Source organism: Macaca nemestrina, chromosome 10 (assembly GCF_043159975.1).
Source record: "Macaca nemestrina isolate mMacNem1 chromosome 10, mMacNem.hap1, whole genome shotgun sequence".
NCBI classification, from domain to species: Eukaryota; Metazoa; Chordata; class Mammalia; order Primates; family Cercopithecidae; genus Macaca; species Macaca nemestrina.
Genome location: NC_092134.1, coordinates 135,374,393 through 135,444,790, shown reverse-complemented (window position 1 = coordinate 135,444,790; position 70,398 = coordinate 135,374,393). Strand labels below are relative to the sequence as shown.

General features: G+C 46.5%; 3 protein-coding genes across 3 annotated transcripts in view; 1 reads left to right on the top strand and 2 right to left on the bottom strand.

Annotated features, from left to right (window-relative positions):
- The window catches only part of LOC105484239 (growth differentiation factor 3), a 5,897-nt gene extending 5,269 nt beyond the window's left edge, over positions 1-628 (bottom strand). The window contains exon 1 of the mRNA XM_011745714.2: positions 314-628. Within this exon, the coding sequence (XP_011744016.2) occupies positions 314-581 (268 nt within the window). The 5' untranslated portion in view covers positions 582-628. The remainder of the gene's footprint in view (positions 1-313) is intronic.
- A 15,422-nt stretch (positions 629-16,050) lies between these two features.
- On the top strand, positions 16,051-22,097 carry LOC105484256 (developmental pluripotency associated 3). The gene is made up of 4 exons (XM_071070698.1): positions 16,051-16,331; positions 19,402-19,658; positions 20,758-20,799; positions 21,549-22,097. Exons 1-4 carry the CDS (start codon positions 16,247-16,249, stop codon positions 21,654-21,656), a joined length of 492 nt encoding a protein of 163 aa, XP_070926799.1. The 5' UTR covers positions 16,051-16,246; the 3' UTR covers positions 21,657-22,097.
- A 12,901-nt stretch (positions 22,098-34,998) lies between these two features.
- Positions 34,999-56,196, bottom strand: LOC105484257 (C-type lectin domain family 4 member C). The gene is made up of 7 exons (XM_071070697.1): positions 55,763-56,196; positions 53,944-54,102; positions 53,255-53,347; positions 47,079-47,189; positions 43,568-43,713; positions 36,451-36,566; positions 34,999-35,177 (listed from the first exon to the last, which is right to left on the bottom strand). Exons 2-7 carry the CDS (start codon positions 53,972-53,974, stop codon positions 35,036-35,038), a joined length of 639 nt encoding a protein of 212 aa, XP_070926798.1. The 5' UTR covers positions 53,975-54,102; positions 55,763-56,196; the 3' UTR covers positions 34,999-35,035.
- Between the last annotated feature and the right edge of the window lie 14,202 nt (positions 56,197-70,398).

Sequence of the window (70,398 nt, the reverse complement as noted above, 5' to 3'; positions counted from 1 at the left end):
CATCTCAACTGAAGCACAAAGCAGTTGATTCAAAAAACAAAAACCTGTTTCAAATTCTGACTTTTTTCTCACACACTAGCTGTATGATCTTGAATAGATTACAGGTTACCTACTGTCTGAGCCTCATTTCCTTACTGTTAGAAACTTGATAAGAATATCTAACTTCCTCTCAGGATCGTGGGCTGGAATTAAATGAGATAAAATATGAAAAATACCAGCACAAGGCCACATTAGTAATTGCCATTTCCTATTGTCCTTTCTTCACACCACCCAGTTCCAGATGTTTTTCTGGATAACACTCCTATTTCCTTACCTTGGTCTGGGAGAAAGCGAAGTACATTCCCACGGACGCCCAGCTCCTTTACGTAGCATAAGTCTCGGGAGACCCCAGTGGTCGCTGCTGCCTCGCGATCCTGGAAAATTTTCTTCAGGATATAAGGCACGGGTTGGAACTTCTGGGGTGAAGGCGCCTTATCTAAGCCCATAAATTGGAGAAAGACATATTCTTGAAATTGGACTGCCTGGCCAAAAGCCAGAGTTAACAGGAAGCTGAAAGCCAAATCTGGCAAGAATCGAAGCATGGCCTCTAGAGTGGCTATCAGGCTGGGGAGAGCTCCACTGCCAGACTGCCCAACAATTCAGGGGCTGCTAATTTATCTGATGTAAGATAATCAAGTGTGAATTGCTCTCTTCCCAGCTCCTCAAAGGCCATTGGATGTGAAGACGGAATTTTTTTTTTCTCTTCTCTTGCTCTACTATTCCAGGAAAAAGTTCACAGAATAAAGATTACCAATGCATGGACATAAACTCTACAACTATGTGAGGTTGTCGGCAGTAGACAGAGTGAAAAGGAGACATGCATTTATTCATTTAACAAACAGTTACTCAGCATCTATTATGTGCAAGGTGCTGAGGTAGGTGCTAGGAACAGAGCAGTGAATAATTCATAGACTTATAATTCATCATCTGCACAGACCAATGCAGAGGGTCGCATGAGGCACATGACGGCTTTGAATGCAGCCTCACACAAAGTCATAAACTTTTGTAAAACATTATGAATCTTTCTTGTGATTTTTTTTTTTTTAGTTCATCAGCTATCATTAGTGTTAGCTAACATCATTAGTGTTAGTATATTTTACGTGTGGCCCAAGACAATTCCTCTTCTTCCAGTGTGACCCAGGGAAGCCAAAAGATTGGACACCCCTGTATTAGACAAATACCCAAGTAGATTTCATGATTTTATTTTATTTTTATTTATGTATTTATTTATTTTCGAAACAGGGTCTTGTTCTGTCGCCCAAGCTGGAGTGCAGTGGCCTGATCTTGGCTCACTGCAAGTCTCGACTCCCTGGGCTCAAGAAATCATCCCACCTTAGGCTCTGGAGTAGTTGAGACTACAGGCGTACGGCACCACTCCCAGCTAATTGTTTTATTTTTTATAGAGATGGGGCCTTGCCATGTTGTCCAGACTGGTCTTGAACTCCTGGCCTCAAGCAGTCTTCCCACCTCGGTCTCCCAAAGTGCTGGGATTATAGGCATGAGCCACCACACCCAGCCACCAGCCTTATTTCTCACCACCCACCATCCTTAGTGTGGAGGCTCTAATTATATTGACCTATTTGTAGTTCTGTGAGCTGATTTCTTCTCAGAGCCTTTACACAGACCAAGTGCAAAGGTCACCTCTACTTCCACAATTTCGACTCACCAAAATAGATTGAGATACTTCTTTCTCCCACTCAGCCATACTTGGGCATCCATTACAGTTTTTTGTTTGTTTGTTTTTTTGAGATGGAGTTTCGCTTTTGTCGGTCAAGCTGGAGTGCAGTGGCGCTATCTCAGCTCACCACAACCTCCGCCTCCCAGGTTCAAGCGATTCTCCTGCCTCAGCCTCCCTAGTAACTGGGATTACAGGCATGTGCCACCATGCCCGCCTAATTTTGTATTTTTAGTAGAGATGGGGTTTCTCCATGTTGGTCAGGCTGGTCTCAAACTCCCGACCTCAGGTGATCCGCCCACCTCGGCCTCCCAAAGTTCTGGGATTATAGGTGTGAGCCACCGCGCCCTGCCCTCCATTACAGTTTTTGCAGTGCATTTTACAGTGTGCCTCCCTCCCTTTCAGACAACTCATGCCTTGAGGATCAGAACTGCGTCTCTTTGCCTAAGTATCTTCAGTGTGTCTTTTTTCCCCAAAGTATCTCCACTGGTGAGGAAAGTGTCCGGCAGGTAGTAGACATTCGATAAATATCTGTGCAAAAAATAAATTAAGGAATTAATTGGTTGCTATTTCTAGAGGTCTCACTCTTTTATATAGTGAGGTTTTCCTCATTCCTTTTTTTTTTAGAGTTAGAGACTAGGTTTAGGGAGTGTCTCACTATGTTGCCCAGGCTGGCCTTGAATTACTGGATCAAGGGAATCTTCTGCCTCGGCCTCCAAGTAACTAGAACTACAGGCATGTGCCACCACTCCCAGGTCCCACTTCTCTTATCTCCTATTTGTATCTTATCTAACACTTTTAAATTAATCTACAATCTTAACCTTTTTTCAACAATAAGAGTAGGTTGCATTTGGGTTTTCTTTATTTGATTTTCCTGACTTAAGGTCAGAAATCAGACTAACTGGTTCAAATTCTGGTTCCACCACTGATTAGTTATGTGACCATGAGCAAGCCACTCAAGTGTAAAGTGGGAATAAAACATTCTTTGTTAAGGTGCTGAGGGCAACTCATAAAATAATGTATATATGACACTCAGGACAATGTCTGCCGAATGGAAAGCACTCAATAAAAGTTAGCTATTATTATTATCGTCATTATTATTAATTAAAGAGGAGGTTGATCAGGTGCAGTGGCTTGTGCCTGTAGTCCCAGCCGCTTGGAAGCCTGAGGTGGGAGGATCCCTTGAGCTCAGGAGTGCGACGCCAACCTGGGTACGATAGCAAGACCCAGTTCCTAAAGGGAAAATAAAAAGGTTCATCGGAGCACAGCTAAGAGAAAAAGAAAAAGAAAAAAAAAAGTAGGGAGAGAGGTAGTTTGATCGTGGAGGAAAAAAGAAGTAATAGAGAATGTGCAGTTGCCTAGCAGAAAAAGCACCAAATCAGTCAGGGGATCTGAGTTAAGCACAGCATCTCCAATTATGATGTAATCGTAGGCCAGGCGCGGTGGCTCACACCTGTAACCCCAGCACTTTGGGAGGCTGAGGTGGGCAGATCACCTGAGGTCAGGAGTTTGACACCAGCCTGACCAATATACTGAAACTCCGTCTCGACTAAAAATACAAAATTAGCCTGGAGTGGTGGCACATGCTTGTAATCCCAGCTACTCAGGAGGCTGAGGCAGGATAATCGCTTGAACCCAGGAGGCAGAGGTTGCAGCGAGCTGAGATCGCACCATTGTACTCCAGCCTGGGCAACAAGAGTGAAACTCCAGCTCATAAATAAATAAATAAATAAATAAACAATGTAATCTTAGGCAATTCACTCAGTCTTTTATGATATATACTCAGACATGGAAATTTTTCAAAGTGAAGAATTGGAATGGTCTGATATGTCATACAGGGCTAACCTATTTGGGCCTCACTTTGCTTACCTAAGAAATCACAGGATTGAATTTTATTGTTTTTAAAGATTCTATAAGCAGGCCAGGTGTGGTGGCTCACGCGTGTAATCCCAGCACTTTGGGAGGCCGACGTGAACTCCTGAGGTCAGGAGTTCAAGACCAGCCTGACCAACATGGTGAAACCATATCTCTACTAAAAATACAAAACTTAGTGGCGCGTGGTGGCAGATGCTTGTAATCCCAGCTACCTGGGAGACTGAGGCAGGAGAATCGCTTGACCCTGGGAGGCAGAGTTTGCCCTGAGCCGAGATTATGCCACCACACTCCAGCCTGGGCAACAGAATGAGACTCTGTCTCAAACAAAAAATAAAAGAAAAAAAAGATTCTATAAGCAAAGCCACTGTAATTCTGGACTTTGAGCCCAAATCAGAAAATCAAAATCGGCTAAGTGCGGTGGCCGGGTGGATCCTTTGAGGTCAGGAATTTGAGACCAGGCTGGCCAACATGGTGAAAACCCATCTCTACTAAAATACAAAAATCAGCCGGGTGTGGTGGTACATGCCTGTAATCCCAGCTACTCAGGGGGCTGAGGCAGGAGAATTACTTGAACCCGGGAGGTGGAGGTTGCAGTGAGCTGAGATCGCGCCACTGTTCTCCAGCGTGGGTGACAGAGAGAGACTCCGTTTAAAAAAAAAAAAGAAAGAAAAAAGAAAACCAAATCAAGGCAACATAGCTAGGTAGTGTAGAACTGGTTCTGCAGTCATGGACTTAAGACTAAAATCCTAACTCAATCACTTACCGGCTGTGGGGTCCTGGAGAAATTGTTTCTCCAGTCTTTAGTTTTCTAATCCATAAAATGAGAAAAGGAGGTGGGAGAGAATCAGCAAAAATAATGAATGGATACTAGGCTTAACACCTGGATGATTAAACAATCTGTACAACGGGCCCCCGTGACACTCATTTACCTATGTAACAAACCTGCACATCCTGCACATGTACCCCTGAATTTAAAATAAAAGTTAAGGACTGAGTGCAGGTGCTCATGCCTGTAATCTCAGCACTTTGGGAGGCCAAGGCGAGCAGATCACTTGAGGTCAGGAGTTCGAGACCAGCCTGACCAACATGGTGAAACCCTGGGTCTACTAAAAATATGAAAACAATTAGTTGGGCATGGGGGCGCGCACCTGTAATCTCAGCTACTCGGGAGACTGAGGCAGTAGAATCGCTTGAACCCAGGAAGTGGAAGTTGCAATGAGCCGGGATTGTGCCTCTGCACTTCAGCCTGGGCGACAAACAGAAACTCTGTCCTCAAGAATAAATAAATAAATAAAAGTTAAAATGATACAATAAAATAAAATGAGAAAAATATCAGTGCAGCAGAATTATTGTTATCATAAACATAAAAACTTTTCAACTTCACTAGTGAAAAAAAGAAATGCAAATTAAAACAATGAAATGTCTTTGTCTATCCAATTAGCAAGATGAAAAAAGACAACAGCTTGTGTGGATGAGGAAACAAGGAAATTAACACTGTTATTCACAGGTCTGGGTACACATTAACATAACTTATCTGGAGGAAAAATTTGTAATATTGCTAAAAGTTTAAAAACTATTTCTGGCCAGGCGCGGTGGCTCACGCCTGTAATTCTACCACTTTGGGAGACCAAGGAGGGTGGATCACATGAGGCCAGGAGTTCGAGAGAAGCCTGGCCAATATGACAAAACCCCACCTCTATTTAAAATTTTAAAATAAAAATAAAAATAAAAAAATTCAAAAACCCAGCTGGGCATGGTGGTTCACGCCTGTAATCCCAGTGCTTGGGTGGAGCAGAGGCAGGAGGATCCCTTGAGCCCAGGAGCTATGATTGCTCCACTACGTAATTGCTCCACTCAGCCGGGCGCGGTGGCTCACGCCTGTAATCCCAGCTCTCAGGGAGGCAGAGGCGGGAGGATAGCTTGAGCCCAGGAGTTCGAGACCTGCCTGGGCAATATAGCGAGACCCCATTCTCCACAAAAAGGAAGGAAAAAAAAAAGACACACAAAAAAAGTGTAATTGCTCCACTCTAGCCTGAGTGACAGAGCAAGAGCTTGTCTTGGAAAAAAGCAAACAAACAAACGAACACTCAGGAGGAGAACTTCAAACATAATGAAGCTTCCTTTTCAACCCTTACACTCTACACCCTCCCATTGATAAATGAGCTTCTTTTCCTAATAGAAATGTCTCCTTGTTGTTGTTTGAACTTTTTTTTCTCAATTGAATTGTGGACACATCCTCCATCTGTTCTAAACATGATATGATCATTAGTGGGGATATAAGAAAGTTGAGGCCAGGCACGGTGGCTCATGCCTGTAATCCTAGCACTTTGGGAGGCCGAGGCAGGCGGATCACTTGAGGTCAGGAGTTAAAGACCAGCTTGGTCAACATGATGAAACCTCATCTCTACTAAAAATACAAAAAGTAGCTGGGCATGGTGGCACACACCTGTAATCCCAGCTACTTGGGAGGCTGAGGCATGAGAATCCCTTGAACCCAGGAGGCAAAAGTGGCAGTGATTTGAGATCACGACACTGCATTCCAACGTGGGCAATAGAGTGAGACTGTCTCAAAAAAAAAAAAAAGAAAGTTGAGAAGAATCTTCAGAAATTAAGGAAAACTCCTTGAGATTTCCTGTACTAATTACACGCCATGCCCTAGTGACCATTTCTACCTTTCTTACTAGTTTTCAAAGAAAGGAAATGAGCACAGGCCATGAGACATTATCGAAATAGGTTGAATAGAATTTGCCAAGGGTACACACGAAGCCAACATACCAAAAATAACTTTTGAAAAGAATCTCATGTCCAGGCACGGTGGTCCACGCCTGTAATCCTACGACTTTGGGAAGCCAAAGTGGGCAGATCACAAGGTCAAGAGATCCAGACCATCCTGGCCAACATGGTGAAACCCCAACTCTATTAAAAATGCAAAAAAAGGCCGGGCGCAGTGGCTCACGCCTGTAATCCCAGCACTTTGGGAGGCCGAGGTGGGCAGATCACGAGGTCAGGAGATCGAGACCATCCTGGCTAACCCAGTGAAACCTCATCTCTACCAAAAACACAAAAAATTAGCCAGGCGTTCTGGCAGGCGCCTGTAGTCCTAGCTACTCGGCAGGAGAATGGAGTGAACCCGGGAGGCGGAGGTTGCAGTGAGTCGAGATCGCACCACTGCACTCCAGCCTGGGCGACAGATAGAGGCTCCGTCTCAAAAAAAAAACAAGTAAAAAAAAAATGCAAAAAAAAAAAAAAATCAGCCGGGCGTGGTGACAGGCACCTGTAATCTCAGCTACTCGGGAGGCTGAGGCAGGATAATTGCTTGAACCCTAGAGGCAGAGGCTGCAGTGAACAGATATCGTGCCACTGCACTCCAGCCTGGGCGACAGTGCGAGACTCCATCTCAAAAAAAAAAATTATCTACATTTTATAGTATTTTTTTTTTTTTTGAGATGGAGTCTTGCTCTGTTGCCCAGACTGGAGTGCAGTAGTGTGGTCTCAGCTCACCACAACCTCCACCTCCCAGGTGCTCAATTGATTCTTCTACCTCAGCCTCAGCCTCCCGAGTAGCTGGGATTACAAGTGCCTGCCACCACACCTGGCTAATTTTTTGTATTTTTACTAGAGATGGGGATTCACCATGTTGGCCAAGCTGGTCTTGAACTCCTGACCTCGTGACCTGCCCTCCTTGGCCTCCTCACTGGAATTGCAGGCGCGTGCCACCGAGCCCAGCTATATTATCTTCTTATTAAATTATGTCTAAATAGGCCGGGCGCGGTGGCTCACGCCTGTAATCCCAGCACTTTGGGAGGCCGAGGCGGGTGGATCACGAGGTCAGGAGATCGAGACTATCCTGGCTAACATGGTGAAACCCCATCTCTATTTAAAATAAAAAAAATTAGCCTGGGGTGCTGGCAGGCTCCTGTAGTCCCAGCTACTAGGGAGGCTGAGGCAGGAGAATGGCGTGAACCCGGGAGGCAGAGCTTGCAGTGAGCAGAGATCGCGCCACCTCACTCCAGCCTGGGCGACAGAGCGAGACTCCGTCTCAAAAAAAAAAAAAAGAAAAAAAATTATGTCTAATTATCAATTCAGGGTACATAAAGGGCCAGTCCTGGTGGCTCATGCCTATAATCCCAACACTATTTTATTTTATTTTATTATTTTATTTTTGAGATGGAGTCTTGCTCTGGCGCCCAGGCTGGAGTACAGTGGTGCAATCTAGTCTCACTGCAACCTCTGCCTCCTGGGTTCAAGCGATTCTCGTGCCTTAGCCTACACCACCAGGCCCGGCTAACATTTTTTTTTTTTTTTTTGAGACGGAGTCTCGCTCTGTCGCCCAGGCTGGAGTGCAGTGGCCGGATCTCAGCGCACAGCAAGCTCCGCCTCCCGGGTTCACGCCGTTCTCCCGCCTCAGCCTCCCGAGTAACTGGGACTACAGGCGCCCGCCACCTCGCCCGGCTAGTTTTTTGTATTTTTTAGTAGAAACGGGGTTTCACCGTGTTAGCCAGGATGGTCTCGATCTCCTGACCTCGTGATCCACCCGTCTCGGCCTCCCAAAGTGCTGGGATTACAGGCTTGAGCCACTGTGCCCGGCCGCACTTTTGTATTTTTAGTTGAGACAGAGTTTCACTATGTTGGCCAGGTTGGTCTTGAATCCCTGACCTCAAGTGATCCACCCACCTTGGCCTCCCAAAGTGCTGGGATTATAGGCATGACCCACCACGCCACCACGCCACCACGCCGTACTGTACACTTTGTTTGTTTTGTTTTTGTTTTTAGAGACAGAGTCTCACTCTGTCCCCTAGGCTGGAGTGCAGTGGTGTGATCTCGGCTCATTGCAACCTCCGCCTCCCACGTTCAAGCGATTCTCCTACCTGGGTCTCCTGAGTAGCTGGGATTACAGGCATGCGCCACCACACCCAGCTAATGTTTGCATTTTTAGTAGAGACGGGGTTTCATCATGTTGGTCAGGCTGGTCTTGAACTCCTGACCTCGTGATCCACCCGCCTTGGTCTCCCAAAGTGCTAGGATTACAGGAGTGAGCCACCGCACCCGGCCATACTGTACACTTTGAAAGGAGTCACTATGTGCAGCTCGCACCTAGGAAGTGGATAGTGGGGTGTGCCCACCCCCCTTGAGCATACATTGTTTGTAATTCTTCTGCAGTTCTAAAGGGAGTTGGAATTCTTGTCCAAAACTTTAAAAATAATTGACTGTTGGGGTTCATGCCTGTAATCCCAGCTATTCAGGAGTCTCTGAGGTGGGAGGATCGCATGAGCTCAAGAGTTCAAGGCTGCAGTGAGCTATGATGACACCACTGCACTCCAGCCTAGGTGACAGAGCGAGACTTTCTCAAACAAATAACAGCCCAGAGAGTTGTCACTTTCTGTCCAATTATTAATTTGTCCTATCATTTATTTGTATCAGAGTGACCTCACGAGTATTTCTTTTAAACTTTGGGTTATAATCTAATACTACTTATTGATTTTGTGGCTGAAGCTGTTCCAGGTCTTTTAGCTGGCTCCTGTGTGCCTAACAATAGGTGTGTTGTTTTTGGTTCTTTTTTCCTTTGAGACAGAGTCTTGCTCTGTCACCCAAGCTGGAGTGCAGTAGTATGAACGAAGCTCACTACTGCCTTGATTTCCTGGGCTAGAGCAATCCTTCTGCCTCAGCCTTCTGAGTAGCTGGGATTATGGGTGTGCGCCACCATGCCCAGCTGATTTTTGCATTATTAGTAGAGATAGGGTTTCACCATTTTGGCCAGGCTGGTCTTGAACTCCTGACCTCGTGATCCGCCGGCCTCAGCCTCTCAAAGTGCTGGGATTACAGGCATGAGCCACCGCTCCTGGCCTTGTTGTTTTATCTAATTCAACAAGAGACAAGAGCCCTGGTGTTAGTTCACTCATCGGAGCCGTATCAAAGTAATCCACCTGCACTGGCCTTCCAAGGTGCTGGGATTACAGGTGTGAGCCACCACGCCTGGTCTTACAATGCTCTTATCTTACATATTTTCTTCCCAGTCCTAGAATTAGCCATTTCTCCAAGGAGCTCTCGTTTTTTTTTTTTTGTTTTGTTTTGTTTTTTTATTGGAGAATGTTATTAGAAAGTAAGATGTCGCCGGGTGCAGCGGCTCACGCCTGTAATCCCAACATTTGGGAGGCCCAGACGGCGGATCACTGGAGGACAGGATTTCAAGGCCAGCCTGGCCAACATGGCGAAACCCCGTCTCTACTAAAAACACAAACATTAGCCGGCAGCACTTTGGGAGGCCGAGACGGGCGGATCACAAGATCAGGAGATCTAGACCATCCTGGCTAACACGGTGAAACCCCGTCTCTACTAAAAAATACAAAAAACTAGCCGGGCGAGGTGGCGGGCGCCTATAGTCCCAGCTACTCGGGAGGCTGAGGCAGGAGAATGGCGTGAACCCGGGAGGCGGAGCTTGCAGTGAGCTGAGATCCGGCCACTGCACTCCAGCCTGGGTGACAGAGCGAGACTCCGTCTCAAAAAAAAAAACAAAAAAACAAAAAAACAAAACCCACAAACATTAGCCGGGCATGGTGACACGTGCCTGTAATCCCAGCTACTTGGGAGGCTGAGGCACAAGAATCGCTTGATGAGGGAGGACTGAGGTTGCAGTGAGCCGAGATCGTGCCACTGGACTCCAGCCTGGGCGACAGAGCGAGACTCTGTCTCAAAAAAGAAAAAAAGAAAAGGAAACAATGAAACACGAAGTTATTCTCAGGCAACACCCCACCATCATTACTTCCTGTACATTCTGTGGGGCCCTATAAATAGACAAAGAAAACAAGTCTTTCCTGAAATCCCATCCTTAAGCAAACCTGGGAATGCTAACAGTATTTACTACCGTCTTCTGAGAGGCCGAAGTGACCTTTAGTCAGGGTTCCAGCTATCTTCACTCAAACAGCGAATTCTGGAAATCTACCACCTATCTTCCTCTCTTTCCATCAGAGCCACCATTTCTTCCAGCAAGCTCTTTAGAGGGCTGCCATCGTCTTAAATCATCATTAAGTATTTTCCACTAAGCTATTAAATAATTGGCCCTGGGAGTATTAATTTCTCACTGTAGAATTCCAAAAACTAAGGATTCCTGGAGAGGAAGGTAACTGAGGGCCGTGGGAGGTGAGGAGGAGGCGTGGACGCCAGGAGCTGTTTTGCTCGCCTGTGGCGTCCCGCCGAGGTGAACTCCGGACCCTCCCGCCCCACCCCAGCGGGGCTGCTCGACTCCATCGTGCCCCTTGGGCTTCCACTGCAGGAATGCAAGGCGGGTAACCTTCAAAGCCAGGTGGAAACGTACGGTTTGAACCGCACGTATGCTAGGGTGGAGAGTGAGGGCCAATGCAAAGGGAGCCTAGGGTTGAGGTGGGGCTTCCGGGGCAAAGAGGCCCGGGGGACGCCTGGGCCGCCAGGGTCAGAAACCATGGAAAAATCGCAAGCAAAATAGTTGCATGTCGGCAGAGCGCGGTGGCTCACGCCTGTAATCTCAGCACTTTGGGAGGCCGAGGTGGCCGGATCACCTGAGGTCGGGAGTTCCAGACCAGCCTGACCAACATGGAGAAATCCCCGTCTCTACTAAAAACACAAAATTAGCCCGGCGTGGTGGCGCATTCCTGTAATCCCAGCTACTAAGAAGGCTGAGGCAGGAGAATTGCTTGAACCCGGGAGACAGAGGTTGAAGTGAGCCGAGATGGAGCCATTGCACTCCAGCCTGGGCAACAAGAGCGAAACTCCGTCTGAAAAAACAAACAAAAAAAAAAAAAAAAAAGAAAGAAAAAAATGGCAGGCCGGGCGCGGTGGCTCACGCCTATAATCCCGGCACTTTGGGAGGCCTAGACGGGCGGATCACCTGAGGTCGGGAGTTTGAGACCAGCCAGACCAACATGGAGAAACCCCATCTCTACTAAAAATACAAAATTAGCTGGGCGTGGTGGTGCATGCCTGTAATCCCAGCTACTGGTGAGGCTGAGGCAGGAGAATTGCTTGAACCTGGGAGGCAGAGGCTGCGGTGAGCCGAGATCGTGCCATTGCACTCCAGCTGGGCAACAAGAGCAAAACTGCGTCTCAAAAATAAAGAAAGAAAAAAGAAAAATAGCTGCATGTCTGATAGGGTTTTCCAAAATAGCAGCCCTTCTCTTCCCCTTACCAGGCTTTCGCTCTCTGGAATACGATACACACACCTACACGCGCACACACACGTATACATGTGTGTTTATTTATATGAATTTGTTTCAAAATGGGAGGGCAAAAAAATATATATTTTTGAGACAGGGTGTCTGTGGCCCAGGCTGGAGTGCAATGGTGCAATCATAGCTCACTGCAGCCTTCAACTCCTGGACTCAAGCCATCCTCAAGCCATTCTCCTGCCTCAGTGACCCCTATTGGGTACCCATATAGGGGGCCACAGGTCTGTGCCATCAGCCCCAGCTAATTTTTACATTTTTTTTGTGGAGACCTTGCCTCGCTTTGTTGTTCAGGCTGGCCTCAAACTCCTGGGCTCAAGAGATCCTCCGGCTCCCGCCTCCCAAAGTGCTGGAATTATAGGATTGAGCCACCAGGCCCGGCCCTGTTTCCTCTATACACATAACAGACTTTCTTAACTGAATTTATGAACTTTTTAAAGTTCTAACTTTATCATGTATTATTAAACACTTAAATAATTTTCATTACTCATTCAGACTCTTGCAACGCAATATTCTTATGGATTTCCCTACATTCATTCTTGCTTCCCTTTCCCCTTCTCTTATGTGTTTTACATCTGATAACTGTTTTCTCCCCCATTTTTTTCTTTTTCTTACTCCCCTCTTTCCTTCCCTGCATTTTTTTTTTTTTTTTTTTTTTTTTTTTTTGATACAGAGTGTTGCTCTGTTGCCCAGGCTGAAGTGCAGTGGCCCATCTAGGCTCATTGCAACCTCCCCCTCCCTGGTTCAAGGGATTCTCCCACATCGACCTCCCAAGGAGCTGGGATTACAAGCATGTGCCACCACGCCCAGCTAATTTTATATTTTTAGTAGAGACAGGGTTTTTCCACGTTGGCCAGGCTGGTTTCAAACTCCTGGCCTCGAGTGATCTGCCCCTCCATTGGCCTTCCAAAGTGCTAGGATTATGGGCATAAGCCACCATGCCTGGCCCCTTTACCCCCTTTTCCCCCGGCTTTTTTTAAATTCAAGAAGTTGTACGTGCATATACTATAAAGTAGCAAGTAGTTCTAAGTTTCGTAAAACAGACACATGTCCCAACTGCCGTCCTATGCTGCATTCTTTGTTTTCTTTTTCCTGGAAGCACCCACTTTAAACTTTGGTTTGGATGGCTTTTGGGGGGTATTTGTGTATTTCTTTTCTTTCTGTTTTCGTTTTTGTTTTTGAGACAGAGTCTCTCACTGTGTCGCCCAGGCTGGAGTGCAGTGGCGTGATCTCAGCTCACTGCAACCTCTGCTTCCCAGGTTCAACCGATTCTTTCACCTCAGCCTCCCGAGTAGCTGGGCCTACAGGCATCTGCCACCACGCCTGGCTAATTTTTGTATTTTTAGCAGAGGTGGGGTTTCACCATGTTTGCCAGGCTGGTCTCAAACTCCTGGTCTCAAGTGATCTGTCCACCTTGGCCTCCCAAAGTGCTGGGATTACAGGCGTTTGAGCCACCGTGCCCAGCCCTTGTGTATTTCTATAGGGAAAGTTTTTTTGTTGTTTTGTTTTGTTTTTCAGATGGAGTTTTACTCTTGTCGCCCAGGCTGGAGTGCAACAGCATGATCTCAGCTTACTGCAACCTCTGCCTCCTGGGTTCAAGCAATTCTTCAGTCTCAACCTCCAGAGTAGCTAGGACTACAGGCGTGCACCACCATGCCTGGCTAATTTTTGTATTTTTAGTAGACATGGGGTTTCACCATGTTGGCCAGGCTGGTCTCGAACTCCCGACCTCAGGTGATCCACCACTTTGGCCTCCCAAAGTTCTGGGAGTCCAGGCATGAGCCACCGTTACTGGCCTATAGAGCAAGTTTGTAATGATATGTCTTGATTTTTTCCATTTAGGCATTCTTTCTTGACTTCTAACTTGCAGATGTGGCTTTTTTCCTCTTCCTTATCATGTATTAACATATTTCAAATTTGGTTCCTCATCCTTCTAATTTGGTTCTTTTCTTTTTTATTTTTACTTTTTTTGAGACTGAGTCTTGCTCTGTCACCCAGGTTGGAGTGAAGTGGTGCAATCTCGGCTCACTGGAACCTCTACCTCCTACATTCAAGTGATTCTCCTGCCCCAGCCTCTTGGGTAGCTGCGATTACAGGTGGTTGCCATCATGCCCGGCTAATTGTTATATTTGTTTTGTTTTGAGATGGAGCCTTTTTTTTTTTCTTTTTGAGACAGAGTCTCACACTCTCACCCAGGCTGGAGTGCAGTGGCGCGATCTCGGCTCACTGCAAGCTCTGCCTCCGGGGTTCACGCCATTCTCCTGCCTCAGCCTCCCAAGTAGCTGGGACTACAGGCGCCCGCCACCACTCCCAGCTAATTTTTTGTATTTTTAGTAGAGATGGGGTTTCACTGTGTTAGTCAGGATGGTCTCGATTTCCTGACCTTGTGATCCGCCCGCCTCAGTCTCCCAAAGTCCTGGGATTACAGGCGTGAGCCACTGTGCGTGGCCTAATTTTTGTATTTTTAGTGGAGACTGTTTCACCATGTTGGCCAGGTTAGTCCCGAACTCCTCGCTTCAAGCGATCCACCTGCCTCAGCCTCCCAAAGTGCTGGGATTACAGGCGTAAGCCACTGTGCCCAGCCTAGGTTTTTTATAAATGAGAGTCTATTTCAGCCCTTTTTGTTGTCTCACCACCTAATCCTAAACCCCCTGCAATGGGATTTTTTTGTATTTATCTCTCCAGTGGAATTCTTGGGGACTGATATCAGAGAGACTCCCAGGGCATGAGGGAGATTAGCCAAGAGCTGAACAACAGAAGTAGAAAGTTCACAGTGCCATAAAGCAGGGCTGCTTAACTTGAGCACCCATCAGAATCACCTGGGGGTAGCTTCTGGGTCTTCTGGTTAAGTGCAGAATTGCCTGGGAGGCTTGTTAAAGCATTGACCACTGGGCCCCAGTCTTTGATTCAGTAGGGCTGGGTCGGGGCTCAGAATTTGTGTATCTAAGTTAACTAGGTGCTTGTTGTAGTCCGCACCTTTTTTTTTTTTTTTGTAAAGGCAGGGTCCTGCCCTGTCTCCCAGGCTGGAGTGCAGTGGCATGATCATAGGTCACTGCAATCACCTCCTGGGTGATTAAGCCATCCTGGAGACCACACTTTTTTTTTTTTTTTTTTTTGAGACGGAGTCTCACGCTGTTGCCCAGGCTGGAGTGCAGTGGCGCGATCTCGGCTCACTGCAAGCTCCGCCTCCCGGGTTCCCGCCATTCTCCTGCCTCAGCCTCCTGAGTAGCTGGGACTACAGGCGCCCGCCACCGCGCCCGGCTAATTTTTTGTATTTTTTAGTAGAGACGGGGTTTCACTGTGGTCTCGATCTCCTGACCTTGTGATCCGCCCGCCTCGGCCTCCCAAAGTGCTGGGATTACAGGCTTGAGCCACCGCGCCCGGCCAAGACCACACTTTTGAGAATCACTTGCATAAAGTGTTGAGACACAGTCTATGTCTGTGGTTGCTCATTCTCTATGAAAATATTTCTTAAATCATAACTTCAATTTTTGCTTTTACCAAACCCAAACAAGATTGCCTTTGAGTATTTTCTCGTGGTTTCCACCTAGAGAGAGAATGGGGGAGGGTGCGTATTTGAGTAAGAGGTAAAAAGATGAGCGGGGCAGCTGGGGACTTGTTCTTCCACCTCCTGTAGACAATCAGTGGTTAAATGTTGGTGTGCTTTGCTAGGAATACAAGCATTTTTTGGTGGGGAAGGAGTAGCAATTTGTAAGTTTAGTTAATTTCAGCTGCTCAGAAATGTTAAGTACTATTAGGTTTATAGTTTATGAAACAAATAAAAAATACATGTCCCTAAAATATCAAGCTATGAAAGTGTTCATAACAGATACTTGTTCATTTTTCCTCTCTTCTTCGTAGCAGCAAAGGTTTAAGATGATTTAGGCAAGGAAAACTTAAAGGAAACTTTCTTAGCTTAATTGTGAGTTTATGGGCAGTGGTGGTGGTGGGGTGGGGGCGGTAAAAACTGCCATTCTCCTCTCTACACTAGAACACTTAAGCCCAGTTCACAAAACAGAAGCCATCTTCAGGAGTAGAGTTTGGGAAAACAAAAAATAGCAAGAAAAAAAACAACTTATATGTAAGGCAACCTTAGGGAGACAGAACAACGAAAGAGAGGCGTTTTATAAATTTTCTAGCAGCTATGACATAGGACATATTATTTTAATGCAAAGCAGTGAAGAACTACCCTACTAGTCTAAACTACGCCCATTAACCTTTAATCATTTGGACCCCTTAATCCTCTAATCATTGGATCATTAACATTCAAATATCCTGGAAGATTGGCTTATCTGTATTTTAAGAGGAAGCCGGACCTACATTTTACGTCGGTTCTTTGACCATTCGTTTGGAGCTCGGGTTTTCAGCCTCTTTCCGGGCTACCTTGTAGCAATTTGAGGGTCAGTCGTCAGTTTCTGCTTGGTTTCAAAGATCCAGGAGAAGCTTAGTGTTCAAGACGCAGATGGACCCATCACAGCAGTTTAGTCCAACCTCCATCCCAGAGTCTTCACAAATGCTGACCCAAGAAAATTCTCGGGACGATTCAGGTAAGTCAGATAATGCCCTTCTTGACTGTAAGACTATAGCGGGGTTGGGAAGTCAAAAGGCTGCCGTCTTTTTTTTTTTTTTTTTTTTTAAATGTTGACTTCAGTCTTTGGAAGAGGAATGTATTTAAGTAAACCTCAAACCAGAGGGAGTCCAGCTTCCTCCAGTGAGAAAACACAGAGGTCAAAGACTTTATTTTAAAAGCGGTGTTGGTGGTGGTGAGAATTGTATTATGTTATTCACTATGCTTAGGAGTACTTCAGATTTCTAAGACCAGTTTCTGGGGAGAAATAATTGGAATCACAAAACGCGGCTCATAGCGTGGTTGCATCAGCATCTACCCCCGCAGCAACACATGTCAGGAACGGTAAAAAGGAACAAATACAGAGACCAAATAAAAGATAGGAAAAAAAAAATGAAAGAATATGAGAAACTTAAACTTAAGTTGAACCTAAAATTTTTCTTTTTTTTTTTGAGACGGAGTCTCGCTCTGTCCCCAGGCTGGAGTGCAGTGGCGCGATCTCGGCTCACTGCAAGCTCCGCCTTCCGGGTTCACGCCATTCTCCTGCCTCAGCCTCCTGAGTAGCTGGGACTACAGGCGCCGCCACCACGCCCGGCTAATTTTTTGCATTTTTAGTAGAGACGGGGTTTCACTGTGTTAGCCAGATTGGCCTCGATCTCTTGACGTCGTGATCCGCCCGCCGCGGCCTCCCAAAGTGCTGGGATTACAGGCGTGAGCCGCCGCCCGCGGCCTATTTTTATTATTTATTTATTTATTTATTTTGACAGTGGGGCTCTCCATGTTGCCCAGGCTGCTATCCACACCTGGGTTCAGGCCATCCTCTTGCGCAGCTGGGACTGCAGGCGTGCGCCACCGAGGCCGGGCTCTAAGCCAACATTTTTGAGACTGGCTTTCCAGCTAAATGTACCCTTCAGGAATGTTAATAAACAGACCAGCAGCTTTATCGGGGAAATGGAAGGCAGAGGCTGTAAACGTGCTCCGTAATGTAAATTAGTAGCAGGACCTACACCGGAGGGCGGCTTAACTAGAAACTGCTCCGGTAATTCTGGTCCCTGATAGGCCAGGTCTTCCGGTGGAGGAACTCCTTTCTTACAGCAGGACTCAAGCGCGGGCCTGGCCACAGAAGCTTTCCACGTGGTTTGAAGTCTTATTTATGACCCTGACGGCGGGGCTGGGTGTCTAGGGTGGTGGCGGCAGAAACTCCCCGATGCCAGGAGGTCTGGGAACTGGGCCGCTGGCGCGCTGACGCCCTGTGCGCCTGATCTTGGCTGTGTCCCCTGCGTCCAGAAGAAAGAATGCTGGTCCATATATCCGAGTGGGAAAGAAAAATGAATTAACGTATCCCCAGTCTCTCCCTTTCCTTGCGTCTTAGTAACTGACAGTTCCACAAAGGATCCTCGTTTCTATGTGCACAGGTCCCTAGACTTTGAGAATCGATCTCAAACTTTGATATTGTTTAATACTTTCACATATAGAGGGCAAAAAACAAAACAAAACACATATACAGGGGGCAGTTAACGATAACCGTCTTATTATATGAGATATGCGTATGTATGGGATACGCATCGCAGTTCGGATGAGAAAGGAAGAATGAGTGGTTGATTTCCCAAAATAATTGAGTTTGAGTGAGGAGATCTAATACCGTGAAGGAGCTGGGCAACTAAATTAGGGCTAACTGGATAGGGTAACAGCCGCCTCGACTGCCCAGTTTTGCTTAAGGATGAGGATTCTGGGAGAAAATAGTGTATGGGTTTTTCTTGTCTGTTTCACAAGATTCCACAGAATGCACAATAGGTAATGCTTGTGAGATACTCAGTGGATCTCTTAAGTGTAAGTAAACAGTAAAAGGTAGCTCAGGGCAGGGTGTGGCACACGCTTGTAGTCCCAGCTACTCTGGACGCTGAGGTGGGAGGATCGCTTGAGCCTGGGAGTTGGAGGCTGCAATGAGCCATGATCGTGCCACTGCACTCCAGCCTGGGTGACAGAGTGAGACCCTGTTTCAAAAAATAACAGTCTAGAGACCAAGGGATTGCAGTCATCCCTCGGTTATACTCTGGGAATTGGTTCCAGGGCATCCCCGAAATCTGTGAGTAATCAAGTGCCACAGTGGGCCCTGAGAAACCTTCAGAAAAGTTAACAATGTGTGTGGGGATTTCGAATTTTGTGATTGGTTGGAAAAAATTCTCGTGTAAGTGGGACCCACAGTTTAAACCTGTGTTGTTCAAGGGTCAACCGTGTTACCATGTGCCTCTGTACAAGTGATTTCTTCCTGCCTTGACTTCCCGCCTTTTTTTTTTTTTTTTTTTTTTTGAGATGGCGTCTCGCTCTGTCGCCCAGGCTGGAGTGCAGTGGCCCGGATCTCCGCTCACTGCAAGCTCCACCTCCCGGGTTTACGCCATTCTCCTGCCTCGGCCTCCCAAGTAGCAGGGACCACAGGCGCCCGCCACCTCGCCCGGCCAGTTTTTTGTATTTTTTAGTAGAGATGGGGTTTCACCGGGTTAGCCAAGATGGTCTCGATCTCCTGACCTCATGACCCGCCTGTCTCGGTCTCCCAAAGTGCTGGGATTACAGGCTTGAGCCACTAAGCCCGGCCACGTCTTCTTGCCTTTTTATTGAGAGGGAGTTTTGCTCTTGTTGCCGAGGCTGGAGTGCAATGGCGCACAATCGGGTCAACTGCAACCTCCACCTTCTGGGTTCAAGCGATTCTCCTGCCTCAGCCTCCCCAGTAGCTGGGATTACAGGCATGCACCACCACGCCTGGCTAATTTTGTATTTTTAGGAGAGATGAGGTTTCTCCATGTTGGTCAGGCTGGTCTCAGGTGATCTGCCCGCTTCGGCCTCCCAAAGTGCTGGGATTACAGGTGTGAGCCACCGCACCAGGCTAACTTTCTTTTTGAGAAAAGACTAGAGGTTGTGCATTGTTTACTGTAACCTTCCACTCTGAGAAATTTCCCACACAGCTGTCTGTTCCCCTGCTTAAGGGCAGACCTAGTTGAAGTGTGAATGTTGGAGATCCCCTTAATATAATGGTTTTTAACCTTCTCTTTCAGGGGCCTCTGAGATCTGTTCCGAGATGTTGATAAAGAACCTTAGTAACTTGACTATCAACGCCAGTAACGAATCCCCTTCCCCTCTGTCAGAAGATTCACTCCATCGAGTGATAGATGGAATTGCTGCAAGAGCACCAGTCCTCAGGGAAATCAGAGATGACTTGATTTACAGGAGGAGAGGAGTAAGAACATTGCTGTCTGTGCAGAGAGAAAGAATGGCAAGATTCAGATACATGTTACTCGGCAGAGTTCGTACGGTATGTTGATATGATGTGGGTGGGGGCTGCCCGATTCCAGGAAGTGACACTCATAAATTTTTTTTTTTTTTTTTTTTTTTTTTTTTGAGACGGAGTCTTGCTCTGCCGCCCAGGCTGGAGTGCAGTGGCTGGATCTCAGCTCACTGCAAGCTCCGCCTCCCGGGTTCACGCCATTCTCCTGCCTCAGCCTCCCGAGTAGCTGGGACTACAGGCGCCGCCACCTCGCCCGGCTAGTTTTTTGTATTTTTTAAAGTAGAGACGGGGTTTCACCGTGTCAGCCAGGATGGTCTCGATCTCCTGACCTTGTGATCCGCCCGTCTCGGCCTCCCAAAGTGCTGGGATTACAGGCTTGAGCCACCGCGCCCGGCCGACACTCATAAATTAAGACCTAATTAAGACTCCCTAGCTCTAGGCCCAGTGCAGTGGCTGAGGCCTGTGATCCCAGCACTTTGGGAGGCAGGTGGGTCACCTGAGGGCAGGAGCTCAGACCAGCCTGGCCAACATGGTGAAACCCTGTCTCTACTAAAAATATAAAAAGTTAGCCGGGCCTGGTGGTGGGCACCTGTAATCTCAGCTACTCGGGAGGCTGAGACAGGAGAATCACTTGAACCCTGGAGGGCAGAGGTTGCAGTGAGCCGAGATTGTGCCATTGTCCTCCAGCCTGGGCAACAAGAGCGAAACTCGGTCTCAAAAAAAAAAGACTCCCCAGTTCACGGCTGTAATCCAGGCACCTTGGAAGGCTGAGATGGGAGTATCACTTGAGCTCAGGAGTTCCAGACCAGCCTAGGCAATATAAAAAATTAATAAAATCAACCATCTCTACAAAAAATTAATTAGCTGGGTGTACTGGTACGTGCCTGTAAGTCCCAGCTGCTGTGGGGCGGGTGGCTGAGGGCTGACACAGCTGGATCACTTGAGTCTGGGAGGTTGAGGCTGCAGTGAGCCATGATTACTCCACTGCAATCCAGCCTGGGCAACAGAGAAAGACCCTGTCTCAATAACAAATTCCCTAGTTTCTCTCCCTTATATTGATGTGTAATATTAGTAATCTTTTTCTTGATAGAGGTTTCAATAAACATATTTTTTTCTTCCCATGTAGCATCAAAGAATACTAACAAACACTGGACTTAAGGGAGTTAGGGTAAGTATAATTTTTTTTCTTTTTCTTTTTGGCTATATATGTGGATGGGTATCTATCTGGTTTGTTTCCTTTTGTCGGAATAGGGAATTTGCTTGGACTTTCTGAATCCCCAGGAGCCCTGGATAAGTCAATTCATGTTTGTAGTTTTAAAAAATATATTCTTTAAATATATTCTTTATTTTTCAGAGCAGTTTTACGTTCATAGCAAAATTGAGCAAAGTGTAGAGTTCCGATATATGCCCTTCCCCCACACATGCCGCCTCTACTGTCAACGTCGCACACCAGAATTGCACACTTGGCAGCCGATGAATTTACCCTGACAGGATTATCATCCAGAGTTCATAGTTTACACTAGGGGTCACTCTTGGCGTTAGGTTTATACTTTCACGTGCTGTCACAGATATCTTCGCGGTAGCACGGTATAGTGAGAGGACAAATGCTTCAGCAGCGTGTCTAGCAGCAGAATGAGTTACATTTAAGGCATTCAGAGAACGGAGACCAGAATGTTTTATTGACCATCTGCACTTGTTACCATTACAAAATGACCCGCAAGCTGCCATTCTGTGATACCCATATTTCCACCCTCCCTCTTTTTTGTCTCCTAAAATGTTTTGCTTTTGGCTTCTATGCCCTTTTTGTGTGAGTTCCCCATTCCAACGCTTACCCAAATAAACAACATTCTAGTTGAGGGTTTATTACATTTTTCTGAGGTACAATATTCTGATTAATCCATTTCATCATTTTTTAAGGAATCAAGACCATTCAAATGTCCCTGCAGTTTCTGCGTGTCCAATGGATGGGATCCTTCTGAGAATGCTAGAATAGGGAATTACGACACCAAGCCACTTCAGCCATAAAACTTACTCTTGCACCTTTTTCTTCTTGCTGGTAATTTTATGTAGCAGGTTGTGAAAGCTACTCTATGCTAGTATAGACTATACACCAACAATATTAATGAGTTCTAGGATGTATTTTTCTTCTTGTATCTTTTTCTTCCTACTATGATACTAGTAATTTGTAAGGGATCTGTGTCATTTGAATGTATTTGAATAACTTTAGCTCTACTGTTTGATTTGACCCAAAGACGACAGAAGTATTCCCATGTGTCTTAGAAGCCCAAAGTCAGTGAGATGAAACCCAACATCAAGAAATTGAAGCAAAGTTACTTGTGGATAAAGAAAGCATTAGGTAGTTTGGCTATAGCATAATAACTAGATTTTCTGGCTTTCAAAAATTTGGATTGCAATCACAGCACACTTTGTTATTTTTACAGTTTTCAGTACAAAAAGGTGTTTATATAGAAACAATAAAGTTGACATTTGAGTACCTTTTAAAAATTGTTCTTGATTTTCTTATTCTTGCTAACAATTAGACGATCAATAGTTTTATCATTACATTCCTAGAATGTAAATATCTGGCATTCTAATATTTTGTGATATCTTCCCACTGGGAAGAAACGTCATTGTACATATGGGTGAGATTGGAAACATAGGCACAGATATTTGCAAATATCAGCTTCCCATTAGAGATGGGAAAATCGGAAGGAGATAGAACAGAAGTAGAGCTTCCTATGTTGTTGATAGGAAATATGCAGGGGTCCTCACACCAAGCAAGCAATTTTTTTTTTTTTTTTTTTTTTTTTTGAGACGGAGTCTGGCTCTGTTGCCCGGGCTAGAGTGCAGTGGCCGGATCTCAGCTCACTGCAAGCTCCGCCCCCCGGGTTTACGCCATTCTCCTGCCTCAGCCTCCCGAGTAGCTAGGACTACAGGTGCCCGCCGCCTCGCCCGGCTAGTTTTTTGTATTTTTTAGTAGAGACGGGGTTTCACCGTGTTCGCCAGGATGGTCTCGATCTCCTGACCTAGTGATCCGCCCGTCTCGGCCTCCCAAAGTGCTGGGATTACAGGCTTGAGCCACCGTGCCCGGCCGCAATTATTTTTTGTTTGTTTTGTTTTCTGAGACAGTTTCGCTCTTCTTGCCCAGGCTGGAGTGCAATGGCACTATCTTGGCTCACTGCAACCTCCACCTCCTGGGTTCAAGCGATTCTTTTGCCTCAGCCTCCTGAGTAGCTGGGAGTACAAGTGCCTGCCACCACTCCTGGCTAACTTGTGTATTTTTAATAGAGGCAGGGTTTCACCATATTGGCCAGGCTGGTCTCAAACTCCTGACTTCAGATGATCTGCCCTCCTTGGCCTCCCAAAGTGCTGGGATTACAGGTGTAAGCCACGGTGCCTGGCCTCCAAGCAAGCAATTCTGCCCTTACATATCAGCTGGGTGTCTAATTCAATTCCAGCTATCTACCTGGAAATAACTCCAGATCTTACAGGTTGAAGGCTCAGTCCCACAAGAGTGCCTGCACTTCTAATGCCAATCACAAGCTTCAGGGTGTCTTACCTGTGCTTTTGACTGACCAGCTACAAATCAGGGTTCCCTTGACCCCTTGCTTGAGTTTGATTAATTTGCTCTAGTGACTCGGAACTCAGGGACACACCTTACTTATTGTGAAGGATATTACAAAGGATACAGATGAACAGCCAGATGGAAGAGGTGCATAGGGCGAGGTACAGGAGAAAAGACAAGCAGGGTGAACCACCCTTAAGGAGCCTCCATGTGTGCAGCTATCCAGAAGCCCTCAGAACTCCTTTTGTGTTTTTAGGGAAGCTTCATTAGGTTGGCATGATTGATTACATCACTGGCCATTGGTTTATCAACTCAACTTTCAGCCCCTGTCCCTTCCCCCGAGGTCCCGGAATGGGAGTGAAACTTTCAACCCTCCAGTCACTTGGTGGTTTCTCCTGGCAACCAGCCCACATCCTGAGGCTATCTTGGAGCCCCCAGCCAGCATTAGCATACAAAAGTTATTACTCCAGAGATTTCGAAGATTTTAGGAGCTATATGACAGGAAATGGTCACTAAGAACAAATATATTTCATAATATCACAGGGAGAATTGGAAAGGATATCTGCATGATATGTAATAACCCAAGAAGATGCTATCCAGTGATTTCTTTGTGGTTTTTGTTTTTTGTTTTTTTGAGATGGGGTCTCACTTTGTTGCCCAGGCTGGAGTGCAGGACCACACTGCCAAGTTTGGTCATCAGAAGTTACCCCACTGAAGAACTAAATCTAACATGGTCTACCAGCAAGTACAACGTGGGGTAGACTTGAGCATTGGTTATATTTCTTTTTTTTTCTTTATTTCTTTTTTTTTTGAGATGGAGTTTTGCTCTCGTTGCTCAGGCTGGAGTGCAGTGGCACAATCTCGGCTCACTGCAACCTCTGCCTCCCATATTCAAGCAATTCTCCTGCCTCAGCCTCCTGAGTAGCTGGGATTACAGGCACGTGCCACCATTCCCAGATAATTTTGTATTTTTTATGAGAGATGGGGCTAACCATGTTGGTGAGACTGGTACCGAACTCTTGACCTCAGATGATCCACCCACCTCAGCCTCCCAAAGTGCTGGGTTTACAGGCATGAGCCATCATGCCCGGTGGAGCATTCGTTATAACTTTTTTTTTTTTTTTTTTTTTTTTTTGAGATGGAGTCTCGCTGTGTCTCCCAGGCTGGAGTGCAGTGGCGTGATCTCGGCTCACTGCAAGCTCCGCCTCCCGGGTTCACGCCATTCTCCCGCCTCAGCCTCCCAAGTAGCTGGGACTACAGGCGCCCGCCACCACGCCCGGCTAATTTTTTGTATTTTCAGTAGAGACGGGGTTTCACCATGTTAGCCAGGATAGTCTCGATCTCCTGACCTCGTGATCCACCCGCCTCGGCCTCCCAAAGTGCTGGGATTACAGGCTTGAGCCACCGCGCCCGGCCTCGTTATAACTTATAAATCGTTCCTAGTAGCAAAGCTACCTTTTATTATTTTTCTGTATGAACTTGAGAATCACTGACTAGTTAAGGCAACTTACTGGCTGGGCTTGGTGGCTCACGCCTGTAATCCCAGCACTTTGGGAGGCCGAGGCAGGCGGATCACAAGGTCAGGAGATCGAGACCATTCTGGCTAACACGGTGAAACGCTGTCTCTACTAAAACTACAAAAAATTAGCCAGGCATGGTGGCGGGCGTGGTCCCAGCTACTCGGAGGCTGAGGCAGGAGAATGGCGTGAACCTGGGAGGCAGAGCTTGCAGTGAGCCGAGATCGAGCCACTGCACTCCAGCCTGGGTGACAGAGTGAGACTCCGTCTCAAAGAAAACAAAAACCAAAAACAACAAAAAGGCAACTTATTTTTATTGCAATCATGTTAAATTTATAAATGAAAACATTAATTCATATGTCCTTTAGTTTTTTTTTTTTTTTTTTTTCTGAGATGCAGTCTCACTCTGTCGCCCAGGCTGAAGTGCAGTGATGCCATCTCTGTTTACTGCAACCTCTGCCTCCCAGGTTCAAGTGATTCTCATGCCTCAGACTCCCAAGTAGCTGGGACTACAGGTGTGTAGTGTGTGCCACCATGCCCAGCTAATTTTTGTATTTTTCGTAGAGACAGAGTTTCACCATGTTAGCCAGACTCGAACTCCTGACCTCAGGCAATCTGCCTGCCCTGGCTCTCAAAGTACTGGGATTACAGGTGTGAGACACCGCACCCAGCTAGTATTCTTTAGGTATATTTTTAAACCTTTCTATAGTAACACCTTCCTTTCATGTATTTGCTACCCAGAGCGTCAATTCATGTTGCCCTGAATCTTTATGCTCCCAGTTTACATTTATTGAGTGCTAGGCATTATTCTAAGGACTTTACGTGCATTTGCTTATTTAAACCTGAAAACTTCTGAGGTAGGTCACTTTTGGTGTCTTCATTTTATAGAAAAAAAACCCCACAGAATTAATGAACTCTCTCAAAGTTATATAAAAAGTGGCTTATCTGAGATGGAAGTCAGCTAAGCCAAGTCGGTACTTTCTTCTTCTCCTTTTTTTTTTTTTTTTTTTTTTTTTGAGACGGATTTTTCCTCTTGTAGCCCAGGCTGTAGTGCAATGGCATGATCTTGGCTCACTGCAACCTCCACCTCTTGGGTTTAAGCAATTCTCCTGCCTCAGCCTCTCGAGTAGCTGGGATTACAGGTACCTGCCATCATGCCCAGCTAATTTTTGTATTTTTAGTAGAGACGGGGTTTCACCACATTGGCCAGGCTGGTCTCGAACTCCTGACCTCAGGTGATCCACCCACGTCGGCTTCCTAAAGTGCTGAGATTAGAGGCGTAAGCCACTGCGCCTGGCCCAAGTCAGTACTTTCTAAAGATATCTTCCTCTTCAGATTCTTTTATGGTGTGTTAAAATATTTCCACTATATTTTTCAGCTGGTTGTAATATATGAAAGTTGGTTTTTTTTTTCTTTTTTTTTTTTTTGAGACGGAGTCTAGCTCTGTTGCCCAGGCTGGAGTGCAGTGGCCGGATCTCAGCTCACTGCAAGCCCCGCCTCCCGGGTTCACGCCATTCTCCTGCCTCAGCCTCCCGAGTAGCTGGGAGTACAGGCGCCCGCCACCTCGCCCGGCTAATTTTTTTTTGTATTTTAGTAGAGATGGGGTTTCACCGTGTTAGCCAGGATGGTCAGGATGGTCTCGATCTCCTGAACTCATGATCCACCCGTCTCGGCCTCCCAAAGTGCTGGGATTACAGGCTTGAGCCACCGCGCCCGGCCTTTTTTTTTTTTTTTTTTTTTTTTTTTTTTTTTTTGAGACGGAGTCTGGCTCTGTTGCCCGGGCTGGAGTGCAGTGGCCGGATCTTAGCTCACTGCAAGCTCCGCCTCCCGGGTTTACGCCATTCTCCTGTCTCAGCCTCCCGAGTACCTGGGACTACAGGCGCCGCCACCTCGCCCGGCTAGTTTTTTTGTATTTTTAGTAGAGACAGGGTTTCACCGTGTTAGCCAGGATGGTCTCGATCTCCTGACCTCGTGATCCGCCCGTCTCGGCCTCCCAAAGTGCTGGGATTACAGGCTTGAGCCACCGCGCCCGGCCGGTTTTTTTTTCTATATTTATTTATTTGAGCCAGGGTCTCGCTCAGTCTCCCAGGCTGAGAGTGTAGTGAGGCTGGCTCACTGCAAACTCCACCTCCCAGGCTGAAGCAATCCTCCCACCTCAGCCTCCCGAGTAGCTAGAACTACAGGCATGAGCCACAATGCCCGGCTAATTTTTTGTATTGTTTGTAGAGACAGAGTTTCACCATGTTACCCAGGCTAACACTGTTGATTTCTATATTTGCTGTTCACTCAGCAGTGTTTGTTTTACTTTAACCTTTTTAAAAATAATTTCAAACTACATAAAGTGGCAAGCTGAAGCCCATAAACCTGTGTGTACATTTTACCTAGATACAACAATTGTTAGCATTAGCCACATTTCATTTAACATTCTCTTTTTTCTCTTTTTTTTTTTTTTTTTTTTGAGACGGAGTCTCGCGCTGTCACCCAGGCTGGAGTGCAGTGGCCGGATCTCAGCTCACTGCAAGCTCCGCCTCCCGGGTTCACGCCATTCTCCTGCCTCCGCCTCCCGAGTAGCTGGGACTACAGGCGTCCGCCACCTGGGCCGGCTAGTTTTTTATATTTTTTAGTAGAGACGGGGTTTCACCGTGTTAACCAGGATGGTCTCGATCTCCTGACCTCGTGATCCGCCCGTCTTGGCCTCCCAAAGTGCTGGGATTATAGGCTTGAGCCACCGCGCCCGGCCTCTCTTTTTTCTCTTTTTAAACAGATATTTGAGAGTAAACTTCAGATACTATAACACTTCCTCCCAAAATACTTCAGTTTGTGTTTTCTTAGAACAAGAATATTGACTTACACAACCACAGTAGAAGGATAAAATTCAAGAAATTTATGGCCAGATGTGGTGACTCATACCTGTAATCTCAGCACTTTTGGTGGCCAAGGCCAGAGGTTTGCTTAAGGTCAGGAGTTCGAGACTAACTTGGGCAACATAGTAAGATCCTAGTCTCTAAAAACAATAAAAAATTAATTAGCCAGGTGTAGTGTTGGGCTGGGGGAAGATGTGGAAGGGATAGGAAGCGGGGAAGGGGTAGGAAGAGATAGGAAGGTGGGAAATGGGCTAGAGGAGCCCAGGGATTCAAAAGGCAACTTATTTATTTATTTATTTATTTAGAGGCAGAGTTTCACTCTTGTAGCCCAGGCTGTAGTGCAACGGCGCAATCTCGGCTCACTGCAACCTCTGCCTCCTGGGTTCAAGCGATTCTCCTGCCTCAACCTCCCGAGTAGCTGGGATTACAGGCGCCTGCCACCACGCCTGGCTAATTTTATATTTTTAGTAGAGACGGGGTTTCACCACATGGGCCAGGCTGGTCTGGAACTCCTGACTTCAGGTAATCCTCCTGCCTCGGCCTCCCAAAGTGCTGGGATTACAGGTGTGTGCCAGCGTGGCCACCGCGCCCAGCCCAGAGTTTTTGTATTTCTACTGGGCCCACACACACCAGCCCGAAGGGCCTATGACCCAAGGCCTTGCAATCAGGCCCCAGCAGTCACTAGCTCTGGTCTTGGGCCAGCCCTTGGTGCCTACCTGTATCCCCACCTCACCCATTTAGTTACGTGCAGTGGTCGTCACTGAGCTGCAGCTCATTCCTTTCCAATAAAAGTTTCTGTGACTTAAAAAATATACATTTTTTTCTATATGATTTTAGATAGGGGTCCTACTTAATTCTTTTGCATACGGCTATCTAGTCGTCCAAGCAACATGTGTTGAAAAGACCATTCTTTCCCTATTGAGTTGTTAATAATCAATTGACTATTAATGTGAATGTTTATTTTTGAATTCGCTTATTACATTGATCTATACATTTATTTGATTGTTTGTTTATTTATTTATTTATTGAGGTGAAGTCTTGCTCTGTCGCCCAGGCTGGAGTGCAGTGGTGTGATCTTGGCTCACTGCAACCTCTGTCTCCTGGGTTCAAGCGATCTCCTGCCTCAGCCTCCCGAGTAGCTGGGACTATAGGTGTGTGCCACCACACCCGGCTAATTTTTGTATTTTTAGTAGAGACTGGGTTTCACCACGTTGGCCAGGCTGGTCTTGATCTCCTGATCTCAGGTCATCCGCTCACCTTGGCATCCCAAAGTGCTGGGATTACAGGTGTGATCCACCTCGCCCAGCCTGATCTATATGTTTATTTTTATGCCAATATCACACTGTCTTGGTTACTCTTTCTCTGTGGTACATTTTGAAATCAGAAAGTGTGAGTCCTCCAACTTTGTTGTTCTTTTTCGAGATTTTGAGACTTTATTAATTTAAAATATTATTAGGCCAGGCTACGTGACATAAACCTGTAGACCCAGCTACTCCTGAGCTGAGGAGGGAGGATCATTTGAGGCCAGGAGTTCGAGGCTGTAGTGTCCTATGATCACACTGTGAATAGCTGCTGCACTGCAGCCTGGGCAACATAGTGAGGCCCCTTCTCTAGAAATAAATTAAAAAATAGGCTGGGCACAGTGTCTTATGTCTGCAGTCCCAGCACTTTGGGAGGCTGAGGCGAGAGGATCACTTGAGCCCAGGAGTTTAAGGCCAGCCTGGGCACCATGGCTAGACCTCATCTTTACAAATAATAAAAAAATTATCTGGGTGTAATGGTGTGCACCTGTGGTCCCAGGTACTCGAGAGGCTGAGTTTGGAGGATCACTTGAGCCTGGGAAGTTGAGGCTGCAGTGAGCTGAGATCACGGCCCTGCACTTCAGCTTGGGCAACAGAGTGAGACCTTGTCTCAAAAAAAAAAAATTGTTATAAGGATAGTTTGGTTTGATATATCACTTATCAAATTTGTACGATTTCTCATATACTTGTGGGCTTTTCTTTTTTTTTTTTTTTTTTTGAGACGGAGTCTTGCTCTGTCGCCCAGGCTGGAGTGCAGTGGCCGGATCTCAGCTCACTGCAAGCTCTGCCTCCCGGGTTTACGCCATTCTCCTGCCTCGGCCTCCCGAGTAGCTGGGACTACAGGCGCCTGCCACCTCGCCCGGCTAGTTTTTTTTTGTATTTTTTAGTAGAGATGGGGTTTCACCGTGTTCGCCAGGATGGTCTCGATCTCCTGACCTCGTGATCCGCCCGCCTCGGCCTCCCAAAGTGCTGGGATTACAGGCTTGAGCCACCGCGCCTGGCCAAAAAAATTTTTTTTCTTTTTATTCATCATATCCAACCCCAAGAAAGTGGTTTTTTTTTGTTTGTTCGTTTGTTTGTTCTTGAGGCAGAGTCTCGCTCTGTCGCCCAGGCTGGAGTGCAGTGGTGCCATCTCGGCTCACTGCAAGATCCACCTCCTGGGTTCACACCATTCTCCTGCCTTAGCCTCCTGCGTAGCTGGGACTACAGGCACCCGCCACCATGCCTGGCTAATTTTTTGTATTTTTAGTAGAGACGGGGTTTCACTGTGTTAGCCAGGATGGTCTTAATCTCCTGACCTCGTGATCCGCCCGCCTCGACCTCCCAAAGTGTTGGGATTACAGGCATGAGCCACCGCGCCCAGGCAGAAAGTGGTTTTTTAAACATTTTTTATTTTTTTGAGGCAAGGTCTTGCTCTATTGCACAGGCTGGAGTGCAGTGACATGGTCATATCTCACTGCAGCCTCAACCTCCCAGGCTCAACTGATCCTCCCACTTCAGCCTCCTACGTAGGTGGAACCAAAAGCACACACCACAACACATAGCTAATTTTTTTTTTTTTTTTTTTTTTTGAGACAGAGTCTCGCTCCATCGCCCAGGCTGGAGTGCAGTGGCTGGATCTCAGATCTCAGCTCACTGCAAGCTCCACCTCCCGGGTTTATGCCATTCTCCTGCCTCAGGCTCCCAAGTAGCTGGGACTACAGGCACCCGCCACCTCGCCTGGCTAGTTTTTTGTATTTTTTTCAGTAGAGACGGGGTTTCACCATGTTAGCCAGGATGGTCTCGATCTCCTCACCTCGTGATCCACCCGTCTCGGCCTCCCAAAGTGCTGGGATTACAGGCTTGAGCCACCGCGCCCGGCCCACATAGCTAATTTTTAAATTTTGTGTAGAGATGGGGGTCTTGCTATGCTGCCCAGGCTGGTATGAAACTCCTAGGCTCAAGCGATCCTCCTGCCTTGGCCTCCCAAAGTCCTGGGATTTCAGACATGAGCCACCATGCCTGGTCAAAAATGTTTCAGTAACTGAAAATGACACAAATATCGTACAACTGGACTAATATTTCATTAATGAAGACCTTGCTACCTTGGAAAAAAAGGGTTTCACAGAATTGGACGGTAGCAGGTATTGAAATCAACAAAACCATTTCACATTTATATCTTAGTTGAGGTTCCTCAATCAAACAAGCTTTATGTATGTAACTTTGGGTTTCATGCTTCAATATTACATTATAAGTTAGGTATCTTGAAATAAATGAAATATAATTCAATGAAATTCTGATTAATCTTTCTACTCATATACTTTCTGTCAAAAGTTACTGTAAGGGCTGGGCATAGTGACTCATGCCTGTAATTCTGGCACTTTGGAAGGCCAAGGAGGGTGGATCACTTGAAGCCAGGAGTTCGAGAACAGCCTGGCTAACATGGTGAAACATCGTCTCTACTAAAAATACAAAAATTAGTTGGGCGTGGTGGCATGTGCCTGTAGTCCCAGCTACTTGGGAGGCTGAAGCACGAGAACTGCTTGAACCCGGGAGGCAGAGGTTGCAGTGAGCTGAGATGGTGCCACTGTATTCCAGCCTGTGTGACAGAGCAAGACTCTGTCTCAAAAAAAAAAAAAAAAAGTTACTGTAATATGCTGAATAATGGCCCTCAGACATGCCCACACTGTAATCCCCAGAGGCTGCAAATGTTACCTTATATGGCAAAAAGGACTTTGCAAATGTGATTATTTTAAAGATCTTGAGTCCAGGAGATTGTACGGATTGTTCAAGAGGGCCCAGTGTGATTACGCTCAGTGTAATCTTATGATCCTTATGAGAGGGACACAGGAGAAGTCAGAGTTAGAGAAGACAGTGTGATGACAGAGGCAGAGATTGGAGAGGTGCTCTTTGAAGGCAGAGGAAGTGACCACAAGCCAAGGAATATAGGTGGCCACTAGAAGCTGGAAAAATCAAGCAAGCAGATTTTTCTCTCACTGCCTGCAGAAGGAACTAGCCCTGCTGCCTCCCTGACTTCAGAGCACTGGGTCTCATTTTGGACTTCTGACCTCCAGAACTATAAACAAATTAACTTGTGGCCAGGCACAGTGGCTCACACTGTAATCCCAGCACTTTGGGGGGCGGAGGCAGGTAGATGGCTTGAGCCCAGGAGTTCGAGACCAGCTTGGGCAACATGGCAAAACCCCATCTCTGCAAAAAATACAAAAAAGTTAGCTGGGCATGTTAGTGCATGCCAGTCCCAGCTACTTGGGAGGCTGAGGTTGCAGTGAGCCAAGATCGTGCCACTACACTCCAGCCTGGGTGACAGAGTGAGTTCCTGTCTCAAAGAAAAAAAATAAATAATTTGTGTTGTTCTAAGCCATTTTGCGTTGATTTGTTACAGCAGGAACAGGAAACTAATGTGGCTATCAAATGTAATTTTCCCAACTGCTCGGGAGGTGTCCACCTCATAGTGCTGAGTTTGTGTATGAAATGATATTGCACAACAGCAAATGTAGATCAGAGGTTCTCAATTCCAGAAACTTAAACATGGGGATGTCTGGGGTGAGGCATTTTTTAAAAAGCTCTCTAGGATTGTGATTATATTCCACAAGCAAGGCTTAAAACTACTCATATGGATGGGCAAATGAGAGGAACTGGTTAAGTTGATCTCTAAGAGTTAAACTGATAAATTCTACATACAGTGGTTAAGGTGAGGTCAGATCTTTCTGGTTTTGTTTTGTTTTGTTTTGTTTTGTTTGAGATGGAGTTTCGCTCTGTTGCCTGGACTGGAGAGCAGTGGCGTGATCTCGGCTCACTGCAACCTCTGCCTCCCAGGTTCAAGTGATTCTCCCGCTTCAGCCTCCTGAGTAGCTGGGATTACAGGTGCCCGTCACCATGCCTGGCTAATTTTTTTGTATTTTTGGTAGAGAGGGGGTTTCACTGTGTTGGCCAGGCTGGTTCTGAACTCCTGACCTCAAGTGGTCTGCCCGCCTCAGCCTCCCAAAATGCTGGGATTACAAGGGTGAGCCACCGTACCCGGCCAAGGTCAGATCTTTCAAAATAGCCCATCCTAAAGAGTGAAGAAATCAGTGGCTGAAAAAATGAAATGATTCTGTTGCATCAGGATGATCAGGGCACAATCTCAGGAAGGTGGAAGTCACACTGGGAAAATCTACAAAAGTAGTCATGGATGGAACCAGCTTTACTGTCATTCTAATCACTATACCAGGGCAGTGAATTACTCTGATGTAAATATGATGTATTTTTACTACACTAGAAATAAAGTGACCTGTAGGAACCTTAGTAAAAAGAAGAATAAGAACAAATTAGGGAACATTTGAGGTAGCAATCCATACACAGAAACTCTGAACCAAAGAAAAACTTACTGGGATATCTGAGGACAAGGAAGATAGTTCTGTATGCCAGCTAACCAGGAGAATAATCATCTCTAATCCCCCTCTCTGTGCACCTTGAGATGAGATGCCAGCCCAGGACTGAACAAATATTAAGAAGCCCAAGTAATTTACCGGACCTAAGCAAGAACACTGCCTTCTTTGGATATCTTGTTTTCTTGTGTACCTTGCTGCATAGTCTGCTTTCAGCTAACATTAATAAATCAGAGCGAAATGGAAAACCTTTTGACCAAACACAGAAAGTACATCAAATACTGACATCAGTACTGCATGATTGGCTTGCTAGGGCTGTAATAAAATAGCACAGACTGGGTTACTTAAACAGCAAATACTTATTTTCTCTCAATTGTAGAGGCTGGAAGTCCAATATCTAGGTGCCAGCAGGGTTGGTATCCTCTGAGGACTCTCTCCTTGGCTTGCAGATGGCCACACTCTTGCTGTGTCTTCACATGGTCGGCCCACTGTGTACGTACACTCCTGGTGTCTTTGGGTGTGTTCAAATATCCTCTACTTTTACTTATTTAATTTTTTTTTGAGACAAGGTCTTATTCTGTCACCCAGGCTGGAGCACAGTGGCATGATCATAGCTCACTGCAACCTCAAACTCCTAGGTTCAAGCGATCCTCCCACCTCAGCCTCCCAAGTAGCTGGGACTATAAGCACGTGCCACCACACCTGGCTAATTTTTTTTTTCTTTTTTGAGATGGAGTTTTGCTTTTGTTGCCCAGGCTGGAGTGCAATGGCGTGATCTCCGCTCGCTGCAACCTCCACCTCCCAGGTTCAAGCGATTCTCCTGCCTCAGCCTCCCAAGTAGCTGGGATTACAGGCGCCTGCTACCATGCCTGGCTAATTTTTGTATTTTTTAGTAGAAATGGAGTTCCACCATGTTGGCCAGGCTGGTCTTGAACTCCTGACCTCGTGATCCACCCAACCTCAGCCTCCCAAAGTGCTGGGATTACAGGCATGAGCCACATTACCTGCCTGAATTTCCTCACAGGACATCAGTCAGATTGAATTAAGGCTCCTAATGTCCTCATTTCAACTTAATTTCCTCTGATAAGGTTCTATCTCTAAATAGACTCCCATTCTGAAGTACTGTAGGTTACGGCTTCAACATGAATTTGAGGCAACACAATTCAGCCCATAACAGTCACCTCATCCCTCAGCTGTCAGAAAATAAGAGCAGATGCTCATGCTCCCTGTTTTTCTGCAAAAGCATTCTACAGTAGTCTCTGGCACACAGAAAAATGTTCACTAAATACTAATTGTATGAATGAATAAATGAGTAAATGAATGTGTGAATGGATTATATCATAAGTGTAATAGGTAGCCGGGCATGGTGGCTCACGCCTGTAATCCCAGCACTTTGGGAGGTGGAGGCGGGTGGATCACCTGAGGTTGGGAGTTCGAGACCAGCCTGACCAACGTGGAGAAACCCCGTCTCCACTAAAAATACAAAATTGGCCGGGCGTGGTGGCACATGCCTATCATCCCAGCTACTAGGGAGGCTGAGGCAGGAAAATCGCTTGAACTTGGGAGGCGGAGGATGCGGTGAGCCGTGATCGTGCCATTGCACTCCAGCCTAGGCAAACAAGAGTGAAACTCCGCCTAAAAAAAAAAAAAAAAAAGTGTAATAGGTGACAGCCTACTAAAAAATTTTAGGGTCATTCCTTGTACAAAACTTACACAGAAATTAAAAAATCAAGTTAGCTTTCTACAATGGTGGATGCCAACAAAACACATTTCCATGGAGAATATTTCATTTATATGTAGATCTTCTTCATCTTGCAAATTGACTTCTGAGGTACATGACAGTGAACGTCGTTCCAGCCCCATTCTTCTGAACGGAAATTTATTATCGCACAACGCTCATCAGGGCTATTGGGTTCACCTGAGTGCCAGAATCTGAAAGGCAGATAAAGGACAGTGGTGTTTTGAAACAGTGTTTTGGGGCTGGGAACGGTGGCTCATGCCTATAATCCCAGCACTTTGGGAGGCCGAAGCGGGCGGATCACCTGAGGTCAGGAGTTCGAGACCAGCCTGACCAATATGGAGAAACCCCATCTCTACTAAAAGTACAAAAAAAATTAACTAGGCGTGGTGGCATGTGCCTGTAATCCCAGCTACTAGGGAGGCTGAGGCAGGAGAATCGCTTAAACCCGGGAGGCAGAGGTTGCGGTGAGCCGAGATCGTGCCATTGCACTCCAGCCTGGGTGACAAGAGTGAAACTCCGTCTCAAAAAACAAGAAACAGTGTTTTGGAAAAAGTGAGAGACTGGGAGAGAGCTAGCGTTAAACAGTGTGAAAGTCAAAGTCACGCGTACCCAAACCACCTTCCCACTTCTGCTGCCACGTTTTGTAAAACCTCATGTTCAGGCAGTTTCCTCTCCACCTATGTCTCTGGTATTTCCCTTGAAAACTGTTCCCACATGACCTAGTGGCCTGTCATCTTAATCAACTCGGCATACATTGAACACCCCCCGGGCAGATATCCTAGAGGATTCCTTCATTTTGGCCATCTCTATGTCCAATTGCCATAGAACTTCCAACTCACAGAGTTAAATGATTCCAAGATTTTTTTTCCCTGGTCCCAAGTATTAATCAGGTTCTATGCACTGCTTTTGGAGTCTGAAAAACTAGGGAAATTCCCTGGATCTGCTATTTAGTCTCTGTTATTTAGTGCAAGTAATTTAATTTCCCTGATTCTCAGTTCTTCTATCTGAAAAAATGGGAACTAGAACAATGTCCCTACGTATTTGACATAATTGATATGTCAAAAGTGGTAATCTGTACTAAAGTGCTTTAAAATTTGTAAAGAAATCATAAATGGCTGGGCATGGTGGCTCACACCTATAATCTGAGCACTCTGGGAGGCCAAGGCAGGCAGATCACTTGAGGTCAGGAGTTCGAGACCAGCCTGGTCAACATGGTGAAATCCATCTCTGCCAAAATTACAAAAATTAGCCGGGCGTGGTGCCACGTGCCTGTAATCCCAGCTACTCAGGAGGCTGAGGCAGGAGAATCACTTGAACCTGGGAGGCAGAGGTTGCAGTGAACCAATCACACCACTGCACTCCAGCCTGGGTGATGGAGTGAGAGTCTTGTCTTAAAAAAAAAAAAAAAAAAAAAAGCACAACCCTTGATGTCATGATGTCAAATAGACCTAGTTCTATACTCACGTGACATTTTTATTGTATGGTGTCTGATCAACCCATTGCCAATGTCGCCAACCCTTTGGATCTGACAGCCCCAGAAAATAAGCAGAATTTATTTTCAGATTCTGAGTGATGAAATCCTGAGGGAAGAAAACGGAAGAGTCATAGTTGATAGAGCAGAAGCACCCTCATCTCGGACAAACACCGCCATTTTAAGTTCCAGCTCCCTTTCTTGCCTCATGCATTTCAAGGAAATCACTTCCCTTCTGACCACAAGCAGACAGAAAGAGCAGACAGTAAAACACAGATAAGACAGCTCAGGCACAGAGGGAGGTGGGGGGAAAGTCTCTTGGGTAACTGCCAAGCTTCACCCTCATACAATGGGTCCCAATAAAACAGTGGGCCTTAATAAGCACATTCCTTTCCCTTCAGGTGCACTAAGATAGGGAAGCTAAAAGCAGACTCCGGGGGGCTATGCCTGCAGCTGCAGAAAGGTGTATGGGAACAGACACACAACTCTCCCTCCCAGATAAGCGCAACACTGTCTCTACTTAAAAAAAAAAAAAAAAATTGCAAGGTGGCGGGCGCCTGTAGTCCCAGCTCCGGGGGAGGCTGAGGCAGGAGAATGGCGTGAACCCGGGAGGCGGAGCTTGCAGTGAGCGGAGATCTCGTCACTGCACTCCAGCCTGGGCGACAGAGTGAGACTCTGCCTCAGAAAAAAAAAACAAAAAACAAAACTCTTAGTCTGTAAGAGAGTGTGCCCCTGACCTAACTCAGCCAGAGGCTCCTCTCAGGTTTATTTTCTCTAAAAAAACCTGTCTTAACCGGCAAGCCGCCTTTCATATTTCTTTCCTCTTTCTTTAATTCTTACAATAGCCTTTAGCGGGGACTCAAGTTGAACAGAGTTCTTATGGCCATAGGAAGAAAAGAAGAAAAGGAGAGGACCCAGGAGTCGCCACAAAGGGCCCCTGCCCAGGAGCAGAGGCCTCTGGCTGAGCAGAGCTGGATCAAAGACATCACTTGTGAGCATGATGTTTGGCGTGTACAGGAGCATGCTCTAGCCGTGGCCATCATAAATCCTCATGTCACACTTGCTTTCCTATTTCTTTGCTAAGTGACAGCATTCTTCAAGGCTCTGCGTATTGTGAGGAAATTTCTCCCTCGCTCCTAATACAGTCTTCTTGTAAAGGGAGTTGAATTAGTATATCTTTAGGTTTCTCTCTGCGCCCCACCCCCCTAGTTATTTATTTATTTATTTTTTGAGACAAGGTCTTACTGTCACCCAGGCTGGAGTGAAGTGGCGTGATCTCAGCTCACTGCAGCCTCAACCTTTCAGGCTCAAGCAATCCTCCTACCTCAGCCTCCTGTAGCTGGGATTACAGGCATCCACCACCATGCCCTGCTAAGTTTTGTATTTTTAGTAGAGACGGGGTTTCGGCCATGTTGCCCAGGCTGGTCTCGAACTCCTGGGCTAAAGCCACCCTCCTGCCTTGGCCTCCCAAACTGCTGGGATTACAGGCTTGATCCACCACACCCAGCCAGGAAAGGGTATTTTTATTTTTATTTTTGAGACAGAGTCTCATTCTGTTGCCCACATTGAAGTGCAGTGATGCAATCTCAGCTCACTACAACCTCCACCTCCTAGGTTCAAGTTATTCTCATGCCTCAGCCCCCCGAGTGGCTGGGATTACAGGTGCCCACCACCACACCTGGCTGATCTTTGTATTTTTAGTAGAGGCAGGGTTTTGTCATGTTGGCCAGGCTTGTCTTGGCCTCATGTGATCCGCCAGGTTCGGCCTCCCAAAGTGCTGGGATTACAGGCGTGAGGCACCATACCTAGCCCCATATCAGTTCTTGATTGTCAGTTCTTGCAATTTAATTTTTTTTCGCAAGTCCTCATAATATTTCTTCTCTGTGAGGCAATTAATTGTTTCTAAGTATTTCTATATAACTGCATGTTATATAAATGATTGATAACAATGCTGGTATCAACACTGAATGTAGTGGGACTTCTACTTTACTTTCAATAATGGTGGACTAAGTAATTTGGACCAAACTTCTTGGCAAAATCAACTACATAAGCTGGATGAAACATGAAAAACTTTAATGTCTCAAAAGGTCACAAAATAGTAAAAATTACCAGGTCAAGAAGCCAGAGAGAATGAAAAGCAAGGAAGATGTGCCTGGAAATCATGGCTCCTTTCTCTCTAGGGAAAAGTTTGCTGATCCAGAAAAGGCAGTAGAAGGGCTGAACAGCACATTCCTCCCCTGCCCGCACAACCTCAGGATGCTAAAGTTTAAAAATTTTAAAGTTTTGTGTTGTGGTGGTTTATGCCTGTAATCCCAGCACTTTGGAAGGCTAAGGTGGGAAGATTGCTGAGGCCAGAAGTTGAGACCAGCCTGGGAAATATAGTGAGACTTCATCTCTACCAAAAAATAATTAGGCCAGGCGCAGTGGCTCACACCTGTAATCCCAGCACTTTGGGAGGCCGAGGCAGGTGGATTACCTAAAGTCAGGAGTTTGAGACCATGGGGAAATCCAGTGTCTACTAAAAATACAAAAATTAGCCAGACGAGGTGGTGGGCGCCTATAATCCCAGCTACTTGGGAGGCTGTCGCAGGAGAATCGCTTGAATCCAGGAGGCGGGGGTTGCAGAGAGCCAAGATTGTACCACTGCACTCCAGCCTGGGCGACAGAGAAAGACTCCGTCTCAAAAGAAAAAAAATAATAATAATAATAAAAACTCTGGGCTGGCCGGGCGCGGTGGCTCAAGCCTGTAATCCCAGCACTTTGGGAGGCCGAGACGGGCGGATCACGAGGTCAGGAGATCGAGACCATCCTGGCTAACACGGTGAAACCCCGTCTCTACTAAAAAAATACAAAAAACTAGCCGGGCGTGGTGGCAGATGCCTGTAGTCCCAGCTACTCCGGAGGCTGAGGCAGGAGAATGGCGTGAACCCGGGAGGTGGAGCTTGCAGCGAGCTGAGATCCGGCCACTGCACTCCAGCCTGGGCGACAGAGCAAGACTCCGCCTCGAAAAAAAAAAAAAAAACTCTGGGCTGAGCATGGTGGCTCACATCTATAATCCCACCACTTTGGGAGGCCGAGGCAGGTGGATCACTTGAGGCCAGGAGTTCGAGACCAGCCCGGACAACATGGTGAAACCCTGTCACTACTAAAAATACAAAAGTTAGCCAGGTGTAGTGGTGCATGTCTATAATCCCAACTACTCAAGTGACTGAGGCATGAGAATCACCCGAACCTGGGAAGTAGAAGCTGCAGTGAGCCGAGCTCATGCCATTGTACTCCAGCATGGGCGACAGAATGAGACTCTGTGTCCAAAAAATACAAACCCACCCCGTGCCCAAAAATAAAAAACAACTTTGCATGCACACTCCAAATGCTTCAGGTCACTTTTTGTTTTCTTTTTTTGACAGAGTCTTACTCTGTCACCCAGGCTGGAGTGCAGTGGCACAATCTCGGGTCACTGCAACCTCCGCCTCCGGGGTTCAAGTGATTTTCCTGCCTCAGCCTCCTGAGTAGCTGGGATAACAAGCATGCACCATCATGCCTGGCTACTTTTTGTATTTTTAGTAGAGGAGGGGGTTTCAGCATGTTGGCCAGGCTTGTCTCAGACTCGTGACCTCAGGTGATCTGCCTGCCTAGGCCTCTTAAAGTGCTGGGATTACAGGCGTGAGCCATGACGTCCAGCCACAGGTCACTTTAAAATTAAGATATTTATAATAATAATAGCAGTAGTTAAAATTAGTTATTGTTTACTATATGCCAAATATTACACCATGAGTTTGCATAAGTTACTTCATTTAAATCTTACAGCTACTACTGTGAGGAAGATAGTGTTGCTCTCTCCATTTTACTAAGTCTCAGGAAACAGAGATTTAGAAAGATAAAGTTGTCAAAGGTCACACAACTAATAAATAACAGAGTTCTAACTCTAGAGCCAGTATTCTTAAGCAGTACATGTTCTGTGTTACAAGAAAGATAGAGGTCTGTAATGAAATTTTAGAAAGCCAATTTTTTTTTTTTTTTAAGATGGAGTCTTGGTCTGTTGCCAAGGCTGAAGTGCAATAGTGTGAGCTCGGCTCAGTGCAACCTTTGCTTTCTGGGTTCAAGTGATTCTCATGCCTCAGCCTCCCGAGTAACTGGGACTACAGGTGCGTGCCACCACACCTGGCTAATTTTTGTATTTTTAGTAGAGATGGAGTTTCACCATGTTGACCAAGCTGGTCTTGAACTCCTGACCTCAAGTGATCTGCCCGCCTTGGCCTCCCAACATGCTGAGATTACAGGCGTGAGCCACCACACCCAGCCGTCATATATTTTGTTTTGTTTTGCTTGTTTCTTTTTGAGATGGAGTCTTGCTCTCTCACCCAGGCTGGAGTGCAATGGCATGATCTCGGCTCACTACAACCTCTGCCTTCCAGATTCAAGCAATTCTCCTGCCTCAATCACCTGAGTATGTGGGACTACAGACATGAGCCACCTCGCCAGGCCTCAAATAATGTTGTACAAATAAGAAAATATATACATATATATATATATATATTTTTTTTTTTTTTTTTTTTTTGAGATGGAGTCTCGCTCTGTCTCCCAGGCTGGAGTGCAGTGGCGCGATCTCGGCTCACTGCAAGCTCCGCCTCCCGGGTTCACGCCATTCTCCTGCCTCAGCCTCCCGAGTAGCTGGGACTACAGGCGCCCACAACCGCGCCCGGCTAATTTTTTGTATTTTTAGTAGAGACGGGGTTTCACCGTGGTCTCGATCTCCTGACCTTGTGATCCGCCCGCCTCGGCCTCCCAAAATGCTGGGATTACAGGCGTGAGCCACCGCGCCCGGCCAAGAAAATATATTTTGACATAGGTTTTCAGATTATTTTGAATGTACATGAACGTATATGAGACATTGTTAGTGGTTTGTGTACTTCCTTCCCTCTCCACCATATCAATTTATCTATTCATTCTTTCACTGAACATTTAAGCAGTCTATTGTCTGCTCAGACTCTGTGCTAAGTGTAGCATAGGAAGTCAAAACAAATAAAAGTTTACAACATGGCTGGGGAGACAGGATGAACAGCACTTTTGAAAACTTTGTAGAGTTAGGCAAAAATTAGTCCAGAGCCAAGAAAGAGGTAAGGGTAAATAGGCAGTAAATCAGACCTCATATAGATTATGACCTGGCTTTGAATCATTTGGATATTGTAGAAATTTCAGGCCCTGAAATTGCCATAATGTACTGTAGGACTTGTGCCAAGGCATGTGGCAAAAGCAAATGAAAATACTCTTTGGAAGCGAATAATATCTTAGGCTTCCATTTTTTTTTTTCTGTTTTGTTTTTGAGACAGAGTTTTGCTTTTTCACCCAGGCTGGAGTGAAGTGGCATGATCTCGGCTCACTGCAACCTCCGCCCCCTGGGTTCAAGCGATTCTCCTGCCTCAGCCTCCTGAGTAGCTGGGATTACAGGCATGCGCCACCATGCCCAGCTAATTTTTGTATTTTTAGTAGAGAGGGGGTTTCACCATGTTGGCCAGGCTGGTCTTGAACTCCTGACCTCAGGTGATCCACCCACCTCAGCCTCCCAAAGTGCTAGAATTACAAGCATGAGCCACCGTGCCTGGCCTCCAATTATTTTTATAAATAATTTTTCAAGTACAACATCCACCACACAAGGATAATTTGAAACATACTATAGGCCAGACGTGATGTCTCGGGCCTATAATCCCAGCACTTTGGGAGACCAAGGCAGGCGGATCACTTCAGGCCAGGAGTTCGAGACTAGCCTGGACAACATGGTGTAACCCCATCTTTACTAAAAATACAAAAATTAGCCAGGAGTGGTGGCATGCACCTGTAATCCCAGCAGCTCAGGAGGCTGAGTCAAAGAATCACTTGAACCCAGAAGACAGAGGTGGCAGTGAGTCGAGACTGCGCCACTGCACTCCACCCTGGGGTGACAGAGAGAGACTTTGTCTCAAAAAAAAAAAAGAAGAATATCTGGGCACAGTGGCTCATGCCTGTAATCCCAGCACTTTGGGAGGCCAAGGCAGGTGGATCACCTGAGGTGAGGAGTTCGAGAACAGCCTGGCCAACATGGCAAAATCTCATCTCTACTAAAAATACAAAAATTAGCTGGGCGTGGTTGCGGGCACCTGTAATCCCAGCAATTCGGGAGGCTGAGACAGGAGAATCGCTTGAACCCAGGAAGCGGAGATTGCAGTGAGCAGAGATCTCGCCACTGCACTCCAGCCTGTGCGATAGAACGAGACTCTGTCTCAAAGGAAAAAAAAAAAACAAAAACTGGCCGGGCACCATGGCTCACATCTGTAATCCCAGCACTTTGGGAGGCCAAGGCGGGTGGATCACGAGGTCAGGAGTTCGAGAACAGCTTGGCCAATATGGTGAAACCGCGTCTCTACTAAAAATACAAAAATTAGCTGGGCATGGTGGTGGTTGCCTGTAATCCCAGTTACTCGGGAGGCTGAGGCAGGAGAATCGCTTGAACCCTGGAGGTGGAGGTTGCAGTGAGCCGAGATTGAGCCACTGCACTCCAGCCTGGTGACAGAGCAAGAGTCCATCTCAAAAAAAAAAACAAAAAACAAAAAAAAAATCCAGCAACAACAACAAAATAAGCTTAAGCGTTGAACATTATAAAGTTTGATAGCATATTTGAAAGAGAAGCAAGATAAATTCTAGATTTGAAAAATACAATAACTGAATTTAGATGTTAATATATGGTTTTAATAGCAGGATTAGACATGGTTGAAAAAGATTAGTGAAGTGGGAGGGCCGGGCGCTGTGACTCAAGCCTGTAATCCCAGCACTTTGGGAGGCCGAGGCGGGCGGATCATGAGGTCAGGAGATTGAGACCACCCTGGCTAACACGGTGAAACCCCGTCTCTACTAAAAATACAAAAAATTAGCCGGGCGTGGTGGCAGGTGCCTGTAGTCCCAGTTACTCGGGAGGCTGAGGCAGGAGAGTTGGTTGAACCCGGGAGATGGAAGTTGTAGAGAGCCGCAATCGTGCTGCACTCCAGCCTGGGCAACAGAGCGAGACTCGGTATCAAAAAAAAAAAAAAAGACTATCAGTTAAGAAAGGAAACAGATTAGCTGCCTGTTAGAACATACCTGCTCTTCCTTGGTGTTGATCACCACCAGATCAGCCCCCATCACAGAACAGTTATTTTGACTCTTAGTCCAAGACTGCATCACGGTAGAAATAAAGTAGCAACTAGACTGAAATGATGTCCAAGGGGTTGGGCAGCAGCTCCAATCTTCCCAAAGGAGTATAGAAGAAGAAAAAATATTAACAGAGAATTCTCCTCACATAAAGTTACAAGCTTAGCTCGCTAAGGTTTAATTAGTTTTCATCTATGGATCTCCATGGATTTTCCAAAGCTGAACTCATTTACTGCTGTATTTACTAATCTCTAGACCATTTCACTCTATATTGGGACCAGCAAACTTCCTGCAAAGGGCCAGATAGTAAATATCTTAGGATCTGGGGGCCATAAGGTCTCTGTTGCAACTACTCAACTCTGCTACTGCAGTATGAAAGCAACCACTGGCAATATGTTACCAAAAACAAACAAAAAAAAGAATATGGCAATAAAATGTCATTTACAAAAGTAGGCAGCTGTTTGAGTTTGGCCCATGCCTTAGTTTTCCAGGTTCTGCTTTAAACCCACAAAAATTATTTTAATGATAAATACTTGCCGGGCGCAGTGGCTCACACCTGTAATCCCAGCACTTTGGGAGGCCAACGCGGGCAGATCACGAGGTAAGGAGATAGAGACCATCGTGGCTAACATGGTGAAACCCAGTCTCTACTAAAAATGCAAAAAATTAGCCGGGTGTGGTGGCAGGCGCCTGTAGTCCCAGCAACTTGGGAAGCTGAGGCAGGGGAATGGCGTTAACCCGGGGGGGCGGAGCTTGCAGTGAGCGGAGAGCGCGCCACTGCTCTCCAGCCTTGGCGACAGGTTTTTGTTGTTTTTTTTTTGAGACGGTGTCTCGCTCTGTCGCCCAGGCTGGAGTGCAGTGGCCCGCTCTCCGCTCACTGCAAGTTCCGCCTCCTGGGTTCAGCCACAGCCACCCGAGTTGCTGGGACTACAGGCGCCCGCCACCACGCCCGGCTAATTTTTTTGCATTTTTTAGTAGAGACGGGGTTTCACCGTGTCAGCCAGGATGGTCTCAATCTCCTGACCTCGTGATCCGCCCACCTCGGCCACCCAAAGTGCTGGGATTACAAGCGTGAGCCACCGCGCCCGACTAAGACAAGTACTTTAACTTAAGGTTCTCATCATTTATTGGTGGTCATATATGAACCATGTCTACATCTTTAGCAAAAATAACTTTGACAATGTTATATTTGCCACTAATAATTGTAGCTAAAAATATCATTTAGAGTTTAGCTTCTCATTTTAAAGAATGAGTCTAGAATAAGACAGATCTGGGTTGCAACCTCATTTTCTGTGCTGTAATTTTGGGAAAATTATGTAACCACTCTATGCCTTAAATATTTTTCTTTTCATTTGTAAATGAGAATGTTTCTTACTCAGAATATTGAGAGGCTGAGGTGACATAATACATGCAAAACACTTAAGAGCGGTAAGTGCTGAAAAAGATCCGTCTCTCCTTCGAAGCACCAGTTTTTCCCCTGTCAGCACAAAACAGATTATACAAATTCCCTCTGACAAACAATGTAGAGCATGTCAAAATGTTTTTCTTTATTATATTTTGGCATACATTATACCAAAATAAATATTTTAAAATTTTTTTTAGAGACAGGATTGCGCTTTGTCATCTAGGCTGGAGTGCATAATCATGGCTCACTGCAGCCTTGACCTGGGTTCAAGCGATCCTCCCACCTCAGCCTCCCAAGTAGCTGGGACCACAGGGGTGCGCCACCTAATCTTTTTCGTATTAATCCAGCTAATTTTTTTTGTATTATTTGTAGAGACAGTGTCTTGCTTTGTTGCCCAGGCTGGTCCAGAACTCCTGGGATCAAGTGATCCCCTGGCCTCAGCTGCCCTGAAGTGCTGAAATTATAGGCATGAGCCGCTGAGCCTGGCCTCCTATGGTAGTTTTGAGGAACAAGCTCTTGTCATCTTTTTACCCCGCACAGTTTTTCCCTGTAAGTAGAGAATGATTTCATTCTTGAAATAACAGTTTGATGTCCTTTGGGTCCATGTTTTCTTCCTGGAAAGGATTAAGGCCATTGAGACATTTCTGATGTAGAACTTGTATCTCTCTGGCTCTGCACACGAGGCTGTAGCAGTCCCTGATTCTGGACACAGCTAACCAATTATCCCTCAGGAGGTGAGTAGGCCTGGACTAGGGAGCAACATTTTGGCCTCACTCTAAGCCATATTTCATGATTCGATTTTACCATCAATAAAGCTGATAATTTTATTTTTTATTTATTGTTATCTTTTTTTAGACAGGGTCTCACTTTGTCACCCAGGCTGGAGTGCAGCAGTGTAATCGCTTATTACTGCAGCCTCAACCTCCTGAGCTCAACTGATGCTCCCACTTCAGCCTCCAAAGTAGCTAGGGCTACAGGCAGGTGTCAACATAGCTGGGTAATTTTTTTTTGAGATGGAGTTTCACTCTTGTTGCCCAGGCTGGAGTGCAATAAGACAATCTCGGCTCACCTCCACCTCCCGGGTTCAGGCCATTCTCCTGCCTCAGCCTCCCGAGTACCTGGGACTACAGACGCCTGCAACCATGCCCAGCTAATTTTTTGTATTTTTTTTTTTTTTTTTTTTTTTTTGAGACGGAGTCTTGCTCTGTCGCCCAGGCTGGAATGCAGTGGCCGGATCTCAGCTCACTGCAAGCTCCGCCTCCCGGGTTCATGCCATTCTCCTGCCTCAGCCTCCCAAGTAGCTGGGACTACAGGCGCCCGCCACCTCGTCCGGCTAATTTTTTTTGTATTTTTTTAGTAGAGACGGGGTTTCACCGTGTTAGCCAGGATAGTCTCGATCTCCTGACCTCGTGATCTGCCCGTCTCGGCCTCCCAAAGTGCTGGGATTACAGGCTTGAGCCACCGCGCCCGGCCAATTTTTTGTATTTTTAGTACAGACAGGGTTTCATCGTGTTAGCCAGGATGGTCTCAATCTCCTGACCTCGTGATCCGCCTGCCTCAGCCTCCCAAAGTACTAGGATTACAGGCATGAGCCACTGCGCCTGGCCTCTTTTTTTTTTTGAGACAGAGTTTCACTCTTGCTGCCCAGGCTGGAGTGCAATGGCATGATCTCAGCTCACCACAACCTCCACCTCCTGGGTTCAAGAGATTGTCCTGCCTCAGCCTCCCGAGTATCTGGAATTACAGGCATGCACCGCCACGCCCAGCTAATTTTTTTGTATTTTTAGTACAGACAGGGTTTCTCCATGTTGGTCAGGCTAGTCTCGAACTTCCGACCTCAGGTGATCCACCCGCCTCACCCTCCCAAAGTGCTGGGATTACAGGCATGAGCCACCGCGCCTGGCCTGAGGTGTCTACTTAAGACACCAAGTAGATAGAGTGCAGTAGGAAAAACCAGGCCTCAGTTGAGAGTTTTAGTGCTGACGATAATAAACCATCAGACTAGGAATTTGATTAATAGCAAGGGAAGTCTTGTTGCTCATTGCAGAGTTGTACCTTCCATGTCCTTTCCTTCCATGACGCAGGTCAGGCTTGGATAATACTGTTGATACTCTTGTAACTTGGACAGCCGCTTGACAGTTTTGCTATACATAAAATTGTGACTTGCTGGGAAAGAGAAAGCAGAGTTAGTTCTCATTCTTTTTTTTTTTTTTTTTTTGGAGACAGAGTCTCGTTCTGTTGCCCAGGCTGGAGTGCAGTGGCCGGATCTCAGCTCACTGCAAGCTGTGCCTCCTGGGTTCACGCCATTCTCCTGCCTCAGCCTCCCGAGTAGCTGGGACTACAGGCGCCCGCGACCACGCCCCGCTAATTTTTTTTTTTGTAGTTTTCTTACAGACGGGGTTTCACCGTGTTAGCCAGGATAGTCTCGATTTCCTGACCTCGTGATCTGCCTGCCTCGGCCTCCCAAAGTGCTGGGATTACAGGCGTGGAGCCAATGCGCCCGGCAGTTCTCATTCTTTTAAGTGGAGCTGTGTTGTGCTATACAACCTTATGCTGTGGCCGGGCACAGTGACTCACGCCTGTAATCCCAGCACTTTGGGAGGCCAAGGTGGGAGAATCACTTGAGGTCAGGAGTTCAAGACCAGCCTGGCCAACATGGTGAAACCCCATCTCCACCAAAAATATAAAAATATAAATATATTTTTATTTATATTTAAAAATAAAAAATAAAATTAGCCAGCTGGCCAGGCGCAGTGGCTCACGCCTATAATCCCAGTGCTTTGGGAGGCTGAGGCTGGTGGATCACTTGAGGTCAGGAGCTCGAGACCAGCCTGAACAACATGGTCTACTAAAACTACAAAAATTAGCTGGATATGGTGGCGGGCACCTGTAATCTGAGTTACTTGGGAGGCTGAAGCAGGAGAATTGCTTGAACCCAGGAGGCGGAAGTTGCAGAGAGCTGAGATCGTACCATTGCACTCCAGCCTGGTTAACAAAGCAAGACTCTATCTTGAAAAAAACCACTAGCCAGGCGTGGTGGCAGGCGCCTGTAATCCCTGCTGTTCAAGAGGCTGAGGCAGGAGAATCACTTGAACTCGGAAGGCACAGGTTTCAGTGAGCCAAGATCTTGCCATTGCACTCCAGCTTGGGCAACAAGAGTGAAACTCCATCTCAAAAAAACAAAACAAAACAAAAAAATAACCTTCTGGCCAGACATAGTGGTTCACACCTGTAATCCCAGTACTTTGGGAGACCAAGGCAGGCAGATCACCTGAGGTCAGGAGTTCAAGACCAGCCTGGTCAGCATGGTGAAACCCTGTCTCTACTAAAAATACAAAAATTGGTTGGGCATGGTGGCACATGCCTGTAATCCCAGCTACAGGAGTCTGAGGCAGGAGAATCACTTGAACCTGGGAGGTGGAGGTTGCAGTGAGCAGAGGCTGTGCCATTGCACTCCAGCCTGGGCAACAGAGCGAGGCTTTGTCTCAAAAAAAAAAAAAAAAAAAAAAAGACCAGGTGTGGTGGCTCACCCTTGTAATCGCAGCAATTTCAGAGGCCAAGGCGGGCAGATCACGAGGTCAGCAGTTCGAGACCAGCCTGACTGACATGGTGAAACCCTGTCTCTACTAAAAATACAAAAATTAGCCAGGCATGGTGGTGCATGCCTGTAATCCCAGCTACTCAGGAGGCTGAGGCAGGAGAATTGCTTGAACCTGGGAGGCGAAGGTTGCAATGAGTCAAGATCACGCCTCTGCATTCCAGCCTAGCAACAGAACGAGACTCCATCTCAAAAATAGTAATAACAGGCCAGGCATGGTGGCTCATGCCTGCAATCCCAGTACTTTGGGAGACTGAGGCGGGCGGATCACGAGGTCAGGAGATCGAGACTATCCTGGTTAACATGGTGAAACCCCATCTCTACTAAAAATACAAAAAATTAGCCGGGCGTGGTGGCAGGCACCTGTGGTCCCAGCTACTTGGGAGGCTGAGGCAGGAGAATAGCACGAACCCGGGAGGCAGAGCTTGCAGTGAGCCAAGATTGAGCCAGTGCACTCCAGCCTGGGTGACAGAGCGAGACTCTGTCTCAAAAAAAAAAAAAAAATAATAATAATAAATAATGGGCCAGGAGTGGTGGCTCACACTTGTAATCCCAGCACTTTGGGAGGCCGAGGCAGTCGGATCACAAAGTCAGGGGATCGAGACCATCCTGGCTAACATGGTGAAACCCCGTCTCTACTAAAAATACAAAAAAGTAGCTGGGTGTGGTGGCGGGTGCCTGTAGTCCCAGCTACTCGGGAGGCTGAGGCGAGAGAATGGCATGAACCTGGGAGGCTGAGCTTGTAGTGAGCTGAGATTGAGCCACTGTACTCTAGCCTGGGTGACAGAGTGAGACTCCATCTCAAAAAAAAAAAAAAAAATAATAATAATAATAATAAAATAGCCTTATACTCTTACAAAGTCTGCAATGCCTCTCTCATCCCATTTCAAGCCATACTGCTCTTTTCTCATGCTTCTTTCTCTGCAGGCCCAGTAAAAAATACGTCCTCAACCCTTTCATATATCAATTTATCTTGTTTGTTTATAAGTTTGCATGTGTATATATCTTGGTCTTCCCCTACTATAACATACAGTCTAGTGAAGGAATTTCATTGTATTGACGCTATATACCCAGCACCTAGAAAAGTGGCCTGCTCACGGGAGGTGTTCGGTAAGCATTTGTTGATACTAGGTAACAGCATCTAATTCTATTAATCTTGAAATACCACAGGCCTTTTGGTTTTTCTAAAGTTTTCTGATGGCTGTAACTGTAAGTAAACCATTTGGGTCAAATTAAATATAAGGTAAAACCTAACCTTTTGGAGACATTTAGACATCTTTCACTAAAAAGGGTCTCTTTTGTTCACTGGCATGCACATAGAGCAAGATCTGACTTTTCACTTATCCTCACTTAATTCTTTATTCATGTATTTCATCATTCTGATTTTGAGACTAAACCTAGTCAAACTCTTCTGTTTTCTCTTAATTTATGTCTGTAAGTTCTTGCATGTCTTCTTTCCTCTCAAATAATTAAATAACCATCTTGTATTAGTCCGTTTTCGCATTGCTATAAAGGAATACCTGAGACTTGGTAATTTATAAAGAAAAGACATTTTACTGGCTCACAGTTCTGCAGATTGTACAGTAAGCATGGTGCCAGCATCTGCTCACCTTCTGGTGAGGCCTCAGGAAGCTTTCAGTCATAGTGGAAGGCAAAGCGGGACCCGGCATATCACATGGCAAGAGAGGGTGCAAGAGAGAGTGAGGGAGAGGTGCAGATCTCACCCAAACTCAGAGCAAGAACTCAATCATTCCTTCGAGGAGGGCACCAAGCCATTCATGACGGTTTCACCTGCATCACTCAAAACCTCCTGCCAGGCCCCACCTCCAACATCGGGGATTTCAAATTTCAAGGGATAGTTGTCCCTTCCAAATTTCAAATTTTCAACATGAGACTTGGAAGGGACAACTATCCCCACCATATCACATCTTTAAGCCCTTTTGTCTCTTGCCCTTTGTTATAAAAAGCAAAGCAAAGTTTAACCTTAGTAATAATTCTGCTTCTTAGGGTTACATTGAAAACTGTGAGATGTATTTACAACTAGAAAGAAACTGAAGACTGTATCATCAACACATTTTTACTTGACATAGGAAGTCATCGTATTCAGTAACTTCCTCACAGATGTTTCATTTCTGTTTCTAATCATTCTATTAGATAATAGAGCACATGTTGATACCCACATAGTAAACGAGAGAGTTAGGAAATTTCTCAGGTGTCACAAAAATATAAAACTTGGCAAAGGGAGTAGCAGTTAAATAATAGTTTACTTTGTTTATTCTTCCATTGTATCACTGTATAAACTTTTTTTTTTTCTTTTGAGACACGGTCTCTCTGTCACCCAGGTTGGAGTACAGTGATAAGACTGTGGCTCACTGCAGCCTCAACTTCCTGGGCTCAAGCGATCCTCCTGCCTCAACCTCCTGAGTAGCTGGGACCACAGGCACGTGCCACCAAGCCAAGTTATATTTTTAATTTTTTATAGAGACAGGGTCTCACTCTGTTGCCCAGGCTGGTCTTGAACTCCTGTCCTCAAGCAATCCTCCCACCTCAGCCTCCCAAAGTGCTGGGATTACAGGTGTGAGCCACTGCCTGGCCATATGAACAGTTTTTCCTGTCATATTGGGAAGAATCTCATGTGAAGATTAAAACCCCACAGTAATACAATTACAGCATCATAGAAAGAATAATAGTTATGTTCCCAATAGAGACTTTTTTTAAAACAAAGGAGCAGATCAACTAGATGGTACCTACCATCAGCACTCCCATCAAAGTGGAGTTATTGTTATAGAATGAATTGCGTCCTCCCCAAGCTCATATGTGGAAGCCCTAAGCTCCAATTTGTGGTATTTGAAGATAGAGCCTTTGGGAGGAAATCAGGTTTGGATGAGGTGATGAGGGGGGTTCTCATGATGAGATGAGTACTCTTATAAGAAGAAACCGTGAAGAGCTGGCACTCCCTCCATCATGTGAGGACACAGCAGGAGGGCATCACCTGTAAGCCAGGAAGAGGGACCTCACCAGATACAACCATCCTGGCATCCTCATGTCAGACTTCCAGCCTCCAGAACCATCAGAAAATAAATTTCTGGTTTTTTTTTTTTTTTTTTTTTTTTTTGAGAGGGAGTCTCGCTCTGTCGCCCAGGCTGGAGTGCAGTGGCACCATCTCGGCTCACTGCAAGCTCCACCTCCCGGGTTTATGCCATTCTCCTGCCTCAGCCTCCCGAGTAGCTGGGACTACAGGCGCCCGCCACCTCGCCCGGCTAGTTTTTTGTAGTTTTTAGTAGAGACAGGGTTTCACTGTGTTAGCCAGGATGGTCTCGATCTCCTGACCTCGTGATCCGCCCGCCTTGGCCTCCCAAAGTGCAGGGATTACAGGCTTGAGCCACCGTGCCCGGCCTTTTTTTTTTTTTTTTTGAGACAGAGTTTCACTCTTTTTGCCCAGGCTGGAGTGCAATGGCGCGATCTCGGCTCACCGCAACCTCCGCCTCCCAGGTTCAAGCGATTCTCCTGCCTCAGCCTCCCGAGTAGCTGGGATTACAGGCATGTGCCACCACCCCGGCTAATTTTGTATTTTTAGTAGAGACGGGGTTTCTCCATGTTGGTCAGGCTGGTCTTGAACTCCCGACCTCAGGTGATCCACCTGCCTCGGCCTCCCAAAGTGCTGGGATTACAAGCGTGAGCCACCGCGCCCGGCCTAAATTTCTGTTTTTTAACTCACTCAGTCTATGGGGTTTTTTGTTTCTGTTTGTTTTGTTTTGTTTTGAGACAGAGTCTCACTCTGTCACCCAGGCTGGAGTGCAGTGGCGTGATCTCAGCTCACTGCAACCTCTGCCTCCTGGGTTCAAGTGAGTCTCTTATCTCATCCTCCCAAGTAGCTGGGATTACAGGCGTGAGCCACTGCACCCAGCTAATTTTTTTTTTTTTTTTTTTTTTTTTTTTTGAGACGGAGTCTCGCGCTGTGTCACCCAGGCTGGAGTGCAGTGGCGCGATCTCGGCTCACTGCAAGCTCCGCCTCCCAGGTTCACGCCATTCTCCTGCCTCAGCCTCCCAGTAGCTGGGACTACAGGCGCCCGCCACCTCGCCCGGCTAGTTTTTTGTATTTTTAGTAGAGACGGGGTTTCACCATGTTAGCCAGGATGGTCTCGATCTCCTGACCTCGTGATCCACCCGCCTCGGCCTCCCAAAGTGCTGGGATTACAGGCTTGAGCCACCGCGCCCGGCCTAATTTTTGTATTTTTAGTAGAGACAGGGTTTTACTGTATGGTCCAAGCTGGTCTTGAACTCCTGACCTCAGGTGAGCTGCCTGCCTCGGCCTCCCGAAGTGCTGGGATTATAGGCGTGAGCTACCATGCCTGGCCCAGTCTATGGTATTTTGTTATGGCAGCCCAAGCTGACCAAGACAGTTATGATCACATTTGGAAAATGCAACTAAAACCAGGCAAAGAAACCTGGAAGTATAGACAATTATCCAAAATAATTAATAATAGTAATAACTTATTTTATGAAAAACATGGCCTTCTCGGTTAGGGTTGCCATTTTATGTCTAGAAAGGGGAACCTGTTTCTTCAGGAAATCTATAGAATGTGACTGGGAAAAGGACCAAGAGATGACTGCACTCCAGCCAAGAACTTACCCACAGAACTCACAGTGAAACAGACACAGAGGAGCAAGATAGATACGACTGCCACAGACCAGACCTTCAACTGGAACCACCAGACTCCTTTCTCTGTCAGATCAGCAAGACAAATGCATAGTCATAATCTCCACTGCTGAAGACCCAGGAAGCCAGAGTCCCAAAAATCTTAGAACAACAAAATCAGGCTATGATCAAAACTAATTAAAACAGAAAAAATGTGAAAGCAAGAAGAGATTACAGAAATTACAGAGATTACAGAACAAATGACCAGTTAGTACCCTGGAACCCAAGACAAATCCGGGCAAAACTCATTCAGAGTAAACTGTACTTTCCAATTCCCTACTCACTTTACCTTTGAATCGCACAGCCTTGACCTCAAACTTCCAGGCTTAAGTGGTCCTCCTGCCTCAGTCTCTGAGTAGCTGGGACTTTAGGCATGTGCTTGCACGCCTGACCAAATTCATTTTCCTTTAAGGCCTTCTAGGCCCGAGTTGTTTTCTTTTTTTCTTTCATCTTTCCCTGATCCAAGTATCTTGGGTCCATACCTATTTCCATACTGAAATTATTATTATGTATGAAAAGCTGTCTATTTCTTCTTCCAAAGTCACCCCTATCACCTCAATGCCTGTTTCCCACTCTATCCTGCTGTTACTACCTTCCCTAGAACTGAGAAGATGAATGCTCACCTCGGTCTTGAGGCTCTTCTTCAGGCACCATTGTGTGTGCACACCCTTTGGACTTCCTCTATCAGGAGGTGCAGAAGCTCTTGTATCACTTTCCCTAAAGATGTGACTTTAGGGGGTCTGCTTCTTTCAAACAAGCCAAGCCCTTAGATCCTTCTTCGCCTACTCTTGCAAAGGAAGAGATGTGACTTAGGAGACTTTCTGCAGTGAGCTAAAGCTTTCAATTTAAAACATACATCATGTTCAGAAATAAGGAAACACAAACAAGGAAATTGAGAAATACATCAAAAACAGTTCATGGCTGCAGGTCTAATTTGTTTTTTTAGACAGGGTCTCACTCTGCCACCCAGGCTGGAGTGCAGTGGTGCAATCTCGGCTTACTGCAACCTCTGCTTCATGGGTTCAAGCAATTCTCCTGCCTCAGCCTCCCGAGCAGCTGGGACTACAGGCATGCGCCACCATGCCCAGCTAATTTTTGTATTTTTAGTAGAGAAGGGATTTCACCATATTGGCCAGGTTGGTCTCGAACTCCTGACCTCCTGCCGTTGCATTCCAGCCTGGGCAACAAGAGTAAGACTCCATCTCAAAAAAACAAATTAAAAAAAAAAAAAAAGCCTCTTCCTTTTGTAAATTTCCCAGTCTCAGATGTCTTTATCAGCAGTGTGAAAATGTACTAATACAGCCTCCCAAAGTCCTGGGTTACCATTGTGAGCCCACCACCTGCCCGGCCACTGCTGAGTAATCTTAATTAGAGAAAATCCATTATAGCCTGTGCTACTCAAATGGAGATGTTTGGTTGAAGGATGGTTACAACTACTGGTGAAATAGACACTGAGAAATAAATAACCTAGGTATTCCAGAATCTTTCCAGAGTTCAACTGAGATTTAATTGTAGAGTAGTGAGAAAAAAGTTTTGAGTTAGCAGCCGTCCATTGAGCTATTTTAGGACCCAGACCAATGAGATCCTTTCTAAGCTGTATACTTGCTGAAACAACTTAAAGTCCAGTTTGGTCTCTTGTCTACCTCCCATTTACAGTTCCCCAAACATCCCTCTGCCCCTGCCTCAGGGGTTCTGCCTGTTGCATTCCTCTGTCTTGGATTAAAATGTAGAGTAGGAGGGTATTCTTTTGAATATACAATGCTAAGAAGAGAGGAGCAAAGGCAAAAATGAGAAACATAATTTAAAATAGAACAAATTATAAAAGCAGAAAGAGGCCGGGCGCGGTGGCTCAAGCCTGTAATCCCAGCACCTTGGGAGGCCGAGACGGGCGGATCACGAGGTCAGGAGATCGAGACCATCCTGGCTAACACGGTGAAACCCCATCTCTACTAAAAAATACAAAAAACTAGCCGGGCGAGGTGGCGGGCGCCTGTAGTCCCAGCTGCTCGGGAGGCTGAGGCAGGGGAATGGCGTAAACCCGGGAGGCGGAGCTTGCAGTGAGCTGAGATCCGGCCACTGCACTCCAGCCCGGGCAACAGAGCGAGACTCCGTCTCAAAATAAATAAATAAATAAATAAATAAATAAATAAATAAAATAAAAGCAGAAAGAATGATAAATCATTTTCTCAAAATAAAAGCAGAATTGCATGTAGGCCCAGGTCAGGTGCGGACATTCCAGCAGAATGCTATGAGTATGACCAGAGTATTGCAAAAGCTGCAGCTAAAGAGGACAAATCTAGATAAGAATTGGTAGACGGTTTGCTGACTTCCTCTTCTCCTGGCTGGTGAGGGAGTCCCACGCTAGGGTTATGGGATGGCTGAACACACAACACTCGACACTGGACAGATAAGACTGACAGCAGTTTAGCTGCATGTACTCACGGCCTGAGGCAGGAGGGCACCATGCACCGTGCAGGGTCAGATGGAGATTGCTCTTGGGAGAAGGGTGACTGTGGGAGGCAGGATCTGCTGTAACAAGAGGGTGAGGTGGCTCCTTTGTTCCTGAGGGAGGATGGGATTGGCTTCTTTAAAGAATTTTGTGACTGGGCGTAGTGGCTCGCGCCTGTAATCTCAGCACTTTGGGAGGCTGAGGTGAGCAGATTGCTTCAGGCCAGGAGCTCACGACCAGCCTGGCCAATATAGTGAAACCCCATCTCTACTTAAAATACAAAAAATTAGCCAAGCATGGTGGCGCACGTCTGTAATTTCAGCTACTCAGGAGGCTAAGGCATGAGAATCGCTGGAATCTGGGAGGCAGAGATTGCAGTGAGCCGTGATCACACCACTGCACTCCAGCCTGGGTGACAGAGTGAGACTCTGTCTCAACAAAAAAAAAAAAAAAGAAAGAAAGAAAGAAAAAAAAGATTTTGTGGGCCTTCAAGGAAGTGAAATCTATTAGTTTGAGGACCAGGTGGAGTGCAGCTGGCTCAGCTGAGATGGAAACTGACTGAGTGGGAAACAAACACTGTTTTGTTTTTTTGAGATGGAGTCTCGCTCTGGTCACCCAGGCTGGAGTGCAGTGGCAAAATCTTGGCTCACTGCAAGCTCCGCCTCCCGGGTTCAAGTGATTCTCCTGCCTCAGCCTCCCAAGTAACTGGGATTACAGGCATGTGCCACCATGACTGGCTAATTTTGTATTTTTAATAAAGACGGGGTTTCACCATGTTGGTCAGACTGGTCTTGAACTCCCAACCTCAGGTGATCCGCCTGCCTCAGCCTCCCAAAGTGCTGGGATTACAGGCGTGAGCCACTGCGCCCGGCCATTTTGTTTTGTTTTGTTTTTGTTTTTGAGACAGGGTATCAGTCTGTTGCCCAGGCTGAAGTGCAGTGGCATGACCTTCACTCACTGTAGCCTTGACTTCCTGGGCTCTAGTGATCCTCCCACCTCAGCCTCCCGAGTAACTGGGACTATAGGTACACGTCACTACACTTGGGTATCTTTTAAATTTTTTGTAGAGACAGGGTCTCGCTATGTTATTTCCCAGGCTGATCTCAAACACCTGGGCTCAGGTGAGCCTCCCGCTTTGGTCTCCCAAAGTGCTGGGATTACAGTGTAGACTAGTGTGCCTGGCCAGTGATGCTCTTTTAACATGAGTACCCAGTGTTTGGAATCAGCACATGACATCAGTTAGGTTTTGCTGTATAATCAATTAACTTAAAACTTAAAATACACAGCTATTCAATTAGTTCATAGTTCCGAGAGTCAGCAATTTGGGCGAAACTCCACTGGATGATTCTGGTTTGGATAAGATCGGTTCCATCTCAGCTGAGCGTACTCTGCAATAAGCTGGTGGGCTGGCTGGGGCTGGCTGATTCACATCTCTCTTTGGTCTGTCATCCTCTAGTGGATTAGCCTGGATTTACGTACATTGTGGCAGGAGGATTCAAAAAACAAGCCCTATTGCGTACATGCTTTTAAAAACCTGTGTGCCAGGAAATTACCAAATCTTTCCAATTATAACATTAAAAGACAACCAGTCTCTTCCGCTTAAAACTTGGCTTACGCCTGTAATCCCAGCACTTTGTGGGGCAAAGGCGGGAGAATTACTTGAGGCCTGGGCAACATAGTAAGATCTTCTCTCTACAAAAAAAATACAAAAATTAGCCAGGCATGGTAGCATGCCCTGTAGTCCCAACTACTCGAAGGGCTGAGGTGGGAGGATCACCTGAGCCTGGGAGGTCAGGGCTGCAGTGAGCTATGAACAAGCCACTGTGCTCCAGCCTGAGTGACAGTGAGACACTATCTCTAAAATAAAATAAAAATCAAAATGTAAAAGGAAAAGAAACCTCCCAAATATATTAGCATTTATGCCTTCAGAAAAACAGATTCTATGTGAATATTAATATAATTGCAATATATTATCAAGCAAAGAAACAAATGGGAGGCCGAGCACGGTGGTTCACACCTGTAATCCAGCACTTTGGGAGGCTGAGGCAGATGGATCACCTGAGGTCAGGAGTTTAAGACCAGGCTGCCCAACATGGTGAAACCCCATCTCTATTAAAAATACAAAAATTAGCTTAGTGTGGTGGCAGGAGCCTGTAATCCCAGCTACTCAGGAGGCTGAAGCAAGAGAATCACCGGAACCCAGGAGGCAGAGGTGCCATGAGCCGAGATTGCACCCCTGCACTCCAGCCTGGGTGAGAGAGCGAGACTCCATCTCAAAAGAAAGATGGAAAGAAAGAAACCAATGAGAAAAGCAGTCTTTAGGGTTTGAGATTCTATTTTATAGCTAGCCAGGTGGAGGTTTGGAGGGGAGATTGGGCTTGCATAAGAGGAAGTTAGTGGTCAGACCATGCAGGGTGAAGTTAGAGTTCGGAACTTATCCAATAGCAGAAAGAGCCATTAAAGGCCCTAAAGCAATGTGGTGAAAAGATCAGATTATATTTTATTTATTTATTTATTTTTTTGAGACAGAGTCAACAGAGGAAGACTTCATCTCAGAAAAAAAAAAAAAAGTCCAACTTTGAATGTATTGTTTGCAGAGGATGAAGTGGCAAAAGAGACAAATAAGGATATCCAGAGAAATAGGAGGAAAAGTGAGTTCAGGCTATTATTATTATTATTATTCTTTTCTGAGATGGAGTCTCACTGTGTCACCCAGGCTGAAGTGCAGTGGCGTGATCTCGGCTCACTGCAACCTCCACCCACCGGGTTCAAGGGATTCTCCCACCTCAGTCTACCCAGTAGCTGGGACTACAGGCACACACCACCACGCCCAGCTCATTTTTGTATCTTTAGTAGAGATGAGGTTTTGCCATGTTGGCCAGGCTGGTCTCGAACTCCTGACCTCAGGTGATCTGCCCACTTCGGCCTCCCAAAGTGCTGGAATTACAGGCGTGAGCTACCATGCCTGGCCCATTCAGGCTACTATAAGAGAAAACTATAAACTGGGTGGCCAATATCAGCTGCAATTCCTTTCTCACAGTTTTGGAGGCTGGAAAGTTCAAGATCAGGGCACCGGCAGATTTGGTGTCTGGCGAAGGCCCACTTTCTGGTTTATGTGTGGCTTCTTCTTGCTGTGTCCTCACATGGTGGAAGGGATGAGCTAGCTTTCTGGGGTCTTTTATTATAAGGGCACTAATTTCACTCATTTGGTTGAACCCTCATGACCTAATCACCTCCCAAAGGCCCCACCTGCAATGCTATCACCTTGAAGGTTAGGATTTCAACAGACGGATTTTGGGGAGACACAAACATTCAGACCATAACACCAAGTGTCAGGAAAGCCAAGAGCAAAACTGAAGTCTTACACTGATAAAAATATCAAATATGGTAATATTTTTCAGCACGTAAATTTTGCTTTTCACTTCTATGGTTGCATTAAATAAATCAGCATGTTGTTGTGTTCATAAACAGCACCAGAATATACACAGCTTTGTACTCAAAAACATTCATGTAGGTAGAAGTACACTATTCAAGAGGTTTTTCTGGGAGACCAGCCTGGCCAACATGACAAAACCTTGTCTCTACTAAATATACAAAAATTAGCCAGGTGTGGTCGTGGGCACCTGTAATCCCAGCTACTCGAAAGGCTGAAGCATGAGAATTGAACCCAGGAGGTGGAAGTTGCAGTGAGCCAAGATTGTGCCTGGGCGACAGAGTGAGACTGTCTGAAAAAATAAAATAAAATTTTAAAAAAAGGTTTTTCTGGGAGATAATTGGAACCACACAAAAGATAAACAAAGATCAACTTCACCTGTTTCAGTCTTCCTGAAGAATTCTCTCTCTTTTTTTTTTTTAGACGAAGTCTCGGTCTGTCATCCAGCCTGGAGTGCAATGGCACGATCTCAACTCACTGCAACCTCTGTCTCCCGGGTTCAAGCGATTCTTCTGCCTCAGGCTCCCGAGTAGCTGGGATTACAGGCACCTGCCACATGCCCCCTGAAGAATTCTCTCTCTGGGAGACACAGGCATATCCTAAATACTGGGTACATTAGACTGCCTACATGTTCACTGTTTCCATTGTATGTGCATGGTTAACGTTGACTGAGATATGACTAAATAGGATGCTGTAATCTGACTTTAAAAAAAAAGACAAAATTAATGTCCCAAGAGCTCCTTGGAAAAGTTAATCAACTCCTGCCTCCCTGCATCTAAGAGTTAAGTGGTTTGAGCCGGGCACGGTGGCTCAAGCCTGTAATCCCAGCACTTTGGGAGGCTGAGACGGGCGGATCACAAGGTCAGGAGATCGAGACCATCCTGGCTAACACGGTGAAACCCTGTCTCTACTAAAAAATACAAAAAACTAGCCGGGCGAGGTGGCGGGCGCCTGTGGTCCCAGCTACTCCGGAGGCTGAGGCAGGAGAACCGCGTAAACCCGGGAGGCGGAGCTTGCAGTGAGCTGAGATCCGGCCACTGCACTCCAGCCTGGGGGACAGAGCCAGACCCAGTCTCAAAAAAAAAAAAAAAAAAAGAGTTAAGTGGTTTGTTTGTGTGTTTGTCAGAGATAGGTTCCCAGCCTAGAGTGCAGTGGTATGATCACAGCTCACCGCAGCCTTGAATTCCTGGGCTCAAGGGATCCTCCCACCTCAGCTTCCCAAGTAGCTGGGACTACAGGTATGGACACCATGCCCAGCTAATTTTTTTTTTTTTTTTTTTTAGATAGAGTCTCGCTTTTGTTGCCCAGGCTGGAGTGCAGTGGCATGATCTCGGCTCACTGCAACCTCCACCTCCCAGGTTCAAGCGATTCTCCAGCCTCAGCCTACCCAGTAGCTGGGATTACAGTCTCTCACCACCACGCCCAGCTAAATTTTGTATTTTTAGTAGAGATAGGGTTTCACCATGTTGGCCAGGCAGCTCTCAAACTCCTGACCTCAGGTGATCCGCCCACCTCGGCCTCCTAAAGTGCTGGGATTACAGGCACGAGCCACTGCGCCCCACCCCGGCTAATATTTTAAAAGTTTTTGGTAGATCCGCTGGGTGCAGTGGCTCACGCCTGTAATCCCAACACTTTGGGAGGCCAAGGGAGTCAGATTGCTTGAGGCTTGGAGTTCAAGAACAGCCTGGGCAACAAGGCAAAATCCTAACTCTACAAAAAGTACAAAAATTAACCGGATGTGGTGGTGTGCGCTCCTATAGTTTCAGCTACTCAGGAGGCGTAGGTGGGAGGATTGCTTAAGGCCAGTAGGCAGAGCTCACAGTGAGCCGAGAGCCTGCCACTGCACTCCAGCCTAGAGGACAGAGACAGACCCTGTCTCAAAAAAAAAAAAAAAAAAATAGTTTTTTTGCAGAGACAGGGCTCTCACTATGTTGTCCATGCAGGTATCAAACTCTTGGTCTCAAGTGATCCTCCTGCTTCCCAAACCACTGGGATTACAGGTGTGACCCATCACTCCCAGCCTGGTTTAAGTGTTTTAATTACTCTATTATTTCTCACCTCCAGTGGAATTCCCCATTAAGTTCATTGTTGCTCTCACAAGGAGTGTATTTAGGCCGGGCATGGTGGCTCACGCCTATAATACCAGCACTTTGGGAAGCCAAGGCGGGCAGATCACAAGGTCAAGAGATCGAGACCATCCTGGCTAACACAGTGAAACCCCGTCTCTACTAAAAATAGGAAAAAAAATTAGCCGGGCCTGGTGGCGGGCGCCTGTAGTCCCAGCTACTCGGGAGGCTAAGCCAGGATAATGGCGTGAACCCAGGAGGTGGAGCTTGCAGTGAGCTGAGATCGCACCACTGCACTCCAGCCTGGGCGACATACTTTGTCTCAAAAAAAAGAGAAAGAGAGAGAGAAAGAGAGAGAGAGAGAGAATGCATCAGGAAGACTGAAACACGTGAAGTTGATCTTTGTTTTTCTTTCGTGTGGTTCCAATTATCTTGGGGAAAAAAAAAAAGGAGTGTATTTAATTGAAAGACAATTAACCCTGGAGTGTTGCTATTTGAACATAATGCTATTCTTTTTCTTCTTCTTTTTTTTTTTTTTTTGAGATGGAGTCTCACTCTTGTTGCCCAGGCTGGAGTGCAATGGCACGATCCTGGCTCACCACAACCTTTGCCTCCCAGGTTCAAGCGATTCTCCTGCCTCAGCCTCCCGAGTAGCTGGGATTATAGGGATGCGCCACCACATATATATTTTTTAATTTTAGTAGAGACGGCTAATTTTTTTGTATTTTAGTAGAGACGGGGTTTCTCTACGTTGGTCAGGCTGGTCTCGAACTTCTGACCTCAGGTGATCCACCCGCCTCAGCCTCCCAAAGTGCTGGGATTACAGGCGTGAGCCACTGCGCCCGGCCTCTTCTTCTTCTTTTTATTTTTTATTTTTTAATAGTTGCTGCTGCATCTTCCTACTCAGAATTACTTAAAATGGCATCAGTGACTTAACCATCAATCTTGACAAAATGATTCTTTCAACCTGAATGACTGATGCAAGAAGGGAAAGATGATTGCAGAAGAGACAAAAGATAAGATTACTATAGAAGTCTCAGATAAAGATATTTTTATCTGGGAGGAAACATGACTGATAGACTGAATTCTGAGCTTTCTCTACCTGGGCCAAAAAACTTAGATTTGATCCCTCTCTTTGGGTGTACTTTTTTTTTTTTTTTTTTGAGACGAAATCTCACTCTGCCACCCACGCTGGAGTGCAGTGGCGCGATCTCAGCTCAAATAATAATAATAATAATAATAATAATAATAATAATAATAATTGGATGCTGGTGCTTTTCACCTGCCCATAATATGATCTGAGCCATGTCAGCTATCTTTTTCCTATTGGACTAACTTTACTCCCTTACTGGTTCTTTCTTTTTATTTTTTTTTTTTGAGACGGAGTCTTGCTCTGTTGACAGGCTAGAGGGCAGTGGCACAATCTCGGCTCACTGCAACCTCCGCCTACAGGTTCAAGCGATTCTCCTGCCTCAGTCTCCTAAGTAGCTGGGACTACAGGCGTGCGTCACCACGCCCAGCTAATTTTTGTATTTTTAGTAGAGACGGGGTTTCACCATGTTGGCCTGGATGGTCTCGATCTCTTGACCTTGTGATCCTACTGCCTCAGCCTCCCAAAGTGCTTAGACTACAGGCGTGAGCCACTGCGCCTGGCAGTTCTTTTTTTTTTTTTTTTGAGACGGAGTCTCGCTCTGTCGCCCAGGCTGGAGTGCAGTGGCCGGATCTCAGCTCACTGCAAGCTCCGCCTCCCGGGTTCACGCCATTCTCCTGCCTCAGCCTCCCGAGTAGCTGGGACTACAGGCGCCCGCCACGTCGCCTGGCTAGTTTTTTGTATTTTTTTGGTAGAGATGGGGTTTCACCGTGTTAGCCAGCATGGTCTCGATCTCCTGACCTCGTGATCCGCCCGTCTCGGCCTCCCAAAGTGCTGGGATTACAGGCTTGAGCCACTGCCCCCGGCACCTGGCAGTTCTTTATCACTTTTAGCATCTGTTTCATTTTTAAAATCTGGTTGATTTTTAAAATGCTACTACTAAATTTTGGCTTTCCCGGCCGGGCACGGTGGCTCAAGCCTGTAATCCCAGCACTTTGGGAGGCCGAGACGGGCGGATCACGAGGTCAGGAGATCGAGACCATCCTGGCTAACACGGTGAAACCCCGTCTCTACTAAAAATACAAAAAACTAGCCAGGCGAGGTGGCGGGCGCCTGTAGTCCCAGCTACTCAGGAGGCTGAGGCAGGAGAATGGCGCAAACCCGGGAGGCGGAGCTTGCAGTGAGCTGAGATCCGGCCACTGCACTCCAGCCTGGGCTACAGAGCAAGACTCCGTCTCAAAAAAAAAAAAAAAAAAAAAAAATTTTTGGCTTTCCCTAAAAAAAAGCACCAGGGTTCATGGACTGCACATATTTTTTAGAATTTTTAAATCAATGAGGAAATGAAAACCAACCTCAAAAATGAGAAGCAGAAACTTCCAGTTTGTGTTGTGGCTTAAATAGCTTGTGGCAGACCAATTGTTTGCTGAGACCAACCAGGAAAGCTGGATCAATACAAAAACACTATTAGAAAGCATCAGAGAGGCTTCCACAGAACAAGGAATTTCAGGAGCCAAGACCCTAGAGAGAGAGAAAGCTGGATGTGGCATCTGCTGGCTCTTCAGCAGTGACTGAAGGACTGAGTGTGCAGATGATGACAACTGGGAGGCTGGTAACTCAATAATAAAACTTTAGACAAGCACTCCTCTATGAATAATGAAGAGCTGAGAATGGACTTTTTTTTTTTTTGGAGGCAGGGTCTCATTCTATTGCCCAGTCTGCAGTGCAGTGACCCAAGCTTGGCTCACTGCAACCTCCGCCTCCTGGGCTCAAGCTGTCCTCCCACCTCATCCTCCCAAGTAGCTGGGACTACAGGCACATACCACCATGCCCAGTTAAGTTTTGCATTTTTAGTAGAGATGGGGTTTTACCAGGTTGCCCAAGGTGGTTTCGAACTCCTGGGTTCAAGTGATCCACCCACCTTGCCCTCCCAAAGTGCTGAGATTACAGACATGCATCACTGTGCCTGGCCCAACAACAGACTTAATTCATAAAGAATGAAATCCAGTTTGTTTTATTTTTATGTATTTATTTATTTATTTATTTATTTTTTAGGACAGAGTCTCCCTCCGTTGCCCAGGTTAGAGTGCAGTGACCTGATTTCAGGTCACTGAAACCTCTGCCTCCCGGGTTCAAGCGATTCTCCTCCATCAGCCTTACGAGTAGCTGGGACTGTAGGTGCCCACCACCAGTCCTGGCCAATTTTTGTGTTTTTAGTAGAGACGAGGTTTTACCGCGTTGGCCAGTCTGGTCTCAAACTCCTGACCTCAGGCGATCTGCTGGCCTTAGGCCTCCCAAAGTGCTGGGATTACAGGCATGAAACACCATGCCCGGCTATTTTTTTTTTTTGAGATGAAGTCTTGTCTGGCTCTGTCACCCAGGCTGGAGTGCAGTGGTGCATTTCAACTGATTGCAGCCTCCACCTCCCAGGTTCAAGCAATTCTTGTGCCCCAGCCTCCCAAGTAGCTCTGATTACAGGCATGAGCCACTGCCCAGTTAATTTTTGTATTTTTAGTAGAGACAGAATTTTGCTATGTTGCCCAGACTGGTCTCAAACTCCTGGACTCTAGGGATCCACCCGCCTCAGCCTTCCAAAGTGCTGGGATTATAGACGTTAGCCGCTGAGCCTGGCCTAAAATTTTGAAATTAGATTTGAAGAAACTCAATGCCTGATTGAATCAAAGTAAAATCTACCTTAACTTCATCTGCCAAGCGAAAGTAAATTGTCGGCTGGTCTCAGTGGTTCACACCTGTAATTTCAGCACTTTGGGAGGCAGAGGCAGATGGATCACCTGCGGTAAGGAGTTTGAGACCAGCCTGGCCAGCATGGTGAAACCTTGTCTCTACTAAAAATACAAAAATTAGCCAGGTGTGGTGGTGCGTGCCTATAGACTCAGCTGCTCAGGGAGGCTAAGGCAGGAGAATCGCTTGAATCCGGGAGGCAGAGGTTGCAGTGAGCCGAGATCGTGCCACTGCACTCCAGCCTGGGTGACAGCGACACTATATATCCAAAAAAAAAAAAAAAAGTAAATTGTCTCTGGGAAAAAAGAAGATTGGCCGGGTACGGTGGCTCATGCCTGTAATCCCAGCACTTTGGGAGGTTGAGGCGGGTGGACAACATGGTGAAACCCCATCTCTACTAAAAATACAAAAATTAGCTGGGTGTGGTGGTAGGCACCTGTAATCCCAGCTACTCGGGAGGCTGAGGCAGGAGAATCACTTGAACCTAGGAGGCAGAGGTTGCAGTGAGCCAAGATCGCGCCATTGCACCCCAGCCTGGGTGACAAGAGGGAAACTCCATCTCAAAAAAAAAAAAAAAAAAAAAACCGGAAGATTATCCAGCACCTCATTTTTACAACTGTAGACACTGCATCTATGATTTTTAAAAATAATGTTAGGCCAGGCGCGCTGGCTCAAGCCTGTAATCTCAGCACTTTGGGAGGCCGAGACGGGCGGATCACGAGGTCAGGAGATCAAGACCATCCTGGCTAATACGGTGAAACCCCGTCTCTACTAAAAAATACAAAAAACTAGCCGGGCAAGGTGGTGGGCGCCTGTAGTCCCAGCTACTCGGGAGGCTGAGGCAGGAGAATGGCGTAAACCTGGGAGGCGGAGCTTGCAGTGAGCTGAGATCCGGCCACTGCATTCCAGCCTGGGTGACAGAGTGAGACTCCGTCTCAAAAAAAAAAAAAAAAAAATGTTAAGGCTGGGTCTGGTGGCTCATGCCTGTAATACCAGCACTTTGGGAGGCCGTGGCAGCCAAATCATGAGGTCAAGAGATTGAGACCAGCCTGGCCAACATGGTAAAACCCCTTTTCTACTAAAAAAAAAACCCAAAAATTAGCCAGACATGGTGGCGCACACCTGTAGTCCCAGCTACTCGTGAGGCTGAGGCAGAAGAATTGCTTGAACTTTGGAAGCGGAGGCTTCAGTGAGCCAAGATTGTACCACTGCACTCCAGCCTGGGCAACAGAGCAAGACTCCATCTCAAAAAATAAAATAAAATAAACAAATATAAGGTTATTTATTTATTTTTTGAGACGGAGTCTCGTTCTGTTGCCCAGCCTGGAGTGTAGTGGTGTAATCTCAGCTCACTGCAACCTCCACCTACCAGGTTCAAGCAATTCTCCTGCCTCAGCCTCCTGAGTAGCTGTTATTACAGACATCTGCCACCGTATCCAGCTAATTTTTGTATTTTTAGTAGACACAGGGTTTCATCATGTTGGCCAGGCCGGTCTCGAACTCCTGACCTCGTCATCCACCCACCTCGGCCTCCCAAAGTGCTGGGATTACAGGCGTGAGCCACCGCACCTGGCCAGCTTAATTTTTTTAGAATGTTTTTAGATTTAAAAATTGACAGGACCAGGCGTGGTGGCTCTCACCTGCAATCCCAACACTTTGGGAGGCTGAGGCAGGTGGATCACCTGAGGTCAGGAGTTTGAGCTGGAGTATGAGCTTTCAAATTAAAAGAAAGTCTGAGTGTGGCGGCTCATCCCTATAAACTCAGCACTTTAGGAGGCTGAGATAGGAGGGTCACTTGAGGCCAGGAGTTCAAGATCAGCCTGGGCACCAAAGTGAGAGCCCCATCTTTACCAAAAATCTTTTAAAAACAGCAAGGCGAGGCCAGGCGTGGTGGCTCATGCCTATGATCCCAGCACTTTGGGAGGCCAAGGCCGGCGGATCACCTGAGGTCATGAACTCAAGGCCAACCTGACCAACATGGTGAAACCCCATCTCTACTAAAAATACAAAAATTCGGCCGGGCGCGGTGGCTCAAGCCTGTAATCCCAGCACTTTGGGAGGCCGAGACGGGTGGATCACGAGGTCAGGAGATCGAGACCATCCTGGCTAACACAGTGAAACCCCGTCTCTACTAAAAACACAAAAACTTAGCCGGGCGAGGTGGCAGGCGCCTGTAGTCCCAGCTACTCCGGAGGCTGAGGCAGGAGAATGGCGTGAACTCGGGAGGCGGAGCTTGCAGTGAGCTGGGATCCGGCCACTGCACTCCAGCCTGGGTGACAGAGCGAGACTCCGTCTCAAAAAAAAAAAAAAAAAAAAAATTAGCCAGGTGTGATGGTGCATGTCTGTAATCCCAGTTACTCAGGAGACTGAGGCAGGAGAATCACTCCAGCCTGGGCAACAAGAGTGAAACTCCACCTCAAAAAACAAAAACAAAACGAAACAAAAAAAGGCTGGGTGCAGTGGCTCACACCTGTAATCCCAGCACTTTGGGAGGCCGAGGCAGGCAGATCACGAGGTCAGGAGATCAAGACCATCCTGGCTAACACAGTGAAACCCCGTCTCTACTAAAAATACAAAAAATTAGCCGAGTGTGGTGGTGGGAGCCTGTAGTCCCAGCTACTGGGGAGGTTGAGGCAGGAGAATGGTGTGAAACTGGGAGGCGGAGCTTGCAGTGAGTCAAGATCACGCCACTGCACTCTAGCCTGGGTGACAGAGCGAGACTCCATCTCAAACAAACAAACAAACAAACAAAAAAACAGGCAAGATGGCATGTACCTGCAGTCCCAGCTACTGGAGAGTCTGGGACAAAAGAATTGCTTGAGCCCAGGAGTTTGAGGCTATAGTGAGCTGTGATGGTGTCACTGCACTCCAGCCTGGGCAACAGAGCAAGACTCCATCTCTAAAATAAATAAATAAAATGAAACAATATTGGCCGGGCGCGGTGGCTCAAGCCTGTAATCCCAGCACTTTGGGAGGCCGAGATGGGCGGATCACGAGGTCAGGAGATCGAGACCATCCTGGCTAACACGGTGAAACTCCGTCTCTACTAAAAAATAAAAAAAACTAGCCGGGCGCGGTGGCGGGCGCCTGTAGTCCCAGCTACTCCGGAGGCTGAGGCAGGAGAATGGCATGAACCCGGGAGGCGGAGCTTGCAGTGAGCTGAGATCCGGCCACTGCACTCCAGCCTGGGCGACAGAGCGAGACTCCGTCTCAAAAAAAAAAAAAAAAAAAAAAGGAAACAATATTTTCTCTTAACTTTAGAAACATTACATTTTCACCATGGAGAATGTAAATAATACAAAAAGTGAAAAGAAAAAATGAAAAACCACCTGCAATTCAATTACTTAGAAAGAACCATCCTGAACATCTTGTTTTTCCTTTTAGTCTTCTTAGCAATAAACATGTGATATAAGGTTTATATTACCATATACCTTTTTACAGGCATCAAGACAGGCATGGAATTAAAAATGAGATTGCCCCAGGCACATCTGTACGAGTGGAGTCTTGACCTGAGCATTCAATTTGTGGCTGAGACAGAAATGAAAGATTCAGTGCTGCCCCAGCAGGTGAGTCTCAGGGTGTAAAGGAGCGCCTTTCAACCGAGGACTTTTATCAAGGAACAATTCGCAATTCCAGCACAGGAGTATTTTTTGAAAGCCTATCTCTCTCTTCCTTCTTTCTTTTCTTTCTTTCTTCTTCTTTTTTTTGGGGGGGGGTTAGTTTCAGATATTAGGTTACTCTCTATGTGAAAGTTTACATCTTTTTTTTTTTTTTTTTTTTTTTTTTTGAGACGGAGTCTCGCTCTGTCGCCCAGGCTGGAGTGCAGTGGCTGGATCTCAGCTCACTGCAAGCTCCGCCTCCTGGGTTCCCGCCATTCTCCTGCCTCAGCCTCCCGAGTAGCTGGGACTACAGGCGCCCGCCACCTCACCCGGCTAGTTTTTTGTATTTTTTAGTAGAGACGGGGTTTCACCGTGTTAGCCAGGATGGTCTCGATCTCCTGACCTCGTGATCCACCCGTCTCGGCCTCCCAAAGTGCTGGGATTACAGTCTTGAGCCACCGCGCCCGGCCTGAAAGTTTACATCTTTAGTAAAAACAATATTTTAAAATGCTTTGATATAAAAATACTGGGAGGCTGGGCACCGTGGTTCACACCTGTAATCCCAGCGCTTGGGGAAGCCAAGGCCGGCGGATTGCCTGAGGTCAGGAGTTTGAGACCAGCCTGACCAACATGGTGAAACCCATCTCTACTAAAAATACAAAAATTAGCTGGCATGCTGGGGGGCGCCTGTAATCCCAGCTACCTGGGAGGCTGAGACAAGAGAATTGCTTGAACCCAGGAGGTGGAGGTTGCAGTGGGCCGAGACCACGCCACTGCATTCCAGCCTGGGCAACAAGAACAAAACTCTGTCACCAAAAACAAAAAGAAAAACAAAAAACTGGGAATGCCTCTCTGCAAAATGGATCTCTGGAAATGTATATTTCATATTTAGAAACTGCCAGCATTTGGAACACCAGGACATTTTCTCAAGCACATGTGAAAATACATTGTCAGCTGGGCACAGTTGCTCACGCCTGTAATCCCAGCCCTTTGGGAGGGCGAGGCAGGCAGATCACAAGGTCAGGAGTTGTGACCAGTTGACCAGCTTGGCCAACATGGTGAAACCCCGTCTCTACTAAAAACACAAAAATAAGCCGGGCATGGTGGCATGTGCCTGTAATCCCAGCTACTCAGGAGGCTGAGGCAGGAGAATGGCTTGAAGCAGGAGGCAGAGGTTGCAGTAGGCCAAGATCGCCCCACTGCACTCCAGCCTGGGCGACAAGAGCGAGACTCTGTCTCAAAAAAAAAAAAAAAAAATGCTTTGCTGGGTTTCCCCACTCAGTCTATTACCATTAGGTCATTTGCTTTTTGTCCAGTCACATTTCTACACAGCTGTCCATTCTTCAGAGAAGCTAAGCATAAAAATAGACACTTTTTTCCTGAGTCTTTTGATCTTCAACTCTGAAGCCTCCTTTGTCAAATAAAACTTTGACTAGATAAATTTGTTATGCTTTTCTCTTGTTAATCTGCCTTTTGTTATTGTAGTGTCCACCTGACTCTTACTATCAGGAGGAAAGGGATCACACCCTCTCCGCCCCTACACAGACATGCAAATTTTTGAGCCCCGCGTGTGAATTACTGAATCAGAAATTCTGGGGTGGGACCCAGGAACCTGATTTCAACAAACCTTCCTGGGGATTATTATGCATGCTAAAGTCTGAGAGCCCCTGGCAGGGAGGGGGAGGGGGAAAGGCGGATAGAA

What these genes read in the sequence shown, in the direction of transcription:
- LOC105484256 (XM_071070698.1), top strand. Translation starts at nt 16,247, where the DNA reads ATGGACCCATCACAGCAGTTTAGTCCAACCTCCATCCCAGAGTCTTCA. An exon ending in AAATTCTCGGGACGATTCAG is followed by an intron (nt 16,332 to 19,401) that starts GTAAGTCAGATA and finishes CTTCTCTTTCAG; the next exon opens with GGGCCTCTGAGATCTGTTCC. An exon ending in CTGGACTTAAGGGAGTTAGG is followed by an intron (nt 20,800 to 21,548) that starts GTAAGTATAATT and finishes TCATTTTTTAAG; the next exon opens with GAATCAAGACCATTCAAATG.
- LOC105484257 (XM_071070697.1), bottom strand. Translation starts at nt 53,974, where the DNA reads ATGGTGCCTGAAGAAGAGCCTCAAGACCGAG. An exon ending in TCAACACCAAGGAAGAGCAG is followed by an intron (nt 36,567 to 43,567) that starts GTATGTTCTAAC and finishes TTCTTCCCTCAG; the next exon opens with GATTTCATCACTCAGAATCT. An exon ending in CCATACAATAAAAATGTCAC is followed by an intron (nt 35,178 to 36,450) that starts GTGAGTATAGAA and finishes TCTGCCTTTCAG; the next exon opens with ATTCTGGCACTCAGGTGAAC.